Genomic DNA, 71,376 nt, shown 5'->3' on the forward strand with positions numbered 1-71,376 from the left:
ACCAACCGTAGGTCGCTGAAGGTCGTTTTAGCAACCAACCGTAGGTCGCTGTAAGTGAACCGTCGTGTAGTGGGTGCCCCCTCCTGCCGGAAGGCGGCTGCCGCGCCGTGTGCACGGGAGGACCGCCCAAGATATCGCGCGCTGCCAGGGCGGCGTTCGTGTTCTGGGGCGGTCCTGCCTTTGCACCGGTACGGCGCCTCCGTGCGGAGGTCGGTGCCCCACTCGTCCGGGAGGATCTGAGTGGGGATCTGCCGGAGGGCTGACGGCCCCTGTCGTCGGTGCCGAGGTGGAGGCGGCTCGAGAAGTCCCTGTTGCCGACGGGATCACCACCACCATCCGCGCTTCGGGCCTCCGGCTCTTTGTACTTGTCCTCGCCCCTCGAGCGTCGGCGTGGGCGAGGGCAAGATTGCAGCAGCATCCGCCCTGAGGCCCTCGCTGCTGCAATTCGGCCCCCCGGAGCGGGGGTCGTCGTCGTTGCTGTCGGAGCGGGCGACGGCGAGCCGCCCGTTGGTCTTCTGTTGCTCCGCAGGCCCCCCCCCCGTCGAGTGGGGTTGTTCGTACCTGCGGAGGTGGAACCGGAGTTCCGTTTTGTAATGGCACTTTGAATGCCAGTGTTTTTGTTCATCGTGGCTGTCGAGGCCTGAACATGTATGTAATTTCGGCACGGAGCCGTGTTTTTTCCTCATTTTCGAGCACTAGGACTCGCCTGTTGGTTGTCTGAACCGCTTCGCCAAGCGTGAGTCGCCTCGTGTAAAGGTGACGAGTGAGGTATCCGTATCCCGGAGGCGTAGGATTCCCTCGGCTCGGTCAGCCTTGTTGTCTGAGGCTTCCCTTGCTTAGTTAGAGGAACCCCTCGGCCGCTCTTCGATGAGCCGAGGCCAGCGGTAGCGGTGTCAGCGCGAACAGAGGCGGAGTTGGCTCGAAAAGAAGACCTGGTCAGCCGGAGCCTGGTCGGGTCGTCCGTTAGCGGGACCGACGCCGGCATTGACCTGCCGAGGCCTCGGGCCGGGCTGATGTCCTTGGAGGACAGCTGGCCGAGGCCCCGGGGTGACCGGCCGAGCCGCCTGCTCGGGCCGGATTCTCGGAGAAGACCCTAGCGGCGATGGCCCGGGCTTGGTGATGACGTTGTCCTTCAGAGCAGAGACCCTTGGACCGCGTCGCCATCCGAGGCTAGGTCGGGCCTCGCCGAAGGTGTTGTTGACGCCGGGGGCGCTGCTGCTCCCTTTAGCCGTCAGGATCCGAGCCTGCGGGATCGGATTATCTTGTAGCGTGTGTTTTCTGCGGCCGCCGAGGCCAAAACACACCCTCGCCGTGTTGTAAAGCCGCGTCTCTTTTTCCTCTTGTTTCGAGTATCTGGACTTTTTTGTCGGTAACAGAATTGTTTGTGCGAGCGAGAGTTGCTTCTCACGGAAGGTGATGAGTGAGGTATCCGTATCCCGGAGGCGTAGGAGTCCCTCAGCTCGGTCGGCCTTGCCGCTTACGCGCACTCTTACCCGTCCATGGGGTTCTGTCACCGACGCAGTTGAGAAGGCTCGAAGAATCGCTCCGGCAGAAGAGCTTCCGAACGTGAAGACTTGTTCAGTCCGCGGAATCACTTATCCGAACGTGAGTTACTTATCGCAGAAGGTGATGAGTGAGGTATCCGTATCCCGGAGGCGTAGGAGTCCCTTGGCTCGGTCAGCCTTGGCTGCTTACGTGTACTCCGTCGTTTTCAGGATCCGCTTTCGAAGTAGTCAAAAAGCACGAAAGACATTCTGGCAGAAAGGATCTTTTTTCGAGGAAAAAATTCGACGCAGAGGGGGTTCCCCCCTTTTAGCCCCCAAGGGAGGGTCGGGCTTTGCCGAGGCGAGGCCGACCCTTCCTTGATGACTAAACTTTGCGTGGGAGCGAGGTATATGAACAACTTGGAAACATCTTAAGGGTAGAAGCGACGTAGCTGTTGGATGTTCCAGGCGTTGCCGTAGACCTCGCCTTGGCTGTTGGCCAGCTTGTACATTCCGGGCTTCAGAACTTTGGCGATGACGAACGGCCCCTCCCAGGGGGGCGTGAGCTTGTGCCGCCCTCGGGCGTCTTGTCGCAGCCGAAGCACCAGGTCGCCCACCTGGAGGTCTCGGGACCGGACCCCTCGGGTGTGGTAGCGTCGCAGGGACTGCTGGTGCCGCGCCGAGTGTTGTAAGGCCTTGTCCTGAGCCTCCTCCAGCTGGTCCAACGAGTCCTCTCGACTAGCTTGGTTGCTTTGGTCGGTGTAGGCCCTCGTCCTCGGGGAACCGTATTCTAAGTCCGTGGGCAAGATGGCCTCGGCCCCATAGACCAGAAAGAACGGCGTGAAGCCCGTGGCTCGGCTCGGCGTTGTCCTCAGGCTCCAGACCACCGAGGGGAGTTCCTTCATCCATCACTTGCCGAACTTGTTGAGGTCGTTGTAGATCCGAGGCTTGAGTCCTTGCAGAATCATGCCGTTGGCACGCTCTACTTGCCCATTTGACATGGGGTGAGCCACAGCGGCCCAGTCCACCCGGATGTGGTGATCCTCACAAAAGCCCAGGAACTTTCTGCCGGTGAACTGGGTGCCGTTGTCGGTGATGATGGAGTTTGGGACCCCGAAGCGATGGATGATGTTGGTGAAGAACGCCACCGCCTGCTCGGACCTGATGCTGTTTAGGGGTCGGACCTCGATCCACTTGGAGAATTTGTCGATGGCGACCAACAGGTGCGTGTAGCCCCCGGGTGCCTTCTGCAAGGGGCCGACAAGGTCCAGACCCCACACACCAAAGGGCCAGGTGATGGGTATCGTCTGCAGAGCCTGAGCGGGCAGGTGGGTCTGCCTTGCGTAGAACTAACACCCTTCGCAGGTGCGGACAATTCTAGTGGCGTCGGCCACCGCCGTCGGCCAGTAGAAACCTTGTCGGAAAGCATTCCCGACAAGGGCTCGAGGCGCTGCGTGATGGCCGCAAGCCCCCAAGTGTATCTCTCGCAGGAGTTCCTGACCTTCGGCGATGGAGATGCATCGCTGGAGGATGCCTTAGGGGCTGCGGTGGTAGAGCTCCTTCTCATCTCCCAGCAAGACGAACGACTTGGCGCACCGCGCCACCCGCCGAGCTTCGGCTCGGTCGGAGGGTAGCTCTCCTCGGTGGAGATATTGCAGGTACGAGGTCTAGGTACGAGGTCTGCCAGTTTTGATCAGGCGTGACCCCACTTCGCTCCCCCCGACGTGCAGCGTCTCGCCCTCGGGGGCCGAGGGTACCTCGGGCCGAACCGAGGGTGCCTCGGCCCGAGCCGAGGGTGCCTCGGACTGTGCCAAGGGTACCTCGGGCTGGACCGAGGGTGCCTCGGGCTGAGCCGAGGGCGCCTCGGACTGTGCCGAGGGTACCTCGGGCTGGGCCGAGGGTGCCTCAGGCTCGGGCGTGCCGTCGATCTTGACGGAGGGCTGATGCAGATCTCGGGAGAAGACGTCCGGGGGAACCGTTGTTCGCCCCGAGGCTATTTTAGCCAGCTCGTCCGCAGTCTCGTTGTAGCGCCGAGCGATGTGGTTGAGCTCGAGCCCATAGAACTTGTCTTCCAGGCGCCGAACCTCATCGCAGTAGGCCTCCATCTTTGGGTCGCGGCAGTGGGAGTTCTTCATGACCTGGTCGATGACGAGCTGCGAATCACCGCGAGCGTCGAGGCGTCGGGCCCCTAGCTCGATGGCGATCCACAATCCGTTGACCAGAGCCTCGTACTCAGCCACATTGTTGGATGCCGGGAAATGGAGGCGTAGCACGTAGCGTAGGTGCTTCCCGAGGGGCGAGACGAAGAGTAGGCCTGCGCCGGCTCCTGTCTTCATCAGCGACCCGTCGAAGAACATGGTCCAGAGCTCCGGTTGGATCGGAGCTGTCGGTAGCTGGGTGTCGACCCATTCGGCCACGAAGTCTGCCAGGACCTGGGACTTGATGGCCTTCTGAGGGGCGAACGAGATCGTCTCACCCATGATTTCCACCGCCCACTTTGCAATCCTACCCGAGGCTTCCCAGCACTAGATGATCTCCCCTAGGGGGAAGGATGACACCATAGTTACCGGATGAGACTCGAAGTAGTGTCGCAACTTCCGCCGTGTCAGGATCACCGCGTACAGCAGCTTCTAAACTTGTGGGTAGCGGATCTTGGTTTCAGACAGTACCTTGCTGACGAAGTAGACTGGCCTCTGAACGGGCAATGCATGCCCCTCTTCTTGCCTCTCGACCACAATCGCGACGCTAACCACCTGAGTGGTCGCGGCGACGTAGACCAAGAGGGCTTCTCCGGCAGCTGGGGGCACCAAGATAGGCGCCTTCGTGAGGAGCGCCTTCAGGTTCCCGAGGGCTTCCTCGGCCTCAGGGGTCCAAGTGAAGCACTCGGCCTTCCTTAAGAGGTGGTACAAAGGTAGACCTCTTTCGCCGAGGCGTGAGATGAAGCGGCTCAGAGCCGCGAGAAATCCCATGACCCTCTGTACGCCTTTCAAGTCCTTGATGGGCCCCATGCTGGTGATGGCTGCGATCTTCTCCGGGTTGGCTTCGATGCCCCGCTCGAAGACGATGAAACCCAAGAGCATGCCTCGGGGCACCCCGAAGACACACTTTTCGGGATTGAGCTTGACGCCTTTCGCCTTGAGGCATCGGAATGTCACTTCAAGGTCGTAAAGGAGGTCAGAGGCTTTCCTCGTCTTGACTACGATGTCATCGACGTAGGCCTCGACCGTCCGTCCAATGTGTTCGCCGAACACATGATTCATGCACCGCTGGTATGTCGAGCCCGCATTCCTCAAGCCGAACGGCATGGCATGCCGAAGGGTGTGATGAAAGAAGTCACGAGCTGGTCGGACTCTTTCATCCTGATTTGGTGATACCCTGAGTAGGCATCGAGGAAAGACAGGGTTTCGCACCCAGCAGTGGAATCCATGATTTGATCGATGCGAGGCAGAGGGTAGGGAACCTTCGGACATGCTTTGTTGAGACCAGTGTAGTCTACACACATCCGCCATTTCCCCCCTTTCTTTCTCACAAGCACAGGGTTGGCAAGCCATTCGGGATGGAATACCTCTTTGATGAACCCTGTCGCCATTAGCTTGTGGATCTCCTCGCCTATGGCTCTGCGCTTCTCCTCGTTGAATCGGCGCAGAGGCTGCTTGACGGGTCGGGCTCCGGCTCGGATGTCCAACGAGTGCTCGGCGACATCCCTCGGTATGCCGGGCATGTCCGAGGGACTCCACGCGAAGACTTCAGCGTTCGCGCGGAGAAAGTCGACGAGCACTGCTTCCTATTTGGGATCGAGCCCGGAGCCGATCCGGATCTGCTTGGAGGCGTCGCCGCTGAGGTCGAGGGGGACGGCCTTAACCGTCTCCGCTGGCTCAAACTTGCCGGCATGACGCTTCATGTCTGGCACCTCCTTAGAGAGGCTCTCCAGGTCGGCGATGAGGGCCTCAGACTCGGCGAGGGCCTCGGCGTACTCCACGCACTCCACGTCGCATTCGAACGCGTGTTTGTACGTGGGGCCGACGGTGATGACCCCGTTGGGGCCCGACATATTGAGCTTCAGGTAGGTGTAGTTGGGGACGGCCATGAACTTCGCGTAGCATGGCCTCCCCAGCACCGCGTGGTAGGTTCCTCGGAACCCGACCACCTCGAACGTCAGGGTCTCCCTTCGGAAGTTGGAGGGTGTTCCGAAGCAGACGGGAAGGTCGAGTTGTCCGAGGGGCTGGACGCGCTTCCCGGGATGATCCCATGGAAAGGCGCAGCGCCTGCCCGGACCGAGGACAGATCGACACGCAGGAGCCCGAGGGTCTCGGCGTAGATGATGTTGAGGCTGCTGCCTCCGTCCATGAGGACCTTGGTGAGCCTGACGTCGCCAATGACGGGGTCGACGACGAGTGGGTATTTCCCCGGGCTCGGCACGTGGTCGGGGTGGTCGGCTTGGTCGAAGGTGATGGGCTTGTCGGACCAGTCTAGGTAGACTGGTGCCGCCACCTTCACCGAACAGACCTCCCGACGCTCTCGCTTGCGGTGCCGAGCCGAGGCGTTCGCCGCTTGCCCACCGTAAATCATGAAGCAGTCGCGGACCTCGGGGAACTCTCCTGCCTGGTGATCTTCCTTCTTATCGTCGTCGTGGGCCCTGCCACCCTCCACGGGTGGCCCGGCCCTGTGGAAGTGGCGCCGAAGCATGACGCACTCCTCAAGGGTGTGCTTGACGGGCCCCTGGTGGTAGGGGCACGGCTCCTTGAGCATCTTGTCGAAGAGGTTGGCACCTCGAGGGGGTTTCCGAGGGTTCTTGTACTCGGCGGCGGCGACAAGGTCCGCGTCGGCGGCGTCGCGTTTCGCTTGTGACTTCTTCTTGCCCTTCTTCTTGGCGCCGCGCTGAGTTGACGCCTCGGGGGCATCTTCCGATGGGCGGCCCTGGGGCTGCTTGTCCTTCCGGAAGATAGCCTCGACCGCCTCCTGGCCGGAGGCGAACTTGGTGGCGATGTCCATCAGCTCGCTCGCCCTGGTGGGGGTCTTGCGACCCAGCTTGCTCACCAGGTCGCGGCAGGTGGTGCCAGCGAGGAACACGCCGATGACATCCGAGTCGGTGATGTTGGGCAGCTCGGTGCGCTGTTTTGAGAATCACCGGATGTAGTCTCGGAGAGACTCTCCCGGCTGCTGTCGGCAGCTTCGAAGGTCCCAGGAATTCCCAGGGCGCACATACGTGCCCTAGAAATTTCCGGCGAAAGCTTGGACCAGGTCGTCCCAGTTGGAGATCTGCCCCGGAGGCAGGTGCTCCAACCAGGCGTGAGCGATGTCGGAGAGGAACAGGGGGAGGTTGCGGATGATGAGGTTGTCATCGTCCGTTCCACCCAGTTGGCAGGCCAGACGGTAGTCCGCGAGCCACAGTTCCGGTCTCGTCTCCCCCGAGTACTTCGTGATAGTAGTCGGGGGTCGGAACCGGGTCGGGAACGGCGCCCGTCGTATGGCCCGGCTGAAGGCCTACGGACCGGGTGGTTCGGGCGAGGGACTCCGATCCTCCCCGCTGTCGTAGCGTCCCCCACGCCTGGGGTGGTAGCCTCGGCGCACCCTCTCGTCGAGGTGGGCTCGACGGTCGCGGTGATGGTGCTCGTTGCCGAGGCGACCCGGGGCCGCAGGCGCTGTGTTGCGCGTGCGCCCGGTGTAGACCGAGGCTTCCCGCATGAATCGGGAAGTCGCGGCATGATGTTCCAAGGGGTACCCCTGCCTTCGGGAGGCGGAGCTCTCGGCCCGCCGGACCGCGGCGCCTTCCAGGAGATTCTTGAGCTCTCCCTGGATTCGCCGCCCCTCGGTGGTTGATGGCTCCGGCATCGCACGGAGGAGCATTGCTGCTGCAGCCAGGTTCTGGCCGACCCCACTGGATGCGGGTGGCGGCCTGACCCTGACATCGTCGGCGATGCGGTGCTGGAAGCCCTGGGGTAGATGACGTATTTCTCCGGCCGGAGGTTGGCCCGCCCATGCCTGCCCGACGTCCCGGCGGATCGGCTCAAGCGCTCCTGCTCCCTCGTCGAGCTTGGCCTGCACCCCGCGGATTTGCTCGAGCTGTGGGTCATGGCCCCCCGCCTGAACGGGGACCACAGCTAGTTCCCGTGGGATGTCAACGCGAGGCACCAGCCTAGGGAGATCACCGTCCCCCGGCATGCCGAGGTGGTTGCCTTCGGAGGGACCCCCTAGATCGACGTGGAAACATTCGCGGCTTGGGCCGAAGTCCTCGTCGCCGAGGCTACGGCTACCGTCGGAACAGTCGGAAAGGCAGTAGTCGCATGCGGTCATGAAGTCCCGCATGGCACTGGGGTTGCCCAGTCCAGAGAAATCCCAACAGAAGCTGGGCTCGTCGTCTTCCTCAGACCCAGAGGGCCCGTAGGTCGAGGCGTCCGTCAGCCGGTCCCAAGGTGACTGCATACGAAACCCCAGAGGGTTTGGACTTGCCTCTACGAGAGCGCCCGCCAAAGCGAAGCCGCTAGGCGGGTCGAGGCTGAATCCGAAAGACGTGGGATGGGAATCGGTCGGTACCTCTTGGTCGACGGGCGGTGATGAAGTCACGTCGGGAACTGACTGCACCGTCGTCTCAGGTACGAGGGTGACGTCCAACAAGCCTTTCGCGAGCGCGCTGGCGTCGTCCGTTTGCCCGGAATCGGCGCGTTGCGGGGAGACGGCGCTCGTCTTCGTCTCAAGCGCGAGGTCGATGCCCGGTGTGCCCCCCGTTGGGGTGCTGGCGCTATCGACTCGCTCGACAGCCGACGAGGCGTTGCCTCCTGCTTGGCCTTGGTTGCCCCGCCTCCCCCTCCGTCGGCGGGGAAGAGGGCGGAGTGAGCTCGAAGGTTGTTCTTCCAACACGCGGGGAAGACGTCGTCGATTCCTCCGCCGGCGGGCGGGCTGTCGGCCGCCATTGTCGCTGTCGCCCGGCGGTGGAATGAGTATCATGTCGTAACTGCCGTCGAGGGACATGAACTCAAGACTCCCAAAACGGAGCACCGTCCCGGGTTGGAGAGGTTGCTGGAGACTGCCCATCTGGAGCTTGACGGGAAGTTGTTCGTCAACACGCAGCAGGCCCCTACCTGGCGCGCCAACTGTCGGCGTTTCGAGACCGGGGGGTCCCTAAGCCGACGAGTGAATGTCGCCGCGTGCCCCAGCCCAGATGGGTCGACGCGAGGCCGAGCGCGAAGGGGGGAAGTGAGGTGGCCGGAGATGGGCGTGAGAGAGGTGGAAATCACGCGGCCTTCGTGTTCGTCCCGCGCCCAGGTCGGGTGCGCTTGCAGTAGGGGGTTACAAGCGTCCACACGGGAGAGGGAGCGAGCGGCTTCAAGCGAGCGCCTGTCTCGTCCTCGTCCCCGCGCGACCAACCTTCTCTAAGAGGGCCCTGGTCCTTCCTTTTATAGGCGTAAGGAGAGGATCCAGGTGTACAATGGGGGGTGTAGCAGAGTGCTACGCGTCTAGCGGAGGAGAGCTAGCGCCCTAAGTACATGCCGTTGTGGCAGCCGGAGAGATTTTGGCACCCAGCTGGTGTGATGTCGTGGCCGTCGGAGGAGTGCCGGAGCTTGGCGGAGGGACAGCTGTCAGAGCTGTTGAGTCCTTGCTGACGTCCTCTTGCTTCCGTAAGGGGGCTGAGAGCCGCCGTCGTCACAGAGTATGCGGGGCGCCATCATTGCCTATCTGGCGGAGCGAGCCAGATGGGACGCCGGTCTTGTTCCCCGTGGCCCGAGTCAGCTCGGGGTAGGGTGATGATGGCGCCTCCCGTTGACGTGGCTGGTCTGCGCCCTAGGTTGGGCGATGTGGAAGCTCCTCCGAAGCCGAGGTCGAGTCTGTCTTCCGTGGCTGAGGTCGAGTCCGAGCCCCTGGTTCGGGCGAGGCGGAGATCGTCGGCTGAGGCCAGGGTGGAGTCCGAGCCCTGGGGTCGGGCGGAGCGGAGTTCGTCGTCTTCTGGGGCTGAGCCCAAGTCCGAGCCCTGGGTCGGGCGGAGCGGAGTTCGTCGTCTTCTGGGACTTAGCCCGAGTCCGAGCCCTGGGTCGGGCGGAGCGGAGTTCGCCGTCTTCCGGGGCTTAGCCCGAGTCCGAGCCCTGGGTCGGGCGGAGCGGAGTTCGTCGTCTTCCGGGACTTAGCCCGAGTCCGAGCCCTGGGTCGGACGGAGCGGAGTTCGCCGTCTTCCGGGGCTTAGCCCGAGTCCGAGCCCTGGGTCGGGCGGAGCGGAGTTCGCCGTCTTCCGGGGCTTAGCCCGAGTCCGAGCCCTAGGTCGGGCGGAGCGGAGCTTCCTATGGTGCCTGCGGCCGGGCCTGACTGCCTGTCAGCCTCACTCTGTCAAGCGGCACCGCAGTCGGAGCGGCGCAGGCGGCGCTGTCTTTTTGTCAGGCCGGTCAGTGGAGCGGCGAAGTGACGGCGGTCACTTCGGCTCTGTCGGCTGAAGGGCGCGCGTCAGGATAAATGTGTCAGGCCACCTTTGCATTAAATGCTCCTGCGATTTGGTCGGTCGGTGCGGCGATTTGGTCAGGGTTGCTTCTTGGCGAAGACAGGGCCTCGGGCGAGCCGGAAATATGTTCGCCGCTGGAGGAGGGCCTCGGGCGAGACGGAGATCCTCCGGGGTCGGCTGCCCTTGTCCGAGGCTAGGCTCGGGCGAGGCGTGATCGAGTCCCTCGAATGGACTGATCCCTGACTTAATCGCACCCATCAGGCCTTTGCAGCTTTACGCTGATGAGGGTTACCAGCTGAGAATTAGGAGCCTTAAGGGTACCCCTAATTATGGTCCCCGACAATATGTTTTAATGTTTTATATATATGAGTCGGTCTAGCACACTACGACATCTTAGGCTTTTTTGGCCGGCCCATCACACATAAGTAATTGTGGGTTGTATCGTATGCCGCTGGATCGATCCATGTGACGGCACAACACGGCTCATAATTAGGGCTATATTTTAGCGGACCGTAGGCCATGCGTAGATAGGCTTGTGCCTGGGCCAAGCCGGCCCACATGTTATGTTAAGAACGGGGAATGGGTGACAGCAGCAAGTGAATCAAGCACTCTGATACATTTTTTATTTTCCTTTTCTTCCTTTTCTTTCCGTAGATACTGCTATCCATGCCATGCGTTCGCTCTGTATCGTTGTAGTTTTGTGCAGCATGTCCGCGACGCCGCCGTGGTATAGTTTACTGGTCGTCGTCGTCGTCCGAGTCCAGCTGCTTGAGCAGCGCGGCGCAGACGGGGAGCGGCACGTCCTTGAAGTAGCCTAGCGGGTTGGCGGGGCGCAGGCTGTCGGAGATGCCAACGTTCCTGGTGAGCAGGACGCCGGCGCGGTCCCTGAGCGCCTGGACCTCGTCGCAGTCCTTGCGCGGGCTGGCCACCAGCACCACCTGGCAGATGTCCTCCTCGTGGCTGTCCTTGAGCTCGATCGTGTAGGTGCCGGTCGCGTCGGTGACCCCGTCGATGGCGCGCTCGAGCTTGCCGGTGCCGAAGTGCTTGCACTCCAGCCTCACCTTGGCGCCCGCGATGTACTCGGTGACGTTGGTCACGAACCCGGCGCGGCAGGTGTCGCAGTACACGCGGCCCTGGATGACGTAGTCGGGGAGGTTCGGGTCGTCAGCCGCGGCACAGGAGAGGACGACGCATAGGCATAGGATGACGGCGGCGGTCGTCGTCGCCGGAGCCGGAACCGAGGCCATTATTGCCGCCGGGTGAATGTACGTGTTTTCCCCTCCCCCCTTGTGGATGTCGGAGGAAAAGGGCGGGACCTTTCCTTATTATTTGTGTGAGGGAGGGAGGGTGAGACGAGGGTGGCAAATCTGGCCTGGTTTCGTAACGCAGCCTGTGGTGTCCTTAAATAATCTGCGAGACCCGAAGATTTGTCTGGCTGCCCGTAGAAATAGTGGCCGACGGCCAGAAAGCCGTTTTGACCTAGTTTTGTGGCATGGGGAGGTGAAAAATATGTCGAATTTGGTTGAGTTTTTCAGCGGTCCACAAAAGTTGGATTTGCGACTTCTAATCTTCTATGCTGCTATGTAAAACTAAATAAGACGCGCTCAACAAAACGGTATCAGTTAAATGTATCCATAAGTGAATAGTATATAGAATCACTAAATGGCAGCTTCTCATATTTAGCATAGTACTTGGACAAATGTCACGCAAGATGTATTATAAAAACACATCGGTGTTGAGTGTTGATACAATAAAATCTCAATAGTTGTTTTAATCTCAATCCATGTGGATTGAACGGGACTGAGTTGGTTTAAATCCCTAGTAAGTCAAAATTATTTCTAATTTTATCTAAATCTCATCTAATCCACGTGGAATAGGAATAACCAAACTGTTGGAGACTTGTTCTCAAGTGCTATGAGTTAAGAACAAGGCAACATAGAAAATATTAATCGTTAAGGTCCTTCGTCCTTCGAAGCATTATTTCCCTTAGGATATAATGGTTTACGGACGAAGGTTATGAAGGACGTACCTTCATAAATTCATTAAACAATGACGAAGGATGAAATATAAAGAATATAAAAGACAACATGAACAATTATATATTATTATTAGGTACAAACAGAAATATCGTTGAATTACAAGTGTACCTTCAATAGGAATGAGATGACAGTACAAGCGTGACGCAAAAAGCGAATGCCAAGTCAGCGTGAACAGTACGGGAATACTGTTCACCTATTTATAGGCACGGGACGCAGCCCGTGCAAAATTACATTAATGCCCTTTACACTTAATAATAAACCTATAGTAATCTGTCGAGGTCTAAATAGCCTTTTCATCTTTAAGTCGGTTTCAACTGCTGCTGTCTTGCCGAAGCTTTCCTGCTTACACCTTCGGCGCTTCACCAACCTTCGTATTATTCTGGTCTACTGTGATGCCTGACTTGAGTCCGAAGATATCTGTTCACACATTATACTCCAGAAACACTATTAAATCCTGTTTTTGAGGACCTTCGGATGCCGAAGGTCCCCAACAGTAGCCCCTCGCAATATTAATTTGTTCAAAATAATAAATTTAGATTGCGATCTGGACGAAGGCTTTACGCCGAAGGTCCGAAAAAATACCTTCCCTTTGCTAGAATAGCAACATTCACTGACAAGCGGGGTCTTTGAATTTTCAACGCACTTGGCGTATAAATACGGCCATACCGCAAACGCATTTGACACGCTCTCTGGCCAACTGCTCCCGCTCACTCAAATTTTAGCTCTTGTGTACTACGATCTGCTAAGCTTTTAGTTTTAAAGCTTCGGCTTTGAAAATAGTTTTTTAGTGTCTCCGAAGATGTCCGAAGATAAGAAGACTGCTGCTGAGACGAAACTGAGCCTTGACGAAGAGAAAAATTTGGGGTTTCTTATAGCGATGTCAAAGACCAACACAGAAAAAATCACCAAGGAGATTCTGAAAGGTTTGTCTGAGGATACTGGTGACAGTGACAGCTATGATGTGGACAGTGGTGGGGAAGACTCCGAAGATCGTCCCTGGCGACCAAGCCATTCAGTTTATGGTAAATCAACTATCAAAGAAAATCATCTTGTTAATATGAGAGGAAGGTATTTCCGGGATTTGTCCATTGTGAGGGCGGACGAAGGGGAAAAAACTTGCCCACATCCCGAAGAGAATGAAGTTGTAGTGTACCGAAGCTTTTTGAAAGCTGGACTGCGATTTCCCTTGAACAGCTTCGTTGTGGAGGTGCTGAAAATATTCGAAATCTATCTCCATCAGCTTACCCCCGAGGCAATTATAAAGCTGAATATCTTCGTGTGGGCCGTGAGAAGCCAAGGTCTGAAGCCTGATGCAAAAAGCTTCTGTAATATACACGAATTATCATATGAGACAAAACCTTGGGGTAAGGAACAGTATCACAATAACTTTGGTTGCTACAGTTTTGTTTCTCGGTCCGGGTCAAGCTGCCCCGTGCCAACCTTTCGGAAGAGATGGCCCGGCGACTGGATGACAGAATGGTTTTATGTGAAGAATGATCTGACAATACGAGAAGATATCAAAGGTATAATTATGCACCCTATCTGGCAAAGCTTCGGCCTTCGGAGGCCGAAGGTTGAAATGAATGAAGCTGCCGAAGAATGCCAGAGGGCCTTCGGCGCAGTCTGCTCTTTCATTGGAACGAGAGACTTAGTACAAGAGCATATTGCCTTCAGGGTATGACCGCTCGCGGAGAAATGGGAAATGCCACAAGAAACCGTAAAAGAGGCCGACGAAGGTGGACTTATCAGGTTGAAGTACACTTTTAAATTTGGAGATAAGTTCGTTGAGCCAGATGATGACTGGTTAAAAAGTATTGAAAATTTAAGTGATGAACTGCTTGGGGCTTATTCGAAGGCCGAAGACACTGCAATGTCAGCAGCCTTCGGAGGCCGAAAAAAGAAGAGGCTGAATCGGGTATTTGATGCAATCGGGTTTGTCTACCCTGACTATTGCTATCCCATTCGAAGGCAGAAGAGAAAAAACACAACCTCTGCAAAAGAAGAAGCTGCAACTACTCCTAGCGAGCCAGAACCGAAAAGAAAGAAGATAAAGGTCCTTACACATCGGCCGCGCTATATTGAACCAGCTTCGGTGCCTGAGTTTACCGGAGAAACTTCTTCGGCCACCGAAGCCGAAAAACCAGCCGAGCCAACCATGCTGCCAGAAGTCGCAGAAACGGCCGAAGTGCCAACAAAGATAAAATTGGAACAATCAAAGATTTTGTTATCAGAAACAAAAGAGAAGGCCGAAGCGCCGTCCACAGAAAAAATGGAAGAAGTAAAAGAAGCAACTGAGGGATCCAAAACATCAGAAGTTTTGAGTCCTGCAGCAAACATTGAGACAGTAAAAAATCAAAAAGTGCCAGCAGTGACTCCAAAAAGAAAGAGAATGGCTAATGTGCTAGATGTACTGGAAACAATCAAATCTTCAAGCACACCTCCGAAGAGGGTTGCTGTCATTTCTGAAACAACAACTGAAATTTCTGGTTCTAAAGCTCCCGGGCAAGAGACTGAAGCCGAAGCTGGGCCCTCAGAGCCTGCAAAGATAAAATCCTTGGAAAGTGAGGCAGAAAAAATAACAAAGCCAACTTTTGTTGAAGAAACCGGTGTCATTGCCCCCGAAGCATCCCCCAAAGTTCGTGATTATATTGTTCGTCATGCTTCGGGGAAAAAACTATCAGAAAAAGAAGAGCAAGAGGCCCAGCACTACGCCCAAAAACTGAAATATCCAAAGGGGGCGTTAATATTCAATGGTAGTGGAGAAGAAGACTTCTTGTATTGTCTCCCCGACAGCAAGGAAATTTCTGTCTGCCGGGAGATGAGCAGGAGCTTCGGATTCCCAACTTTAGAAGACGGGCTCTCGGTGCTATCGAAGAACGATCTGGCCGACAGCCTAGCTTACAATAGCTTAAAGGTACGACAAATGAAATCCTTGTATTTTTTGTTGAGTCCAAAATTTTTCGTTTGTTTAAACCTATTAACGCACACATATTTCTCTTTGCAGGGCCTGATACTTAGCAATGCCCTCAGGGCACAGAAAGATGCTGAAGACGAAGGGTGTTCTATAGCCCTGAGCAACCTTCGTTCCGAAGTTATTGAACTGAGGAACGAAGGTCTTGAAAAAGATAAAATATTACACTCATTGATAAATAAAATAAAGGAAGACGAAGCTGCTTTTAAAGGTCAAGCTAAAGCTCAGAAGCGGGAAATTGAAGATCTTCGGAAACAACTGGCCAGAGCCAAGGAAGAACGCATACTTGAAGAAACAAAGCGAGAACTCAGCGACCAATGGGCCGATCACCTAGAAATAACTGTTGAAGAGCTTCGTTCGTCCAGAAAGAGATGCTATAACAAATCTATAGAGTGTGTTAAGAGGTTAAAAGCTAGCTTCGCCAGGGTTAGCGCCTTCTCAAGCGAAGAAAACTTTACGAGAGGCAATCCCGAAGGTCCCATCGAGTGGATCGACCACGAAGCTGAGGCCTTCGAAGAAATTTTAAATAGCCGAGGAGATATATGTGCCTTCTCTGGTGCCAGAGGGATTGCCACCATCTTAGAGAAGAAGGGCTGCGAACATGTAAAAATTTTAGCACAGTCCGATGCTGCTTTGTCCTTTGAAGATGCAAGAGATCCTTCGGCCGAAGCTAGTATAATTGGTGGAAAATTTTTTACCGATATCTGGGATAATGGTGGCCGAGAAATGGCCGGAGAAATTATTCGAAGAAGTGAAAAGGGCATTCACGATGCTAGAGAAGTAGCTGAGGCTGCTGAAAAGAGCGCAGAGGCCGAAGGTCAATTAGGTATTAACTAATAGTTTTTATTGTGTTGTAATCTTTAGCCTTTAAGATTTGTTTGCGATTTGTAATAGCAATGTAGCCGTATCCTGTCTTACTTCAGATCCTGCTAAAACGTCTTCGGGCCCTCAGCCGAAAGGAGAAGACGAAATTAAAAAGATGGCTGAAGATATTATGGACGAAGTCGTCAATCGGCTCCTGAATGAGGCTGCAGAAGTCGTTTTGAGAGAAGATTAAATTTTTTTGTGAAAACTTCTGAAATGTAATATACTGTAACATTTTGTAACCGCAAATGTAATATACCTATTTTTGTTAGTCAATTCTTTACGATGCATGAAACTTTACACGTACCGCTTTTGAGTCTTTGACGAAAAAACACCTTCCCTTCTTTTCATGCTTCGTGAAGAAGAACTTTTCATTGTCACAACAATATCCAATGTTCTGATGAATAATATCCAGGCTTCGTAAAAATATTCTCCGAAGCTACCCTTCCGAAGATCAATGATGTATCTTTTTGTGACTGATTTCTCTCTTTTTTCAAAGCGTTCTTCCGTAGATTGATAATGTGTCCACCTCTTGTGCCATGTGCAAAATGATGTATGATGCTTATGCTATGCGAAATGATGCGATGATGTTATGTTATGTGAGATGATGTTTACTCCGAAGATACATACGCATCCCTGCAATAAAACACAATCTTTTATAAGCCTCCCTTAGGAGCTTCTTCGCCTTTTACTTCAGCGGAATCAGCGTTTATTTTTCGCTGTAAGCCTCCCTTAGGAGCTTCTTCGCCTTTTACTTTCAGCGGTATTCGCGTTGACTTTTCGCGCTTCGCCTTTTACTTAAGCGGTATCAGCGTTGACTTTTCGCTGTATGCTCTGCATTCCCTTTGGAACGACTTTGGAGCAGAAAACTTACACTGCGCTCCCTTTGGAACGACTTTTTTGTGACTTCGGTAAACTTACTCTGCGTTCCTTAGAACGACTTTTTGTTGCTTCGAAGAATTTTCGATAGTTCGAAGGTCGTCTTTGTTATCACAAGTCTTTGAATTTTAATCAATATAAGCCTGTGAAGAAAATATATTTTCCTTGTAGGAATCAACGAAACTAATTACATGAACCCTAAACAATGTCCTTTATTACAGAAAATAAAACTGAATGAAAAAGATTGCTATTAAGGTAGGATATTTGTCAATAGATGTGCTTTGACTCTGGCACAGTGCTATTGACTGTACGAGCTTCGGACTGCTCTCTGAAGTCCCTCTGGTGTGGAGCATACTGGCTCCCTTCTGGCTGCTGGCCTTGTTGCAACGGAGGTGGAGGCGGAGGCTGTTGCCAGGAAGCTTGAGGCTGACTTGCCGAAGCAACAGAAACTGCAGGATGATTGCCCACATATTCTGGGATGTAGGGCGAATGATACGAAGCTGTATGCATGACCTGCTTCGGCTGAGCTTGTTGTGCTGCTGCTTCAGCTATTTCCTTTTGCTTCTGAATAGTAACATGGCACATCCTGGTAGTATGGCCTTTGTTCTCACCGCAGAATAAGCAAAAGATTCTTCTTGGTTGATCGCCAAATCTTCCTCCAAAGCCCCTGGCGCCTCTGCCTCTTGGAGCTGGTGGTCGGAAGGAGCTTTGCTGTTGCCCCGAAGCCTGTGAGGAACATTGTGGCCTTTGCTGTTGGCTTCCTCTATCATCATTTTGTGTAGAGTTATGAATTGATCTCACGTGCCTCGGGTAGAACCTCCCTCCGAAGCCCCTGGTCATTTCAGAAAACCTGAAAGCCTCCTCCCTTCTTTGGCGAAAATCATTATCAGCCCGAATGTACTCGTCCATCTTCTGGAGCAGCTTCTCCAAAGTTTGAGGAGGCTTCCGAGCGAAGTACTGAGCTGACGGTCCTGGTCGAAGTCCCTTGATCATGGCCTCAATGACAATTTCATTGGGAACCATTGGTGCCTGTGCCCTCAAACGCAAGAACCTTCGGACATACGCCTGAAGGTATTCTTCGTGATCTTGGGTGCACTGGAACAGAGCCTGAGCAGTGACCGGCTTCGTCTGAAATCCTTGGAAGCTAGTTAACAACAAATCCTTCAGCTTCTGCCATGAAGTGATCGTTCCTGGTCGAAGGGAGGAATACCAGGTTTGAGCAACACTCCTGACAGCCATAACGAAAGATTTGGCCATAACTGAAGCATTGCCACCATACGAAGATACTGTTGCTTCATAGCTCATCAAAAACTGCTTCGGGTCTGAGTGGCCATCAAATACGGGAAGCTGGGGCGGCTTGTAGGACGGAGGCCAAGGTGTAGCCTGCAGCTCAGCGGACAGAGGAGAAGCATCATCAAAAACGAAATTCCCATGATGGAAATTGTCATACCAGTCATCTTCGTTGGGAAAACCCTCCTGATGAAGGTCTTGGTGTTGAGGCCTTCGGTGCTGCTCATCCTGGGCAAGATGACGAACTTCTTCAGAGGCTTCGTCTATCTGTCTCTGCAGTTCAGCTAGCCTGGCCATCTTTTCTTTCTTCCTCTGTACTTGTTGATGAAGCATCTCCATATCTCTGATTTCTTGATCTATCTCGTCCTCTGGTGGTGTCGGGCTTACAGCCTTCCTTTTCTGGCTTCGGGCCTCCCGCAGGGAGACTGTCTCCTGATTGTGGTCCAGTGGTTGCAGAGCTGCAGCCCCAGTCGCTGAAGCCTTCTTCGGCGCCATAACGAAGGTTTATGATCGCCGAAGGTGTTCAAAAAACTCAGAGTGGAAGTGAGTTCACCGGAGGTGGGCGCCAATGTTGGAGACTTGTTCTCAAGTGCTATGAGTTAAGAACAAGGCAACATAGAAAATATTAATCGTTAAGGTCCTTCGTCCTTCGAAGCATTATTTCCCTTAGGATATAATGGTTTACGGACGAAGGTTATGAAGGACGTACCTTCATAAATTCATTAAACAATGACGAAGGATGAAATATAAAGAATATAAAAGACAACATGAACAATTATATATTATTATTAGGTACAAACAGAAATATCGTTGAATTACAAGTGTACCTTCAATAGGAATGAGATGACAGTACAAGCGTGACGCAAAAAGCGAATGCCAAGTCAGCGTGAACAGTACGGGAATACTGTTCACCTATTTATAGGCACGGGACGTAGCCCGTGCAAAATTACATTAATGCCCTTTACACTTAATAATAAACCTATAGTAATCTGTCGAGGTCTAAATAGCCTTTTCATCTTTAAGTCGGTTTCAACTGCTGCTGTCTTGCCGAAGCTTTCCTGCTTACACCTTCGGCGCTTCACCAACCTTCGTATTATTCTGGTCTACTGTGATGCCTGACTTGAGTCCGAAGATACCTGTTCACACATTATACTCCAGAAACACTATTAAATCCTGTTTTTGAGGACCTTCAGATGCCGAAGGTCCCCAACACAAACAAGACCTAAATAATTTCTCATGTATAGAGATATCAGAGCACGTACATAGCTCCTTTATCTATATCATTTGTGGCATCAAATGTTTGCTTCTGCCGCACTAAACAAGAATAGGATTACCTGGATATACGAGGGTCATATACAATATGATTGGTTGTCTGGGCAATCAGCGTCTGTCTCCCTGTAGCCTGGCTTGTCACAGTCTCACAGACGCTATTTTTCTGTGTTTGTGTTTCCATGCGTGCAACTGAAGGTGCTTGATTTGGCCTATCTTATCGTCCGCAAGCAGACATCCAATCACGTAGATAGAAATTGCCGCAAGAGTGTCGCAAGCCCTATGATCTAGCAAAGGGAAAATGTGATTACTCAGTGACATAAGGACAACACATTTTCAGTTCAGTACCACGACATAAAAATCGGCGACGTACCTCTTTAGTGGACCTGTCAAATTCCCTAAGGCTTTGTTTGGTTATAGTGGGATTGAAGTGGATTGAGGTGTATTGAAGGGGATTGAAAAAAAATTAGTTCATATTACACTCCAATACACCACATACCACCTCAATCCACTTCAATATCAGATTATCCAAACAAGCCCTAAATGAATCAAGCACATATCTTGATAACTGCACCCAACCAAATGTACATATAATTTCATACACTATTTCAAGATAAGATCATAATTCACAATATTATAAGATATTGTAGGGCCTTGCATACGAACCCTAGCCATTAGATATGTAAGAACTCGTAGATTATACTTTTGGAGGATGGACTGCGACACCATTAGGGCAACGTAGCTCCACACTAAGAGGATGAGGTGGAGCTTTGGCGGTCTTTCCCTTCATTGATCGTGTACAATATATACTGGATCTCACAAATAATACGTAGGAGAAGGGCCATAACCATAAGGTTTTGTTGTATCCCTAATTAGGCGTGAAGATAGAGCCCAATGCAGCTTTTTTAATGAACCAAATGAGACCGACCTAAAATATTTCCCTTTGATCTCATACTTACTTGCTTATATTTAAAATTTAATTTATTAACAGTCCAATTCATTAACTTATATTTTTTTACTCCTTAATATATTAGTACACTATGACCATGGCATTACAACAACTTGTTTAGGGATGGCAATGGGTCGGGTTCAGATTGGTTAGAGTAAATACCCGCCCGCGACCATATCCGTGGAGATTATCCATATCCACCCATGACTATACCCACGGCTAAAATTTTGTACCCGTGCCCGTACCCATCGGGTATCGGGCGGATATCGGGTACTCGTCGGGTATAGCAGCTTGATGCATTCTCCCTAAATGAAGTCAAGTACAGCTCTGAGCGTCGCACATCGCCATGATCACCGGAGGCACATAATGTTGTTGCACAGTGCAGTCGGGCAGATGTAGCCCTGGACATGTGTTGCTAATGATTTTTTGTTAACAAACTTCCAACTCGTCAAGATCGGAGAGTAGCTAGCACAGTCGTCTGGTTTTTTTAACACTCTCCTAGGTCAAGTACTTGTACTAGATAGCACTGGTACTACGTACTGGCACTTTATCAAACATACTGGCACTAGTACTAGAACCAAATCAGAAGCATCAGCAGACAGGGAGGGAGGGATGACAGTAGGATGAGCTGTCGAGGATGGACGGCTAGCTAGCGTACTGGTAGGTTGAAAATCTAAAATCACTATTTTCGGATATCTATCGGGTACCCGCGGGTAAGAAATCAAATCCGTACCCGACCCGTAATAAAATCGGGTCGGGTACGGGTAAGACCTGCGGGTCAAATTTCATGCCCGAACCCGCGGGTAAAATTGTCATCCCTAAACTTGTTATATGCTACTGAACTCAATGGCTATAGTATATACCTTTCTATCTCAAAGCAGAAGACTTAATCTTGAGGGAGATGATTGTATTTATAACCTCTTAATCTAGAATCTTAGGTGCTTCATTAAACCTATGTTGGCTACATGTTTTCTGAACATGTTGAGTGGAAGCTCTTTAGTGAGTGGATCCACAAACATTTACTATATATTTATATGTTCACGTTCAATTATTTGATCCTAAATTTTCTCCTTTACTGTAAACAGGGTTTTAGATCATATATTATAAGCCAAAAATAAATAGCAATATTATTAAGATAAAGTTACTATAAATATGGACAACAAGAACATAACTTAATTCAAGTAATATGCCAACACATAGAGGTGTTCAACTAGGCAAATAATAAAGTAATGCTAACACTCCAAAAATCCTATGAATATCATGTGGTCTCACTACACCGCTACTATTATCGAGTAAAGTAAAATCGCCACAAATGTGCAATCACACTCATGTATTAAAACTAGTAGATTGCACAAATATATGTACAACCGAGAGGGACAACGGGTAACTCACAGCATGTAGATTGTCTACGCGAGAAGCCAAGTTCAGGGAGCACAAAGTTCTGTTCCCCTAAATTAATTTCGCCACTCAAGCCCAAGGATTCTCGGTGGGAGGTTGGTGGAGATATAGAGTTGTTGCTAGAGTAAGGGGAAATATCTATAGCATCAACCTGAGGAACAAAGGAACACCACCTAGTAGAGACACCCAAGAACCAGACCATGGTCGACAACAACCAAAAACCTCATGTGGTATCACATAGGCACAAACACGTACACGAACACTCAGTGGTGGATCCAGGATTGGATCAAAGGAGGGGCTATAAGTTAAAGCATGTTTGGCGGAGCCACCAGCGGCCATTTTGGGGTAAGTGCCACGACGACGTTCTCGCAGGCCTGATGTACTAGCGTGCAGAATTAGCTAATTACATGAGAAGCATTTTGGGGTAAGTGCAAAATTAGGGGGACCAAATTAGATTAAGAAGGCTGTTAGAAGCATTTTTGCACTATTTACATGAGAATTAGCTAAAAAACTAACATGTCCTATAGAATTAGGGAAGCAGTAGGCATGACATTGCTCCCCTTTCCCCCTGGCTTGCAGCCTGCTTCTTGTGTTGGGCACATGCGCGCTGCTAACTGTTAGATGTAAACTGGCCGTGCGCGCTAGCTCATGACTGCATCCTGTGTGGTGGCGTTGATTTGCACTGCTGAAGCATGGACGGGTCCAGTGTGGATGCACGCGCTACCACCTAGCGTGCTGGTGGCACGGATGGAGGCCAAATACATGTGCTGAATGACACGATTAGAAAGAAGGTTGTGGCCTATCGTAGTTAACCTTTATAGTCTGTATTTATGTTATAATATACTCTTACGTTCCAAAATAGTTGTCCTTTTAGCTCTTGGTTTTTATATCTATATTCAAATGGATGATGATGAATCTAGACACATATATAAAACACATGCATCAATCAAAAATTATATAAACCTACTAATTCTCTAAAACGATGACTATTATTTTAAGATAGATGAAGTATGTATTAATAGGTGTTATGAGGGGCGACCGGGGCTGCAGCCTCGCCAGCCCCCCTCCTAGATCCGCCCCTGCGAACACTTGACTACCGGCCGGTTTGCACCGGCAACAGAAACACCATAAGTAGAGGTGTCAATGGGGACTCAATACTCGTTAACCCATGAGGAAGTCCTCCCCCTAAGGACTACTTTGGAAACCTCAAATCCACTTCTGCATTGGAGGGGATTGAGGTAGAAATAAACTAATTTCCTCTCCAATCCCCTTCAATCCCGAAGGGGATTTGAGTTTCCAAACTAGCCCTAATAGGTATGTTGGCATGGGTATGGGAAAGCAAATTCTGAACCTGATTACCCATGGGTAAAAATTACCCTATAAAATTAGGTGTATAGCTCAATAGTTAATAAGCCCAACAACTTACCCTACCTCTCACAACCCTTTTAAACACCCATCCACACAACCCACCAACTGCCCCACCCACCAGTCGACGTGTCACTTTTGTTTTTGTTGTTTTACATGATTAAATAATGTTTTCCTTGTTATGTGTCAGATTTATTTGTGATGTATTGTTGTCGAGTATCGTGTGATTATTAATAATGTCATATAATAATGTGATCATGTTTTTCTTGTCGAAGATGGGAATCTAATGGGGACGCGATAATCGAATGTGGATGGGTATATTATAAATCTTTTACCCATGATGAGTACGTGTATGGGGATGGATATATGGCGTCCAAACTGACCGAGAATTCCTCAATGACACCTCTAACCACAAGAAACCTCCACGCCAGCAGATGCACGGTCCCCAATCACCACCAACTAGGAATCAAACAGATTGATTGTTTTCTTGGCTGGAACAGTGAATGAGGGAGAGCAAAGGAGTTCATGTGTCCTGCGGGTAAGGAATAAGGGATACCGGATCGTATTCAAAGGAGTGGAGCAAGCGGTCTCGGCAGGTGTGGCTACCCGCGTCGCATGTAGTGCATGTGCCTAGGGTGGGGAGGCATTGTCGTTGTCCAAAACCAAGCAAGAAGAGGACAAAGACAGTTTGTTGGGCTGCTAGGTCCATATAGACCTTGTAGTGGTCATATGGGCATATGGCTACTGCCATTCCCTCTCTCTTAATCGTTATCTATTTCTTCTTACTAGGTTAGTGCCCGTGCGTTGCAACGGGAACATATAATATCATGATAACTTATATATAAATGTGTTATATTGTTATGAGAAAAAATTTTGTAATCCATTGGTGATCCTGGCTATACATATAAATTTTGTTATTTTAATCTACCTGTTTCACCACTACATTGCAACCATCAATATCATGCAGATCTATATATACATAGTTAGGTGTTTGTGCGTTGCGACGACTCATAAATTATTAATAAAACGTGAGTGCACAACAATTACATGAAAACAAACAATATATCGACAATCGTACACTAATCTATTCCTTTATAGAGATATTGACAAGTCTCTGTTGTATGTTTGCAGGGATTAAATAGCGGCATGAATTATCCTCGTAACTTAATAGATCAATCACAAAGTTCCTTCGAAGAATCCTTGCATCCTACACACAAAGACATAAGAGAATAGAACATCAAATCAAATTTGTATTATGTAACTGGAATGTATGTTTGAACATTAAACAAACGTACTCCACTCATCCTAACAAATTCCATTCGCCTACCATTTCCCCCACATGACCATAGCTTGTAGAACAAGGTAGCTGATTAATGTTTGGCCAATTATGTTATATACAATGGTTATCATACAAAAATTCTATATTGTTGAGAAGGTACGTTGTACGAAGAAAATACCCTTTTAAGTCAATTGGAAGACCAGTCCGAATTGTATGTTCCCACTTAAAAATATCATCTTGTTGTAGGTAATCTTATATTTCTTTAAGGCCATAATAATCGCTTCCACGAACCTCTTGTAATAGAAAGGTTTTTGGACGAGATCCTCTCGAGCTTCCCCCGTTCATGGCGATACCCGAGCCGCGTGCTTATATATACAAGGTTAGGGCGTGATTTCTGGCCCCAGGCGTCCAACGGCGCGCGCGAGTCACGCGGCACCCAAATCCGCGACTACCGTGCGTTTATTACGCGGCTAGCGCACGAGTCCGATACACCGGGCCAAGGTCACAACGGAGAAGAAAACGCTGACATGATGGACCCACGCAACAACGGCACACACGCACGAGTTGTTGGTTGAGCGAAGAGGCTGACGGCGCGGGGTCCGCAAGGCAGTGATCCAAAGAAACGCATGGGTGGGCGTGGTGGAAAGGCTGGCGTGTGGGCCTGACCAAAATGGCCCACATGCCAGTGAGTGTGCATGCGCCAGGGAAGCTGGGCCGCGCGGGGAGCGAATTGCCAAATTGGGCCGACCGGGAGTAAGGGATACAGCCCAGGCGCCAGGTTTCTTGTTTTTTTATATTTTCCTGTTTTGATATTCTTTTTTTTTCAAATTTCTATTCTTTCTTAATTCCGATTCAAATAAAGTTCAAAACTCAAACATAATGCTCACTCAAAAATCAATCATGATGCAATAGATATATATTTATTTTATTTGCTTGGTAGATGTTTGAAATATGAAACACACTTATATTGTTTCTTTCTTTTTAGGAAAATAGCATTTTGAATGTGGAATAAGAATTAAAGTTACTTCAGAAATAAACATTCATTATCTATTTATTTTGAAAGAATGTATTGTATACTTTCATTTAAGGGTTTCTTAATTATTTTAAGAGTATGTATACTTTATGAGGAGAACAAATCAATGGAGTATCTCACTATTATTTATTTTCCCGAGCTTCAATTTTATGAGTTAAATTTAAAAAGTCTAGTCAAGATTTGTGTCATCTAAATTTAATACTCTTTTAAATAAATGAGTATAGTGTATCATTTAATGAAATGAATAATCATTTAGTTGAATAGAAAACCTTTCTATTACTTCTTTTCTAAATTAATTTTTTGTTTCAAAATTCTGTCCTCAAAATTCAAAGCTCAAGTATAATTTGAGATATCTGAATTTACTATTTTATTTCTTTATTTCTTTATTTTATTTTTTTTCTTATACAAATTTCGGGCTTTACAGCTTCCGCGCCGCCGCCCGCTCACGATCGCGGTCACGCTGGTTCCTACGTGCGCACGAGTGATGGATTGGCGCCGTCGCGGAACGAAATCTATACTACGTGCGACAGGTTTGCTGAGGGAGCGGAGTAGCATGGTTGTTGAGGGATTGGAGCTGTGTCGCGCGGCGTAAATCTCGGAGGAGAGCATGGGTTGTCCCTTATAATTAGGTTTTGCTTATCTAGTCCAAATTTGTCTAGATTTATTTCTTGTTTGTATTTGGTTTACAAGACCGAATGCAACCTCCTCTGAACGTTTTTGCTCTTAAGAGGATCGAATCAGTAATCTTGAGTCAGTTAACTTTCTGCTCCCTTTATATGCCTAAATCTAATAGTAAATTCAACTCACTGTGAGAGAAAATCAAGATTGTTTTATAATTTAGAATACATGGAGTATATAGTTGTTTTTAAAGTCACCTGTTGACTATGAGTTCACATCACATCCTGGAACAATGGAGGGAACAGTGACGCAAGTGAGAGTGACTGACGGTGTGCTACTTCAATTTGAACATTTTGAATCAGTGCAATGCAACGGCCGTTTGGTCTTCTTCAATCACTAGGTGAGTGCCCGTGCGTTGCAACGGAACCGTATAATAACACGATAACTTATGTATATATGTGTGTTATATTGTTATGAGAAAATGTTTCGGAATCCATTTGTGATCCTACCCGTACATAAATTTTGTTATTTTAATCTAGCTATTTCACCATTACATTGCAACCATCAGTACCATATAGACTTCTATATATGATTTTAATAATGTCATTGAGTTATAATGACAACACGATTAGGAAAGTGTTATTTACAACTCAAATCTCAGAAAAAGGGTACTAAGAAAGGACGGAAATAAGGTAATTAACTCTGTCACATGAATCAAGTGAACAATGAAATATCTCCATTCCAGCAAACAACATGACAGCCTAACACTCGAAAAAAGATCAATACAATATTGAGCATATATCATAACCATCACCATTGTCATCATTTATCAAGCAATGGCGATGGGAGCGGGGATTGGAGTCGCCGCTGACGGGATTTGAGGGATCCGCTACGGGCGGGATGCGAGGGACGCCCATTCCATAATAGGCGAGCGGCGGGCGGCCGGGATGCGAGGTGGCGCGCGGGCGGGATTCGAGGGGAGCCGTTGTGGGCCGTCGAAGGAAGGAGTATCGTCGAAGGAAGGAAGGAGGGAGATGGTAGGCGCGCAGCGCAACGGCAGAACCGTGCACCACTGGGAATTGTGGACGCCTACGATAGGCACATAATTAATAGTAGAGATTTCATCCAACATGGATGCCTTGTCTGCCTGCTTGCACCAAAATACTTTTCACTCCATATTATTAAGATGCCACAAATAAAAGAAGGCTGCAACATCAGGATGGAAATCCACTGTAAACTTCTCGAGTTACAAAGACTTGGAATAATTGCGTTAAAAAAATATACCAAACACCTGCGGTAAAACTATTCACGAAGCATCAAAAAGAAAATAATATAAGCTCGCCACAAAAATCTATAGAAAATAAAAGTGATGTACTGTCCTATAAGTTGCAATGTGGAATGTTCCAGGAATGGAAACACCTCCACCACCATCCATAGTAATGCCATCACGAATGGCAACCTATATCAGGAGATAAATGTGATCTCAAGTATCAAATAAAAAAATAATATTTTGTGATTAGTTTAGCCAAAGCAATGGGAAATTAGCTTTAGCTAGGTTCAATTATATATAAAAGTTGTCCATTTTGAGTAAAAAAATGCAGATTACACTGAAAACACAAGTTTTCCTCAGTCAAGCGTCTCTATGCACTGGTGAGCTAAATTAAATCATAGAAAACCAAACGGCATCATAAATGCTCATTAGTACAGTAGCACAAAAAACAGACATTTTGCCTTAAGTGAATGATGATGCATCTGTCAGCCTCCTTGTTTTCTTACAGTTCCATTTTGCATGGTCCGACTCATTAGCCTTATGGTCACACAGCCATCTTGTCATTCCCATGTAAAAAGAAAAGCATTGCACGTTCCAAGATAAGCCTTTCTTGATTCTATGATTCAGCACGAATTCATGATGATAGTAATCTAGTGCTGAAACATTATGTTTGACATAATTCAAAGAGTTAGTTACACCATCTATAAGCCCCACGGTTGGAGGGATGATTCTTTGAGTCCTTCAGGAAATGGTATGGAACATCCCTATAGATCAGGTTGGGGTACTCATCCACGTTGACCAAACTTTCCAAACTGCACATTGCCCTCCCTCTTCCTATTTCTGTGCAGATTTGGGTACCTTGCGCACTGAAATCAACTTGCAGATGTCGATGTCTAGCTGAAACTTTTAGGATAATGAGTCCATTTTCTATTATTGAAAGGACAATGGTGTGCTACTTACCCTGCTTTGTCCCACTCTATTCATATCACTTTCCGAATTGGATCTGAGAACCTTCACCTGCATAAGTGGAAGTTCTTATGATCCTGTATCAAAGCCAGCGCTTTCTAACTTCTATCTAGCACAGTAGTGCCGATTTCCTATGCTAAAAAACTATACCACCTTACCTTTTCATCTCGGATATCCTCTCCATCAAGACTTACAGGTGGTTCCATAGCAAATAGAGCTATTGTTTGAAGAATGAGGCTGTGAACTATGTCACGGATTATCCCATAATTTCCAAAATACCTGCAAGGGCACATGGTTTTGAACTAATTGGTCCAAAATTAGAATAGAAGTGTGGCAATCTTGCAAAGGCTATCAACAAAGTGATCAGAACAGGGTGCACTACTGCAGCATGCTATATGGATAGAATCGATTCCTGATTCTACGTTTTGAGATGTTAGGTTATAGAAATGCAATAAGATCATAACAGCACAGTGCTACAATGAGGTGGCTGAATTCAGAAATTTAACTATTAAGACATTTCCTGATAAAAGTTATGAAACTCATTGAATTGAACGTACCTATTCGTCATAAGTCCCATGCCTGTACTGATAAAAAATGGTACCCCATCCCAGCGTGCATTGTCAATGTACATAGCAGCAGCAAAATAGGTTGGTATCATGGATTTTGTGTATCTGTCAACTTTACCAGACATATCTTTAATTTGACCAGGAACAACATCATCAAGGTGGGGACGAAATCAGTTAACTAAATGTTACTCACGGTGGGGTTGGTAACGAGAAGATCATCTCCTACAATCTGCACTTTCTGTCCAATCTCATCAGTGAGTTTGGCATAAGTGCTCCAGTCATCCTGATCAAATGGGTCTTCAATCGACTCAATAGGGTACTCAGAAACAAAGGACTTGTACAGGTCTTTCAGGCTGTCGCCTGAAATTTTGTTTGAGCCATCGTTGTTCTGGCCAAGAAAGTGACTACACGTTAATATAAAACAAATGCTCATGTATTACCATACCCCTATAGAATAACACAAGGAATAGCTATAGCTCAAGGTAAATGAAACTATAAAAACATACTAAGAAGTTGTGATTCTTACCTCCTCCTTGAAATTAAGATCATAAGTCTTGTCTTTCTCACCGAAGAACTCAGAAGCAGCAACATCCATCCCAATGACCACCTGCCACACATGTAAGTTGAATCAACTATACACACAAAGGTTTGTCTGTTTGTGAGCCAAGTAGATAAGAGAGAACATACCTTTCCAGTGTAGCCAGCCTTTTCTATGGCTGCCTTCAATAGTTCAAGGCCTTCTTTGTTTTCCTGCATATATTGGTTGACACAGATATTAGATTGTGAGATAAATGGATGCCGATGATCGATTTTGTAGGTACCCTACGCTCAACATAAAACAAAAGAGCGTTCCTATAGTGACAGAACCATAGAGCAAAAATTAATCTACTACCACTTTCTTTCAATAAAAACTAATCTGCCAAATTTTGAATTATGGCGTGGTTTGCATGGTTAAAGGGAATGAACAAGAAAGTTATAAGAAACTGGGTCTTAACAAAGCAAAGCCATAGAGATGAAGCACACACTTCTAAACAGATGGTTCTCCAAACTTCCCTTGGGCATAAATTCATACACCAGAAGCCGGTTGTCACCATCTGAGCAATAACCAATGAGCTTAACAAGATTCTTGTGGTGAAGTTGGCCAAGGTAATCAACCTCTGTCTGCAGCAGAAAAAAAGAAGAAGAAAGAACAGTCATGATTCATGAACAATGACAGATGTCCTAGGAGCAGGGAAAATGTAGAAGAGCTCCAAGCCTACCAGCCATTCCTTGTGTCCTTGAAAACCTTCCGGTTTAAGCTTCTTCACAGCAACAACCATACCACTCCCAGGTCTTGAAGGAGCAAGCGTGTGCTCATCAATCCAACCTTTGTAGACATGCCCAAACCCTCCTTCCCCAAGAAGGCTGTCCGGTCGGAAGTTCTTGGTTGCATTTTTCAGATCATTGAACGTGAATGCCTTCAAATTAGAAGATGACAAGATTTCACCTTCTATCCGAGGAGTAGGAAGCTCATTTCGATCTCTCATTGATGGAAGAGTCAGCGTTGAACGACTTGAGTTGCTCTTAATTGTGGAAGGGACTGACGACAAACTTGTCTTGCTGTCACTTTTGATGGGTCTGATCTCTCAACAAGAAGCAAAGGAAAAATACGCATGAGAAGAACTTGATATGGTATCAACAGTGTTAACGATTATGAAGGTGTCATATATATACTCGTGAAGTATGGTACCAACATTACGACAATTAAGTAATTGTCTGGTATTGTAAACTCATTAAGCTGTCAATTTGAGAGCAAACAATGCTCCAGCCTTCCAGGCTGATCGCATGTGGAAGTACTTCCCTAACTTGGTCTATACCAAATTTGTGAACCTACTGTGTGCCATACGAAGGAGTAAAACTATGTCACAGGATTCCTACTGGATCCATAATAACCTCTTCCGTTTGTTAACATGAAAACAAAGTAATATGAAGCCTAGTGTTCAGATTTGCAAATGATGCTTGTGAAAGTGCCGTGACTATATTTAGGCACAAAAAGTTCCCGGCTATTGACTTTAAACCCTATCTCTGTCTTATCCGACAGAAGTAACAAAGAGGAACTAAAGTAGGAAAGAAGGTGCTAACTAACTGCTAAAAACAAGAACTCCGGACCGAAATAGCATGCCGATCTAAAATTCACTGAATAAGACATAGCAGTCCAGTCGATAAAAGGAAAAACTGGACAAGTATGGAGCGAAAGAACTCTAGAAAGAGAAGCAGGGCACTCACAGGCAGCATTGTTCATGCTGTGATCCACCCGCGCCGTGGTGTCGATGCAATTCCCCATCTTGCTCTCTACCAGTTCACCCACTGCCCATGCACCGTGCACCCAGACAAGAAGAATGCGGTAGCCTCAGGATCCCCAGCTAGCAGCAGATCAGCTCAACCTTTCTCGTTTGCACGACAGAACCGAGCAGGAAAAGATGGCTTCCCTCGGCTCGTAGCACGAGAAGCTCAAAGACCAGATAGCGAGGCAAGCTAGGAGTGAGCGAACCGCCCCCAAAGGTCCAATCTTTGCAAGGTCTGGATGGAGCTCAGCCGCTAATTCGGGAGGGAAACCAGCAAGGTCGGTAGCCACGGAGCCAAGAAAGCAGTAGACAAACTAAACTGTTACGAATTATACATCACTATATCAGTAGCTTAATTAGCATCAATTTTGCTATTATCAGACTGAGAGGAAGGTGTGTAGCATCATTACCTGCTTGCCTCTGCCAGTCGGTTTACCAAACTCTCCGATTTTGAAGGCTAGCGAGCGGGGCGAAATCCTCGCGCGGCTGGGGAGGAAGGGGGCAGAGCTACCTCCGGATGAGGATGGCGGCGTTGAGTGCGGCGATGCGCACGGGGAGGGAGGCCGAGTTTCGTTCGCCAGTTGTCACCACTGGCGGTTGAGCGGGTCCATCACGTCAGTCATCGACCAAGTAGCCGGCAGCCGCGCGACGTCCGCGTCACTCCAATCCCCTCGCCCCGCGGCGCCTCCGTTCACAGCGTCATGGCGGGGTGGATCTCCTCCAAGCTCAAAGCAGCCGAGACCCTCCTCCACCAGGCGAGGCAGCGCTCTCTTCGTCACTCGCCGCGACGTGCCCCATCCCCTCCCGAGTCCTCCAGCTCTTCTGACTCTTCACTTCTCATGTTTCAGATCGATCAGCAGGCGGCGGAATCCCTCGGCAAGTCCCATCCGCTTCCGACCTCGCCACGCTGCACTCCGCCGATGACCTCCTTGACGTGCCGAGGCAGGGACCACGCGGCGAGCAGGGCCAGGGTGCACGGGCAAGGGGCGGCAGGCTAGGGATGGGGTGGCGGCGGATTTGGGAGAAGGTCTTGCGAGGAAAGGGGAGGTGGTTGGCGTGACGCGCCCGCTCCACGGAATCCCACCGCGCAAACCGCCCGCCTCCGCCGATGACCTCCTTGACGTGCCGAGGCGGGGACCATATGGCGAGCAAAGCCAGGGTGCACGGGCAAGGGGCGGCAGGCTGGGGATGGGGGTGGCGATGGATTTGGGAGAAGGTCTTGCGAAGAAAGGGGAGGTGGTTGGCGCGACGCGCGCTTCACGGCGGGGGTGTACGGCGGGGGAGTACGGCGGGGGAGTGCTTGGCGCGGGCGTGCATCGCGACGGCCGGCGGGGGTTTCGCGGCGGGGGGATGCGGCGGCCGTAAGGAGCGTCGCGGCGGGGGGATGCGGCGGCCTGGAATCGCGGCTGGGTGGTTGCGGGCGCGAGCGTTGGGCGGGGAATCCCGGCTAGGTGCGTGCGGGCGACGGGATCCGCGGGAGGCAGGGGAGAGCGGGGGCAGTCTACAGATGACTCTTAATAGTTGTAGAGATGGTCTTGGGGACTATTCGCTTCCCAAATCTCTCCTCCACTTGCAAACTTGTAGTCGCAGCGCAAAACGGCTAGGGGCCCCCATCTCGTCCATCACCGCCCCCAAATTTCAATTTCCCGCACGCTCCTCCATCCTCACCTTCTCGCCGAAACCAGCCGCCGCCATGGGGGGCTTGCACAGCCGCGAGGACCTCGACCTATCCGACTCTAACTCCGAGGACGCTGAGTCCCGGGCTTCCGACAACTCCTCCGACTACGGCACGTCTCCCCCGGCCTCCGTCTCCTCCAAGTTAGCCAGCGGCGCAGGGGCGGCTACCCCTGCCTCCATCGACGCCATCGACCGCCACCTCCGCCAGCTCCACCTCAAGTACAACGAGCCCATCTCCCCGAACCCTAGCCCCGGGTCCACCCCCAGCGCTAACCCCACCGCGCTCAACGCCGTCAAACTCTACCTCCACATCGGCGGCTCCTCTCCCTCCACCAAGTGGATCGTCTCCGACCGCCTCGCTGTCGCCTCCTTCGTGCGCGCCGGTGTCGGCGAGGACGACGACGCCCCCGCCGTCGGCCGGCCGTGGTGCCTCGTCATGGGCTTGAAGATCCGGGCTAGGGTCGGGTTCGAGCTGCACCTCAAGGCCTTCCCCGTGCAGCGCCGGGTGGATTTCGTCGCCGACGGTGTATGGGCCCTCAAGGGATAGGCGAATGTTGTTGCGGGAGGGGAGCTGGCGTAGGTTTCGTAGAGACGGGGACGGAAGGGGCGCACGGACGATCAACGTGGGCACGAACGGTCCAGATTGGTCGAAGGCAGAACGCAAGGGAGGCAGGCTACCCTTACAGCCTTAATATAGTAGTATAGATTTCAAATAAAAAAAGAGAAATACTCTATAAATAGACAACAATCAGCTAGATCGACCTCTCTGCCACGTGCTCGACTAGGGCTGGAAACAAGCCGATCCACTCGGCTCAGTGCGGCTCGGTGGGTGACCGCGGCTCGCTCACTGCATGAGCACAAGGATGAGGCTCGACTCGACTCGAAGTTGGCTTACGAGCTGACTCGACTCGCGAGTCACACTTTATTAAATATAATTGCATTATATATTAAACTAGTAGTATTTAAATATAAAATATAGAATCATTATTTAATATTATGAGCAATTTAAAATTTGAATTATTATATATTTATCATTAAAGACAAAGAAATGAACTGATAATCCATTATATTTCTATAGATTGATTAATTCAGCACAATTGGCACAGTTCGCGGGCTGGCTCGCGAGCCAGAACGACTCGGCTCGGCTCACTTCACCGATGAGCCTAAAATTTAGGCTTGGCTTGGCTCCCTCGAGCCGAGCCGAGCTACTCCAAGATCGAGTTAGCCCGCGAGTCTTAAGCTTATTTTCTAGCCCTACGCTCGCACAGGTTGATTTCTTCGCGTACGTGTTAGGTGGCCGTGCATCTCGGCTTTGACGACGATGATATCTATAGCAGGCTAGATAAGAAGACCAAGACGACGTTTTAGGAGGTGTCTATAGTTCTAGGGCTAGTTTAGCAACTCCGTTTCTCCAAAGGATTTTGAGGAATGGAGCTAGCTAGCTCTTGGAAATTTAAATATTCTTCGTGATTCGTGGGAATTGAGAAAAGAAATAAGCTAATTTTTCACTCAATTCTCGAGAATCTGGAAGAGGATTTATGTTTTCATTCTAGCCACTCTAAAAAATCCTGAAGCCGATTCAAGTTTTCAAACTAATACTTAGCGTTGCAAACCCACGACACAATTTAATTCATTTTTAACTGTCGCAAATCTACCATAGAGATGTCCACGGTTGCTCTATGGATGAGGACCGTCCCCTCCTAATTTTCTTCCGCTACCGGGGCAGGATGCGAATACAGTATATAGCAGTTTTCAGAAAAAAAAAAGATTCACATTAATCACATCGTATTGCAGTACACTAATTCTCCAGCCCGTGCTGACGACGGCCGGCCTCACGAAAGACGGCCGCGTGCTTCTCCTCAACGGCATTCCCCCTCCCTCCTCCCGCGCACCCCGCGGCGCACTCCATCGTCTGCATGGCGTAGCCGATCAGCTGCGAGGCGCACCCTATCATGCAGTCCACGGGGTTCTCGACGCGCGCGGGGTCCGGGTCGGTCTCTCCAGCGCCATTGGCCATGGCGGCGAAGGTGATGGTGAGGAAGAGGAAGATGACAGTGGCATGACGGACAGCGGCCATCGCTGACTCGATCGCTGTTATCTATGGGTGATTTGCTAATTGTGATCCACAGGGTATCGCGGCAGCCGGGAAAGGGCGAAGGTTTTCTTTATATAGCTGGGGAAGTTAATGGGGTCACGCAAATCCGACACAGGACTTTTGTATGACTTCTTGGGCTGGACATAGGAGACGGATGCTTTGCCGGCAGGATGTCACCACGAACGTGTGGAGAGGAGTATGGAGGCAAGATGCTGGCCAGGTTGTGGCTGTAGCTAGTCCTGAAACTCTCGGGCCGTGCCTAAAGGGCCAGCCCGAGCACGGCCCGTGAAAAATGGAAAAAGGCCCAGTCCGACACGACTGGTTTATATCCGGGCTAGCACGGCACGAATTGCGGGCTGGGCCGTGCTCTAAATTTCGGTCCGTCGGCCCATCGTTGTGGGCCGTGTTCGTGCTGGCCCGGCACGGAAACAGCACGGTCCAGGCGTCGACCGCCATTTAATTAGGTTTAGCCGTTTAGGGTTCCCACTTCTCCCGTCTCCAATTTTCTCCTCGACTCCCCAGGCGTCGGCCGCCGCCATCCTGCCCATTCCATTCGTCTTCTCCACCAGCCGCCACTAGCCCACGCCACGATGCGCACCAGCGGCGAGCGGCCATCTCCATTCTCCCCAGGCGCCCAGCGGCGAGCGGCCATCTCCCCAGGTGCGCACGCCCAGCGGCCTTGCCAGCCTACCTGTCGGGCCACGCACCCACGCCCACGATGCGCAGAGCGCATCGCGCAGGCACGCACGCCCAGGCATGCGCCCAGCGGCCATCTCCGGATCTCCCCAGGCGCCCAACGGCCATCTCCCCAAGCGCCATCTTCCCAAGCGTCAGCCCAGTGGCCATCTCCCCAACGGCCATCTCCTGATCTCCCCACGGGCCACGGCGACCGAGACGCAGAGGCCGATGCGTGCTTATCGGGACTGCCCAAGCTCCATGCCCCCAGGCCCCAAGGTATGTGTCGTACTGCCGTGTGCGTTAGCGGCCCGAGGCCCGATGCGTCGCGTCGTCTTGGACTCTTGATCCTCATTGATGATGCGATTAATCAGGCAACAACAGCACTATTTGTGTACCCCTCAGCCCCTCTCGGTCTCGTCACTAACCAAACCACCAGCCCACCATTGAGCACTGACCAGCCACCATGGGAAGGAAGAGGGCAGCTGTTAAGAAGTCGTCTGTTAGTAGCAATCCTCCCCAACTCTCCCCAATCGTAGGAAATGCTGCTTTGGATAGTACTGGTACCAAATCTGCTGATAGGGTTCATGTTGAAGCTGAATCCTTTGTGGCCAGTGCCTTCTCCCCAGAAGATGTTGATGGTGATCATGTGCCAGTGCCACTACCCCGAAAATCTAAAGCCTCTGTTTCCAGGGCAGAGTGTTGGAATCATATGGATAAGCGGGAAATTGTTGAGAATGGTATAAAGAGTTTTATTGCTATATGTCATTATTGTAAAACTGAGTTGAGTGCAGATTCTGCTGGTGGAACTGGACATTTGAATCGTCACTTCAAATACAAATGCAATTGAATTTCTTACCCCTCAACTGCAGTCATACATTGCTGGTTATGTTATTCACCAAAGGTGTGTGTGCCATATCATAAACTTGGTTGTTCAGAATGGCATAACAGTTGTAAGTAAATTTTTGGAGAATATTTGTGCTGCTATTCAATTCATAACTAGTACCCCTCAAATGGTTACAAAGTTTGCTGAGTATTGCAAAGCAAATAGTATGAAACCTAGGAAATTTGGCCTTGATATGAAGATTAGATGGAATTCAAGCTACTTAATGCTTAAGAAACTAGAAGGTTATGAAAAAATTATTACTGTTTTTGTGAATGCTAATTCTCAGGATCTTGATTTGGTGCTAACTGAGGCTGATTGGTATATTGTGAGACATTTTAGAGAGTTTCTAATGCCCTTTTATGTAGCAACAAATGTTCTATCAGGTGTTTATTATCCAACTTCTTGTTTAGTGATTGATTATATCTGGTTAATTGCTGAATCATTTTCTAAACATAAATCTGATTCCCTCCTTAGAATTGTTGTTGCCCCAATGGAGGTAAAATTTCTGAAATACTTTGATAGAATATCTCATATATATTGCTTTGCAACTATTTTGGATCCTCGTAAGAAACTTGATGGTTTACAAACTGCCTTGGAAGGAATTGGTGACTTGCTAGATATGGATTACTCAGATGCCTTTAATCATGTAAAAGATGAATTATTTCGTGTGTTTGGCTTTTACTATAACAAATATGGTGAAAATGAGGTTTCATGTACTTTGCATGAGCCTGACACAGAAACTTCATTGACAGTCCACTTATGGAAGAGGTCCAAAGAAAAAGAAACTGCTACCTCATCATTAAGTCAAAGGTGGAATCCTAATGCTGAATTGAATCATTATCTGTCTACTAACTTTGTAGCCACTGATCGCACCTTAAAGGGTGATAAGGTAAAGTTACTTGAATGGTGGAGGGAATATAAGTACAATTTTCCAGTATTGTCTCATTTTGCTAGAGATATTCTTCTTGTTCCTGTTTCCACGGTTTCGTCTGAAGCAACATTTAGCACGATCGGGAGAATAATTGAAGAAAGAAGGTCTTCTCTTGCACCTGAGACAGTGGAGGCAATAACTTGCCTTAAAGATTGGAAGAGAGCAGATGATCGAAAGCAACATCAACTGGAAGATCCTGAGATTGAACAAGCTTTTGCTGATTTTAGCAATGATTAGTCATTAGTGTTACCTTCTCTTTTATCTAGTTCATGGTTAAATGTTATTGTAATATGGACTGGACATTAAGACTTGTGAGATGCGAACATTAATACTTATGCCGATCTGTACTCTTTTCCTTACAGAGGGAGCCCCTCACTGGGGGTGTATGGTTTTTAACGAGGCAGATCGAGGAATAAAATTTAGTTTCCCTCAAATCTTGTTGTGTTCACTGATTTAGTGAATGATGATGACCTGTAGTGATCCCTAGTGCTTAAATTCTGTTGTGTTCACTGATTTATTGTAATCTTGTTGTGTTCACTGCTTAAATTGCGTGTCGTGCCTGGGCCAGCACGGCCCGACAGAAGCCCGTCGTGCTTTAGGGACGTGCTGGGCCTTATTTCTACTCACCAGGTCCGGTAAGGCACGACCCGTTTCTATTTCGTGCTTGCTAAGCCCGACTAACTGAGGCTCGAAGCACGGCGGGCTCGTGCCGGGCCGGGCACGGCACGGCCCAAGTTGCAGCATTAGCTGTAGCACTGTCTGCTAGTTACGACCTTCCGAGGTCGGATCCACATGGGGCAAAGGGAGCGTGGAGTACCTCTTATACCTCATGTTCATTTACTAACCAAACCAGTTCTGTACTAGACCTTTTAGTGGGATCGGTCTAGTCATCATAACTCTCATTCTCTTTCTGATTCATTTCTTGCATCTATCAGTTCCATCTCATTCGTTTCAATGTCACCCGAACTAATCTGCATCGATGCCTCATTCTCGACGCTGCCCACCATTGTCACCTTCCCGACATGTGTTGTCGTTCGACCCCGACCCCTTCCTACGCCCCCACCCTGCGCGTCCTTGTTGTGATGTCGGCCCGTCCAGCAAGCCCGATCTCGCTCGTCGTGAAGAAGCGACCCATCGTCGACAGACTGTGAGCTTAGAAAACCAACGAGCTTGGTGCCTCCTTCCCAATAGCCCCCCACCGAGAAGATCTACATATCGACATTCAACAAGGCTATATATAGTTTTGATTTGGTCAACAAAAAAATCAGCGTTATGCTTGCTTCCTTTTGTTCATATAGTTTTCTTATTTGAACTTATATCGTATATTTATATGATACTTGAATTCTACGTAATACTAGTTTTTTACGGGCTTTCTTAATTTTCCCATATAGTTTTTTGGCTTTTTTGGCCCCATGAATTTTTTTCCTGCATCTGCTACTGTTCCGGGATCCTCGAGGTAATGACAAAAATAACATATGGTACTTCTGCTTCTAAGTCTTTCGTTCCTACTCCAAGGAGCAAGGAGGGTGAGATGAAGCCCGTTTCCGAAGATTTGGGCTGCACACCAAGCACTCGAAAGGGCGTCGTTAGGCTTTCCTCGCATCGTTATTCGTTAGACTGATGAATTAGATTTTCAAGAAAACTAGTATAGTGCATGTGTGCTGTAATGGCATAACAATTTGTATTTTGATGGTATAGTGCAACGACGATGGTATGACACACGATGGTACGACACACGAGGATGTACTCTTTCTAAAAAACAAATTTAAAAATAAAGTGGACCTTCCACACAAAAAATAAATTTTAAAATTAAAGTGGACATATGGCACACATATAACAGATATTAAACTATAGATATTACACTTTATCTTAGCTAAAAGGCCGAGAAAGATATGAGTTGAAAAGGAGACGTGTCCCTTCTTTATAGCTAACTCGGCAACTCATCCATCTTCAACTAGCGAGGTGGTACTATCCGGGAGCGCTATGTTCCGTGTGCTTCGTGTCGTATTGGGCTCGAGAGTTTTTTCACGACATATTTATGAGTTAATGACCCACGTCCCTTTACGACGCACGACGACGACAGGCCGTGAGTTAGATCAGAAAGAAGTACAAAGACTTTTTTTCAAAAGCAATAATGGTGAAAACCAAGTAAACTGATGCTTTACGTAGAGACTAGTACAATGCCTACGCGTTGTGACGACACATAAATATTCGATAAAATTTTAAGGGAAGATGGGGGTTAATATACAACGACAGAAGATTCTGGGTAAGGGCCACAGAGACAGAAAAAGAGATAATAAGTTGAGAGTTATACAACGGCAACAACAAAGAGGCGGAGGAATCCAAGCAAGAGATAAGACTTATCGTACGTGGTTGGTTTGTCAGACGAGAAGCGGGTGATGCAGGACGACAGTAGAAACTATTACTTATGTGTTTCGTGCGTGACGCGGGACGACCATCCAAACTATTTTATCTAGTTTGTTAGGCGAGGTGTGGGGAGGAGAACAGACTTATGTGTTTCGTGCATGACGCAAGACGACCATCGAAAGTGGTGTTTTGTAGGAGTAGAGATATTGGAGGATAAAAGCAGCAAAACTAAAAGTCCCTGTTCGATAAGGAGGAGGGAGGTACTAGGGAGAAAGACCCCAAAACATTTTCTAAGAAAACATCAATTGTGCTGCTAGCAGGCACTAGCCCAAAAAGAAGTTGTTCGGAGAGGGAGGAGGATAAATAGAAAGAAGAGAAGGAGAAAACAACAGACTTGCCTTCTTGAGCAAAGCTATTTGTTGGGTTCTAACAGGTGGGAAGCAAACACTTGGAAACAGTTAGGGAAAAATAGTGACGCGATCAAGGAACTATAGCTCTCAATATCTTGTCAAGTGTGTCCCATCCGAGTTCCGGACAAGGGTATTTATAGGGTAACCAAGGGCATGGGCCTAAGGTACATGCATGCCCTCGGTACATTTTCGAAATATATTGTACAATTAGGTAATTAAAAAACAGTGCAGACCCAGTCCTAATTACACACATTAATTTACCCACTGCCATGGTAACGATTTAGTCAGGACCGATAGGTGGACCTGCCACACCTAGTGAAAGGCCCAACAGGTCCTCGTTACCTAGTGTTGGTTTTCAAGTTCCATTTCTCAGGGTCTTTGCTGCGAGGTCTCCACATGCATCCCTTTAGTTTGCCCTCTGGCTTCAAGTTGTGGGGAAGGCAACACCTTCACACAAGGCAGGGTCCTCTCCTTGATCTACGTGGTCTGCACTAGAGGAGGCGGCCATCACAGACGTCAAAACACTCTGGAGCCTTCGGGCTCGAAAGTGTGAATCCCCCGCTGTGGCCCTAGCCTGGGCTTGTGGAGTTATCGCGTCGAGGGAGGGGACTTTGTTCCATGCCAAGGGAGCACAAACTTTGTGAATCCCCCATCTTTGGGTCCTGTTCAAGGTCTTTGGTCCCTGCATTCTAAAAGGGAAATGTGCCTTTGGGCCATTTCTAAGTGTTTTGGTGTTTAACTACCCAACACACCACTTTGATCTAACATTATTCATATGAGTATGAGCAAAGGTGTTTAGAAATCAAATTGAAGCAATCAAGTCCAAAAGAGCACAAACATGGACCTAAAATATGCAACTTTGTGGAAAATAACAAAAGTATGTTTTAGGATTGAGTTTGGGCATATTGCAAATCCTTATGAAAAGGAATTAAAAAGGTATGGTTCCTACAGTTAGTAAATTGTTTTAGTTACTAATTATGTTTGTCTAAGTGCCAGAGAACCTCTCAAAAGAGTCAAAAGAAGTTGGAAAAGTTTGGCTCAAAAGAGCCAAACTTAGCCAGTCTAGGAATCACTAGAGTGTCCGGTGAGTCTGTCCGGTGAGGCGTACGACTGAAGATACTGTCCTCGGGATTTTAAATTATAAAATTCACCGGACAGTGAACATTGCACTGTCAGATGCACCGAACATGGACTCCAACGGCTCTCCCCACCGCGCGAACGCCAGCCGCTAGCGGCTAGCTAACATGGTAGTTGTCCGGTGGTGTACCAGACTGTCTAGTGTCATGCCTGAAAAGGAAACCGCACATTCAGATCGTCGGGCGACCATTGGCGACCGGGATTCTAGTGGTGCACCGGACTGTTTGGTGAGCTCACAGACAGGGAAGTTTTTCAACTTCCCTGTGGAGAAGGCAAGGCTCCCTTAGCCCTTGGGGCTATTAAAGAGGTCCTTGGGTGTCTCTACCAGGACACCAAGCATCCCTAGAACACACTATAACTCCGAGACTCCATGAACAAGTTGTTTGAAGTGTTTGAGAGATTTGAGCGTGTTTCTGAGCTGCAACTCCATCGTTTTTGTTCTTGCACTCTCTCTTTGGCTTATGTGCGTGTTGTTGTTGTGATTGTGCTCTTGCGTGTGTATTCTACTCCCTCCCTGACTCCGTTTTTTATTGAGATCACTTGTGTAAGGCATGAGCAACTCCAACGTGTGGAGATTCCTCACAAACGAGATTAAGTTATAAGGAAGACATATGTGGCACCCAAATTTGATCTTTGGATCACTTGAGAGGGGTTGAGTGCAACCCTTGACCAAACAGGTCACCACAACGTGGAGTAGTGAAAGGGAAATGTGCCCTTGGGCCATTTCTATAATGTTTTGGTGATTAAGTGTCCAACACATAGTGAGTGAGTTGTTATGTGCTAAACAAGCAAGAAGTGCAAATCATATAACAAGGTATGTTTCTAGACTTAGTAATTTGTTTTTGTATACTAATGTATTTGTCTAAGTGTTAGAAACAGAGCAGAGAAGAAAAGAAACAAATTTGAAAAGACTTGACTGTGTGCAGCCAAACAGTAGCTCTGGTCAGGTGCACCAGACTGTCCGGTGGTGCACCGAACAGTGTCCGGTGCGCCAGGCTGGTCCGCGGTGAACTCGCCGCTCTCGGGTTTCGACGGCGGCGTACGGCTATAATTCACTGGACTGTCCGGTGGTGCACCAGACTGTCTGGTGAGCCAACGGCCGCCAACGCCAACGATCGGTTGGGCACACCAGACTGTCCGGTGTGCACCGGACAGTGTCCGGTGCGCCAACCGATCCCGAGGACCAATGGTCGGCTGCTCTTCGTATGGAAAGAAATCGAGCACCGAACATGAACAGTAGTTGTCCGGTGGTGCACCGGACTGTCCGGTGCACCACTCGACAGAAGGCAAGATTGGCCTTCCAAGTTGGTCTTCAATGGCTCCTAGCTGCCTTGGGGCTATAAAAGGGACCCCTAGGCGCATGGAGGAGTCATCCAAGCATTCACTAAGTATTCTAAGGCATCCAGACTCTGCTCCCACGCATTCTCTTTGTTGTGTTAAAGAATAGAGCTCCATTCGAGTCGCGAACTCCCTGTGTTGTCATTTGAGCTCGAGTCTTCACTTGTGTGCGTTGGTGTGCTGCGTATTTGAGTCTTGCGTGTGTTGCTTCTCCCAACCTTAATCCGTGCCTTCATTGTGATCCTTGTTGTAAGGGCGAGAGACTCCAAGTTGTGGAGATTCCTCACAAATAGGAAAATACTCTAAGGAAAATATCGTGGTATTCAAGTTGATCATCGGATCACTTGAAAGGGGTTGAGTGCAACCCTCGTCCATTGGGATGCCACAACATGGAAGTAGGCAAGTGTTACTTGGCCGAACCACAGGATAAAAATCGTGTGTCTTGTGTTGATCTCTCTATGATTGTTTGTGTTCACAAGAACTCGCTTTAAGCTACTTAGCCGTACTAACACTCATAACTAAGTTTTGTGGCCATTAGTGTTTGATTTTTACAGGATCACCTATTCACCCCCCTCTAGGCGCTCTCAATTGGTATCAGAGTCGTACTCTTCATCTAAGGGACTAACCGCCCGAAGAGATGGATCCTAAGGGAAAGGGGATGGTGGTCAATGACAAGGAGTCCATCTTCAACGAGCCAAGAGATGACAAGCCCACTGACTCAGGCTCGAGTCACAAGAAGAAGGACGGGAAGAAGAAGAGGTGCATCAAGAAGATCATCTACTACGACAGCGATGCATATTCTTCTTCACCAAGAGACAACGACGACGACTCTTCGTCGAAAAAGAAAACGGTTAATCAAAACTACTCTTTTGACTATTCTCACATGCCATACAATTCGAATGCACATTTACTTTCTATTCCTCTAGGAAAACCTCCACACTTTGATGGAGAGGACTACTCATTTTGGAGTCATAAATTACGTAGTCATCTATTTTCTCTCCATCCTAGCATTTGGGAAATAGTGGAAAATGGAATGCATTTCGATAGTACGGATAACCCTGTGATTATTAATGAGCAAATCCATAAGAATGCCCAAGCTACTACTGTGTTGTTAGCATCTCTTTGCAGGGACGAGTATAATAAAGTAAGTGGCTTGGACAACGCCAAGCAAATCTGGGACACCCTCAAGATCTCACATGAGGGAAATGATGCTACAATGATCACCAAAATGGAATTGGTGGAAGGCGAGCTAGGGAGATTCGCCATGATCAGGGGAGAAGAGCCAACACAAACCTACAACAGGATCAAGACCCTGGTCAACAAGATTAGAAGCTATGGAAGCACAAGATGGACGGATCACGACGTCGTCCGACTCATGCTCAGGTCCTTTACAGTTATTGACCCCATCTTGTGAATCTTATCCGTGAAAATCCCAGGTACACAAAGATGACGCCCTAGGAGATACTCGGAAAATTTGTAAGTGGGTGCATGATGGTTAAGGAGGCAAGGTATGTAGATGACGCCTTAAAAGACCCTCTGCCCGTCTACGAGCCGCAGCCCGTTGCGCTCAAGGCAACTAGCAGCAAGGAGGCACTTCCAAGCAAGGTAGCTCAAGTGGAGGCTGTCGACCTCAACGAAGATGAGATGGCGCTTATCATCAAGCGCTTCAAGACCGCACTTAAAGGACACAAGGAGTACCCCCAACAAGAACAAAACAAAGGGAAAGCGCTCCTGCTTCAAATGCGGTAAGACTGGTCACTTTATTGCAAATTGTCCCGATTATGATAATGACCAGGAATAAGAAAAGTATGGGAAGAGAGAGAAGAAGAAGGTTTACAAGAAGGCGAAGGGCGAGGCGCACCTTGGAAAAGAATGGGATTCGGACTGCTCTTCATCCGACTCCGACGATGAAGGACTGGCAGCCTCAGCCTTCAACAAGTGTTCGCTCTTCCCCAACGAACGTCACACTTGCCTCATGGCTAAGGAGAAGAAGGTACGTATTCAAGATTCCCCGAAGTACTCTTCTTCTAGTGATGAGGAATCCGATGATGAAGTAGATTACTCTAGTTTATTTAAAGGTTTAGATAGAGCCAAAGTAGAGAAAATTAATGAATTAATTGATGCTCTAAATGAAAAAGATAGACTGCTAGAAAAGCAAGAGGACATATTGTATGAGGAACATGACAAATTTGTAAGTGTGCAAAAATCTCTTGCTCCAGAAATTAAAAGAAATGAAATGTTATCCTCTGAGTAGTCTACTTGCCATGAATCTATTTCTAGTTTAAAGAATTTAAATAATGATTTGAATGCTAAACTAGAGGAAGCTAGTAAAATAAGTTCATGTGTAGAGCATGTTGTCATTTGTAATAGATGTAAGGATTTTGATGAAAATGCTTGTGATGAACATATTATTGCTATTACTAAATTGAATGATGAGGTGGCAAGTCTTAATGCTCAACTTAAGCCTTGCAAAAGTGATTTTGATAAATTAAAGTTTGCTAGGAAAATGTGCAATGAACCCACTACTGTTTTTATTGCTTGCAACACTTCTTTTATTCTTTCATGTAAGAATGCAAAAGTAGTGGCTAGGAAGTTGGGATCCAAATGCAAGGGAGACAAAACTTGCATATGGGTTCCAAAAACTATTTTGACTAACCTTGTAGGACCCAACAAGAGTTGGGTACCTAAAACTCAAGCTTAAATTCCTTGCAGGTTTATGCATCTAGGGGCTCAAGCTGGATTATCGACAGTGGATGCACAAACCACATGACGGGGGAGAAGAAGATGTTCACCTCCTACGTCAAGAACAAGGATTCCCAGGATACGATTATATTTGGAGATGGGAATCAAGGCAAGGTCAAGGGTTTGGGAAAGATAGCCATCACCAACGAGCACTCCATATCAAATGTATTTCTAGTAGAGTCGCTTGGTTACAACCTTCTATCTGTAAGTCAATTGTGTCACATGGGTTACAATTGTCTTTTTACAAACGTTGATGTATCTGTTTTTAGAAGGAGTGATGGTTCATTAGCTTTTAAGGGTGCATTAGACGGCAAACTCTACTTAGTTGATTTTTCGAAAGAGGAGGCCGATCTAGATGCATGCTTAATAGCTAAGACTAGTATGGGCTGGCTGTGGCATCGGCGTCTAGCACATGTTGGGATGAAGAACCTTCATAAAATTCTAAAGGGAGAACATGTGTTAGGACTAACCAATGTTTGTTTCGAGAAAGATAGACCTTGTGCAGCTTGCCAGGCAGGGAAACAGGTGGGAAGCACTCATCACAACAAGGATGTGATGACAACATCAAGACCACTGGAGCTTCTTCACATGGACCTCTTCGGACCCGTCGCCTACCTTAGCATAGGGGGAAGTAAGTATGGTCTTGTAATTGTTGATGACTTTTCCCGCTTCACTTGGGTATTCTTTTTGCAGGATAAATCAGAAACCCAAGGGACCCTAAAGCGCTTTCTAAGGAGGGCTCAAAACGAATTTGAGCTAAAGGTGAAAAAGATAAGAAGCGACAACGGGTCCGAGTTCAAGAATCTGCAAGTGGAAGAGTATCTTGAGGAGGAAGGCGTCAAGCACGAATTCTCTGCTCCCTACACACCACAGCAAAACAGTGTGGTAGAGAGGAAGAATAGGACGCTTATCGACATGGCGAGAACGATGCTTGGAGAGTTCAAGACGCCCGAGCGGTTTTGGTCGGAAGCTGTGAACACAGCTTGCCACGCCATAAACCGGCTCTACCTACATCGCCTTCTCAAGAAGACTTTGTATGAACTCCTTACCGGTAACAAACCCAATGTTTCTTACTTTCGTGTATTTGGGAGCAAATGTTAAATTCTGGTGAAGAAAGGTAGACATTCTAAATTTGCTCCCAAGGCAGTAGAAGGGTTTTTACTAGAGTATGACTCAAATACAAAGGCGTATAGAGTCTTCAACAAATCATCGAGTTTAGTTGAAATCTCTAGCGATGTTGTATTTGATGAGACTAATGGCTCTCCAAGAGTGCAAGTTGATCTTGATGACATAGATGAAGATGATGTTCCGACGGCCGCAATGCGCACGATGGTGATAGGTGATGTGCGACCACAGGAACAACAAGAGAAAGATCAACCATCTTCCTCCACTATGGTGCATCCTCCAATTCAAGACGGTGAACAGGTGCCTCAAGAAGAGGGACAGGATCAAGGGGGAGCACAGGAAGAACAAGTGATGGAGGAAGAAGCACCATGGGTCCCTCCAACCAAAGTCCGAGCGACGATCCAAAGAAATCACCCCGTCGATCAGATTCTAGGTGACATAAGCAAGGGAGTAACAACTTGCTCATGTTTAGCTAATTTTTGTGAGCGTTACTCGTTTGTCTCTTCTATTGAGCCTTTCAGGGTAGAAGAGGCCTTGCAGGATCTGGACTGGGTGTTGGCCATGGAGGAAGAGCTCAACAACTTCAAGAGGAATGAAGTTTGGAGCCTGGTGCCACGTCCAAAGCAAAATGTTGTGGGAACCAAGTGGGTGTTCCGCAACAAGCAAGACGAGCACGGGGTGGTGACAAGAAACAAGGCTCGACTTGTGGAAAAAGGTTATGCCCAAGTCGCAGGTTTAGATTTCGAGGAGACTTTTGCTCTTGTGGCTAGGCTAGAGTCTATTCAAATTTTATTAGCCTATGCCGCTCACCACTCTTTCAAGCTGTTTCAAATAGACGTAAAGAGCGCTTTCCTCAACGGGCCAATCAAGGAGGAGGTATACGTGGAACAACCCCCTGGCTTTGAGGATGACAGGTACCCCGACCATGTGTTCAAGCTCTCTAAGGCGCTCTATGGACTTAAGCAAGCCCCAAGAGCATGGTATGAATGCCTTATAGATTTCTTAATTGCTAACACTTTCAAGGTTGGGAAAGCCGATCCCACTCTTTTTACTAAGACTTGTGATGGTGATCTTTTTGTGTGCCAAATTTATGTCGATGGCATAATATTTGGTTTTACTAATCAAAAGTCTTGTGAGGAGTTTAGTAGGGTGATGACTCAAAAGTTCGAGATGTCGATGATGGGCGAGTTGACCTACTTCCTTGGGTTCCAAGTGAAGCAACTCAAGGACGACACCTTCCTCTCCCAAACGAAGTACACTCAAGATCTTCTCAAGAGGTTTGGGATGAAGGACGCTAAGCCCGCGAAGACACCGATGGGAACCGACGGGCATGTCGACCTCAACAAAGGAGGCAAGTCCATTGATCAAAAGGCATACCGGTCTATGATAGGTTCCTTGCTTTATTTATGTGCTAGTAGACCAGACATTATGCTAAGTGTATGCATGTGTGCTAGATATCAATCCGACCCCAAGGAAAGTCACCTTGTGGCTATTAAGCGAATTCTTAGATATTTAGTTTCTACGCCTTGCTTCAGGATCTAGTATCCAAAGGGGTCTACCTTTGACTTGATTGGATACTCAGACTCCGATTATGCCGGGTGTAAGGTAGATAGGAAGAGCACATCGGGGACATGCCAATTTCTAGGAAGATCCCTGGTGTCCTAGAGTTCAAAGAAACAAACATCCGTTGCCCTATCCACCGTCGAGGCCGAGTATGTTGCCGCAGGACAGTGTTGCGCACAACTACTTTGGATGAGGCAAACCCTCCGGGACTTTGGCTACAATCTGAGCAAAGTCCCACTCCTATGTGACAATGAGAGTGTAATATGCATGGCGGATAATCATATTGAACACAGCCGCACTAAGCACATAGACATCCGGCATCACTTCCTAAGAGACCACCAGCAAAAGGGAGATATCGAGGTGTACCATATTAGCACCGAGAACCAGCTAGCTGATATCTTCACCAAGCCGTTGGATGGGAAAACTTTTTGCAGGTTGCGTAGTGAGCTAAATGTCTTAGATTCACGTAACTTGGATTGATCTAGAGCATACATGTGTTTTATGCCTTTGATCATGTTACTTTGAAGCATTTACATTAATTGTCGTATGTTTGTGGTGCTCAAGTTGTACATGACCTCCCCGGACCTCACAAGTCCATATGCAAATGGTGCACATATTTATGGGAGAAGTGCTACAACTTGACCCTTTGAGACTAACCTTTGTGTTTGAGTATACTTGATGTAGTCTCAAAGGTGCATTGAAAGGGAAAGGTGAACTTGGACCATGCAAAGACTTCCACTGCACTCTGGTATTAGTGTACTCACCTCCAAGTTCATACTTATTCTCTCATTGCCTTTTTGCTCTTAATTGACATTTTTGGTGAGGCAATGGGGTTAAAGGGCCAAAAATGATCCTGTTTTGGTGCTTAATGCCAAAGGGGGAGAAATTAAGGCCAAAGCAAATGGATCAGCCAACCACTTGAGAATTTTGAAAATAGTAGAGTTAGAATTTGATTTTGTCAAATTACTCAAATTGCAAAATTTGGTCTCTTATGGGGGAGAATTTTTTATTATGGGAAAAGGGGGAGTTTTTGGTACTTGATCAATTTTTCTATTGGAATATCTCTTGATTTGCCCAAACAAGTGTGTTTGACTTAGAGATAGGAAAAAGGATTTGATTTACAAAAACAAACCAAGTGGTGGCAAAGAATGATCCAAATATGTCAAATCTTGTGCAAAAACAATTTGGTCTTCAATTGCATTGATGTTGCACTTCTTTTGTTGCTTTTTGTTGTGTTGGCATAAAATCACCAAAAAGGGGGAGATTGAAAGGGAAATGTGCCCTTGGGCCATTTCTATAATGTTTTGGTGATTAAGTGTCCATCACATAGTGAGTGAGTTGCTATGTGCTAAACAAGCAAGAAGTGCAAATCATATAACAAGGTATGTTTCTAAACTTAGTAATTTGTTTTTGTATACTAATGTATTTGTCTAAGTGTTAGAAACAGAGCAGAGAAGAAAAGAAACAAATTTAAAAAGACTTGGCTGTGTGCAGCCAAACAGCAGCTCTGGTCAGGTGCACCGGACAGTGTCCGGTGCGCCTGGCTGGTCCGCGGTGAACTCGCCGCTCTCGGGTTTCGACGGTGGTGTACGGCTATAATTCATTGGACTGTCCGGTGGTGAACCGGACTATCTGGTGAGCCAACAGCCGCCAGCGCCAACGGTCGGCCGCGCAATCTTCGCGCGACACGTGGTCGCGCCAACGGTCGGTTGGGCACACCGGACTGTCCGGTGTGCACCGGACAGTGTCCGATGCGCCAACCGATCCCGAGGACCAACGGTCAGCTGCTCTTCGTATGGAAAGAAATCAAGCACCGGACATGAACAGTAGCTGTCCGGTGGTGCACCGGACTGTCCGGTGCACCACTCGACAGAAGGCAAGATTGGCCTTCCAAGTTGGTCTTCAACGGCTCCTAGCTGCCTTGGGGCTATAAAAGGGACCCCTAGGCACATGGAGGAGTCATCGAAGTATTCACTAAGTATTCTAAGGCATCCACACTCTGCTCCCGCGCATTCTCTTTGTTGTTGTTTAAATAATTGAGCTCCATTCGAGTCGCGAACTCCCTGTGCTGTCATTTGAGCTCGAGTCTTCACTTGTGTGCGTTGGTGTGCTGCGTATTTGAGTCTTGCGTGTGTTGCTTCTCCCAACCTTACTCTGTGCCTTCATCGTGATCCTTGTTGTAAGGGCGAGAGACTCCAAGTTGTGGAGATTCCTCGCAAACGGGAAAATACTCTAAGGAAAATACCGTGGTATTCAAGTTGATCATCGGATCACTTGAAAGGGGTTGAGTGCAACCATCGTCCATTGGGACGCCACAACCTAGAAGTAGGCAAGTGTTACTTGGCTGAACCACGGAATAAAAATCTCGTGTCTTGTGTTGATCTCTCTGTGATTGTTTGTGTTCACAAGAACTCGCTTCAAGCTACTTAGCCGTACTTACACTCATAACTAAGTTTTATGGCTATTAGTGTTTGATTTTTACAGGATCACCTATTCACCCCCCTCTAGGTGCTCTCAAGTAGGCATTGCCCAAACCATGGTAAAAATGTTGTGTCTCTTGTCTCTTTACTTTTTTGCGATTATCGTCTTCTTGAATTCTCATATTCACTTGGAATATTGCTCCTAGTTTAATACTCATCCCAAGAGAGCAATCAAGTGAAGAGTTCTCATCTCCCTTCTCTCTACTCTCAAACTTGGTTTTATTAACACTAACCTATACTATAGGCTGTCACACCCAGTTTTGGAAGGCAAACCGAATGCGAACCATGTATGTGTCAGGATCAGAAACTCACGTACACATCGATTACATAATTGGAAATCATCACACATTGCTCAAAGTAAATAGCAGAAATAGTACTTTATTACATCAAGATGTCCAAGACATCAACAGAGTCGTTGACATAACATTGTCATTAATATTATCAAAGTGCGGAATACGAAACATAGTAGATAAGGCCTTCACAGACAGTTGATTGGGGGTTTGCCACTAACATAACTAGAACTCGTCGTAGTCCTGGAACTCCTCAGAGTCCTCCATGTGGACTGCATCTCTTGAGCACTAAATACGGTGGGGACAACATGGGGTGGGGTGGTTTTTAAAGCAAGGGTGAGTACACATCAACGTACTCAGCAAATGTCCCATTTGGCTAAAGTGGACTAGTTGTACGTGGAGTTAAGGTTAAAGCAGTTGCTTTTAGTTGGTCAAGTATTTATTACTAATGGTAGAGCCAAGTTTTAGTAATAAACTCAGTTGTTACCCAAAAGTACTCCCTCCAAGAGGAAATACCAGAGACCAGAGTTATAACCATCAATAATATTAGTCATCATCATAGAAGTATCCAAAGTTCTTCTAATCAAAGAGGATCCCAAGGCTGCTCTTAACCATGAGCACGGCTGATATACCAGTTTCTAACACTCTACAGAGGTTGCACGCTTCCCCACGAGTCGTGATCCCTTCCCAGCCTGGGTTGTACAGACCCGATCTTCACTACCGAGGTGAATGGCAAGGGATACACTACATAGTCTTTACAAAGATTCCCCAGAGGTTATAGCCGCCTGTTAGTTTCTCCAGTTTGATAAACACAGTACTTCTCCCCACGGGAAGGGAGACTAACAAAACCAAATCGAAAGAACCTCGGCAACCAGCCTCCGCAGAGCAAGTACTGTGCCCGGACCCCATTAATGGCCCTTCGATGAAGCCAACTACACCTCAAGTTCCTCTAATTAATCAGCTAAGGGCGTCCCATTCCACCCTCATGGTTGCACTGTTATCCTGGGTGGTCACTCAATGAACAGGTCCTTACGGAGTGGTACTCAGGAAATAGCCTGAGTCCCCTCAAGTATCACAAAATCATCATCGGGATAACATCATTGTATCATAAATATTCACATCATGTTCGTTGATTAAGTTAAAGCAATAGCATAAAGCTAACCATAGTAACCCAAAAAGGTAACAAGGATAAAGTAAGTACATGAGAGCACCTAGAGGGGGGTGAATAGGTGATCCTGTAAAAATCAACAACTAATAGCCACGAAACTCGGTTATAGAGATGTTCTTGCGAACACACAAGTAATCACAGAAAAGCAATCACAAGAGACACGTGAGTTTATCCCGTGGTTCGGCCAAGTAACACTTGCCTACTTCCACGTTGTGGCGTCCCAATGGACGAGGGTTGCACTCAACCCCTTTCAAGTGATCCAATGATCAACTTGAATACCACGGTGTTCTTCTATCTTAGACTTTCTCCCGTTTGCGAGGAATCTCCACAATTTGGAGCCTCTCGCCCTTACAATTGATGATCACAAAGAAGCACGAAAGTAAGGGAGGGGAGAGCAACACACACAAGACTCAAAGCGAGAGCACAATCACGCACACAAGTCACAACTCGAGCTCAAAACACAACACAAGGAGTTCTCAACTCAAATGAAGCTCAAGTCACTATCTCAAAGAATCAAATGCGTGAGAATGGAGTCTTGGAGTCTTAGGATATTTCTTGTAAGCTTGGGTTGCTCCTCCAAGCGCCTAGGGGACCCTTTTATAGCCCCAAGGCAGCTAGGAGTCGTTGGAGGCCAACAAGGAAGGCCAAAGTTTCCTTCTGTCGGGTGGTGCATCGGACAGTCCGGTGCACCACCGGACAGTCACTGTAGCATGTCTGGTGCGGATCTCCTTCCTAAATTGGCGCAGATGACCGTTGCAGTGTCGTGGCAGTTGGCACACCGGACAGTCCGGTGCCCCCTGCCGACCGTTGGCGCGGGCCACGCGTCGCCCGCGGATTGCGCGGCCGACCGTTGCGCTGGCGGCCTTTGGCTCACCAGACAGTCTGGTGCACCACCAGACAGTCTGGTGAATTATAGTCGTACGCCACCAAACTTTCCCGAGAGTGGCCAGTTCGCCGGAAGCTAGCCTGGCGCACTGGACACTGTCCGGTGCACCACCGGACAATCCGGTGTGCCAGACTGAGCTGAGTGTTGGCTGCTTAGAGCCAAGTCCTTTTCTTCTTCTCTTTTCTCTGTTTCTAGCACTTATACAAAACATGTTAGTACTCAAAACAATGTACTAAGTCTAGAAACGTACCTTGTTACATGATTTGCACCTTTTGCTTGTTTGGCACATTATATCTCACTCACTATGTGTTGGACACTTAATCAGCAAAACAATATAGAAATGGCCCAAGGGCACATTTCCCTTTCAATCTCCCCCTTTTTGGTGATTTATGCCAACACATTAAAAAGCAATGCAAAACATGCAACGTTGATTCAAATTGAAGACCAAATTGTTTTTGACTCTAATTGGTCATATTTGGATCATTCTTTGCCACCACTTGGTTTGTTTTTGCAAATCAAATTCATTTTCCTATCTCTAAGTCAAACTCACATGTTTGGGCATAAAGAGAGATATTCCAAAAGTGAAATTGAACAAGATCCAAAAACTCCCCCTTTTTCCCATAATCATAAATTCTCCCCACAAGGGACCAAATTTTGCAATAAGAGTATTTTGGCAAACCAAAAATTCTAACTCTACTATTTTCAAAATTTCTCAAGTGGTAGCTGATCCATTTGCTTTGGCCTTTATTTCTCCCCCTTTGGCATCAAGCACCAAAACGGGATCATTTTTTGCCCTTTAACCCCATTGCCTCACCAAAAATGTCAATTAAGAGCAAAAAGGCGATAGGAGCATAAGAATGAACTTGGAGGTGAGTACACTAGTACCGGAGTGCAGTGGAAGTCTTTGCATGGTCCAAGTTCACCTTTCTCTTTCAATTCACCTTTGAGACTACATCAAGTAAACTCAAGCACAAATGTTTGTCTCAAAGGGTCAAGTTGTAGCACTTCTCCCCCTAAATATGTGCATCATTCACACATGGACTTGTGAGGTCCGGGGATCCCTTGCACACCTTGAGCACAACAAATCTCATAGATGCATAAAATAACTTGATCAAAGGCATAAAACACATGTATGATATAAATCAATCCAAGTTACGCAAATCTAAGACATTTAGCTCACTACGCAGCCTGCAAAAGGTTTTCTCATCTAAGGGCTTGGTAAAGATATCGGCTAGCTGGCTCTCGGTGTTAATGTAGAACACTTCGATATCTCCCTTTTGCTGGTGGTCTCTCAAAAAGTGATGCCGGATGTATATGTGCTTAGTGCGGCTGTGTTCAACAGGATTATCTGCCATGCGGATTGCACTCTCATTGTCACATAGGAGGGGGGACTTTACTCAGATTGTAGCCAAAGTCCCAGAGGGTTTGCCTCATCCAAAGTAGTTGCGCGCAACACTGTCCTGCGGCAACATACTCGACTTCAGTGGTGGATAGGGCAACAGAGGTTTGTTTCTTAGAATTCCAAGACACCAGGGACCTTCCTAGGAATTGGCACGTCCCTGATGTACTCTTCCTATCAACCTTGCATCCAGCATAATCGGAGTCTGAGTATCCAATCAAGTCAAAGGTAGACCCCTTTGGATACCAGATCCCGAAGCAAGGCGTAGCAACTAAATATCTAAGAATTCACTTAACGGCCACAAGGTGACATTCCCTTGGATCGGATTGAAATCTAGCACACATGCATACGCTAAGCATAATATCCGGTCTACTAGCACATAAATAAAGCAATGACCCTATCATAGACCGGTACGCTTTTTGATCAACGGACTTACCTCCTTTGTTGAGGTCGACGTGTCCGTCGGTTCCCATTGGTGTCTTTGCGGGCTTGGCGTCCTTCATCCCAAACCGCTTGAGAAGATCTTGAGTGTACTTCGTTTGGGAGAGGAAGGTGCCATCCTTGAGTTGTTTCACTTGGAACCCAAGAAAGTACGTCAACTCGCCCATCATCGACATCTCAAATTTTTGTGTCATCACCCTACTAAACTCCTCGTAAGACTTTTGATTAGTAGAACCAAATATTATGTTATCAACATAAATTTGGCACACAAAAAGGTCACTGTTACAAGTCTTAGTGAAAAGAGTGGGATCGGCTTTCCCAACCTTGAAAGCATTAGCAATTAAGAAATCTCTAAGGCATTTATACCATGCTCTTAGGGCTTGCTTAAGTCCGTAGAGCGTCTTAGAGAGCTTAAAAACGTGGTCGAGATACCTGTCATCCTCAAAGCCAGGGGGTTGTTTCACATACACCTCCTCCTTTATTGGCCCATAGAGGAAAGCACTCTTCACATCCATTTGAAACAACCTGAAAGAGTGGTGAGCGGCATAGGCTAACAATATTCTAATGGATTCTTGCCTAGCCACAGGAGCAAAAGTCTCCTCAAAATCCAAACCTGCGACTTGGGCATAACCTTTTGCCACAAGTCGAGCCTTGTTTCTTGTCACCACCCTGTGCTCATCTTGCTTGTTGCGGAACACCCACTTGGTTCCCACAACGTTTTGCTTTGGACGTGGCACCAGGCTCCAAACTTCATTTCGTTTGAATTTGTTGAGCTCTTCCTGCATAGCCAACACCCAGTCTGGATCTTGCAAGGCCTCTTCTACCCTGAAAGGCTCAATAGAAGAGACAAACGAGTAATGCTCACAAAAATTAGCTAATCTTGAGTGAGTAGTTACTCCTTTGCTTATGTCACCCAAAATCTGGTCAAAGGGGTGATTCCGTTGGATCGTCGCTCGGACTTGAGTTGGAGGGGCCTGTGGTGCTTCTTCCTCCATAGATGGTTCTTCTTGTGCTCCCCCTTGATCACACGCCTCTTCTTGAGGAACATGTCCATCGTCTTGAGTTGGGGGATGCACCATTGTTGAGGAAGAAGGTTGATCTTGCTCTTGTTGTTCCCATGGTCGCATATCTCAAATCGCCATGGTTCGTATTGCGGCCGTCGGAACATCATCTTCATCTATGTCATCAAGATCAACTTGCTCCCTTGGAGAGCCATTAGTCTCATCAAATACAACATCGCTAGAGACTTCAACCAAACCTGATGATTTGTTGAAGACTCTATACGCCTTTGTATTTGAGTCATAACCTAGTAAAAACCCTTCTACAACTTTGGGAGCAAATTTGGAATTTCTACCTTTCTTCACCAAAATGTAACATTTGCTCCCAAATACACGAAAGTATGAGACATTGGGTTTGTTACCAATAAGAAGTTCATACGAGGTCTTTTTGAGGAGGCAATGAAGGTAGAGCCGGTTTATGGCGTGGCAAGTTGTGTTCACAGCTTCCGACCAAAACCTCTCAGGCGTCTTGAACTCTCCAAGCATCGTCCTTGCCATGTCGATAAGCGTCCTGTTCTTCCTCTCTACCACACCATTTTGCTGTGGTGTGTAGGGAGCGGAGAACTCGTGCTTGATGCCTTCCTCCTCAAGGAACTCCTCTACTTGCAGATTCTTGAATTCAGACCCATTGTCGCTTCTTATCTTTTTCACATTGAGCTCAAATTCGTTTTGAGCCCGCCTTAGAAAGCGCTTAAGGGTCCCTTGGGTTTCTGATTTATCCTGTAAAAAGAACACCCAAATGAAGCGGGAAAAATCATCAACAATAATAAGACCATACTTACTTCCCCCGATGCTAAGGTAGACAGCGGGTCCGAAGAGGTCCATATGTAGTAGCTCCAGTGGTCTTGATGTTGTCATCACATTCTTGTTGTGATGAGTGCTTCCCACCTGTTTTCCTGCCTGACAAGCTGCACAAGGTCTATCTTTTTCGAAACATACATTGGTTAGTCCTAACACATGCTCTCCCTTTAGAAGTTTGTGAAGGTTCTTCATCCCAACATGTGCTAGACGGCGATGCCACAGCCAGCCCATACTAGTCTTAGCGATTAAGCATGCATCTAGATCGGCCTCGTCTTTCGAAAAATCAACTAAGTAGAGTTTGCCATCTAGTACACCCTTAAATGCTAATGAACCATCACTCCTTCTAAAGACAGATACATCAACATTTGTAAATAAACAATTGTAGCCCATGTGGCACAATTGACTAACAGACAGAAGATTATAGCCTAGCGACTCTACTAAAAATACATTAGAGATAGAGTGCTCATTTGTGATGGCTATTTTGCCCAAGCCTTTGACCTTGCCTTGGTTCCCATCTCCAAAGATAATCGTATCCTGGGAATCCTTGTTCTTGATGTAGGAGGTGAACATCTTCTTATCCCTCGTCATGTGGTTTGTGCATCCGTTGTCGATAATCCAGCTTGAGCCCCCGGATGCATAAACCTGCAAGACAATTTACGCTCGGGTTTTAGGTACCCAACTCTTGTTGGGTCCTACAAGGTTAGTTACAATAGCTTTTGGTACCCAAATGCAAGCCTTGTCTCCTTTGCATTTGGGTCCCAACTTTTTAGCAACCACTTTTTCATTTTTACATGAAAGAACAAAATTAGTGTTGCAAGCATGAAAGACAGTAGTAGGTTTATTACACATTTTCCTAGGAGCATGAGACACAAAATTTCTCCTAGGCCTACCATTAGAACTTGAAGCATAAGCATCATAATCATATCTCCTATTATGACTAACAATTTTCCTATTATACATGAAAGCATGATTCCTTTGAGCACTACTAGTCATAGGGGCCTTCCCTTTCTCCTTGTTGGAAATGGGAGCCCTTTGGCTTGTTAAGTTCTTGGCTTCCTTTTGAAAGCCAAGTCCATCCTTAATTGAGGGGTGTCTACCAATAGTGTAGGCATCCCTAGCAAATTTTAGCTTGTCAAAATCAACCTTGCAAGTCTTAAGTTGAGCATTAAGACTTGCCACCTCATCATTTAATTTAGCAATAGAAGCAAGATGTTCATCACAAGCATTGATATCAAAATCCTTGCATCTATTGCAAATTACAACATGTTCTACACATGAACTTGATTTCTTAGCTACCTCTAGTTTAGCACTTAAATCATCATTCAAAGTTTTTAAACTAGAGATAGATTCATTGGAAGTAGATAACTCAGAAGATAGTAATTCATTCCTCTTAATTTCTAAGGCAAGAGACTTTTGAACACTAACAAATTTGTCATGTTCCTCATACAAAATGTCCTCTTGCCTCTCTAGTAGTCTATCTTTTTCATTTAAAGTATCAATCAATTCATTGATCTTTTCTACTTTAGCTCTATCTGATCCTTTAAACAAGCTAGTATAATCTACTTCATCATCACTAGAATCCTCATCACTAGAAGTAGAATACTTAGGGGTTTCTCGAACGCTTACCTTTTTCTCCTTTGCCATGAGGCAAGTGTGGCGTTTGTTGGGGAAGAGAGAAGATTTGTTGAAGGCCGAGGCTACCAGTCCTTCATCGTCGGAGTCAGATGACGAGCAGTCCGAGTCCCATTCCTTGCCAAGATGCGCCTCGCCTTTAACCTTCCTAAAGCTTTTCTTCTTCTCCTTCTTCCCATGTCTTTCTTCCCCCTGGTCATTTTCATTATCGGGACATTGAGCAATAAAATGACCTGTCTTACCACATTTGAAGCAGGAGCGCTTTCCCTTTGCTTTATTCTTGTTGGGGTACTCCTTGCATCCTTTTAATGCGGTCTTGAAGCGCTTGATGATGAGAGCCATCTCATCTTCGTTTAGCCCGGACGCCTCAACTTGTGCCACCTTGCTTGGTAGCGCCTCCCTGCTGCTTGTTGCTTTGAGAGCAACGGATTGAGGCTCGTAGACGGGTAATGGACCATAAAGCGCGTCATCTACATATCGGGCTTCTTTCACCATCATGCGCCCGCTCACAAACTTTCTGAGTATCTCCTCGGGCGTCATCTTTGTGTACCTGGGATTTTCACGGATGAGGTTCACAAGATGAGGGTCAATAATAGTAAAACCTGAGCATAAGTCGGATGACGTCATGGTCCGTCCATCTCGTGCTCCCATAGCTCCTAATCTTGTTGACCAGGGTCTTGAGCCTGTTGTACATCTGTGTTGGCTCCTCTCCCCTGATCATGGCGAACCTTCCCAGCTCGCCTTCCAGCAACTCCATTTTGGTGATCATGGTGGCGTCGTTTCCCTCATGTGATATTTTGAGGGTGTCCCAGATTTGCTTGGCGTTGTCCAAGCCGCTCACCTTGTTGTACTCATCCCTGCACAAAGATGCTAGCAAAACAGTGGTAGCTTGTGCATTTTTATGAATTTGCTCGTTAATAAACACGGGGTTATCCATACTATCAAATTGCATTCCATGTTCAACTATCTCCCAAATACTAGGATGGAGAGAGAATAGATGACTACGCATTTTGTGACTCCAAAAAGAGTAGTCTTCTCCATCAAAGTGTGGAGGTTTACCAAGAGGTATTGAAAGCAAGTGAGTATTGGAATTAAAAGGAATACGAGAATAATCAAATGAATAATTTGAATTAACCGGTTTCTTTTTCTCGTCGTCGTCGTCTCTTGGTGAAGAAGAAGATTTGTCGCTGTCGTAGTAGACGATCTTCTTGATGCGCTTCTTCTTCTTCCCATCTCTTTTCTTGTGACTCGAGCCTGAGTCGGTTGGCTTGTCGTCTCTAGGCTCGTTGAGGAAGGACTCATTCTCCTCGTCGTTGGCCACCATCCCCTTTCCCTTAGGATCCATCTCTTCGGGCGATTAGTCCCTTATGTGAAGAGAACGGCTCTGATACCAATTGAGAGCACCTAGAGGGAGGGTGAATAGGTGATCCTGTAAAAATCAACAACTAATAGCCACGAAACTCGGTTATAGAGATGTTCTTGCGAACACACAAGTAATCATAGAAAAGCAATCACAAGAGACACGTGAGTTTATCCCGTGGTTCGGCCAAGTAACACTTGCCTACTTCCACGTTGTGGCGTCCCAATGGACGAGGGTTGCACTCAACCCCTTTCAAGTGATCCAATGATCAACTTGAATACCACGGTGTTCTTCTTTCTTAGACTTTCTCCCGTTTGCGAGGAATCTCCACAACTTGGAGCCTCTCGCCCTTACAATTGATGATCACAAAGAAGCACGGAAGTAAGGGAGGGGAGAACAACACACACAAGACTCAAAGCGAGAGCACAATCACGCACACAAGTCACAACTCGAGCTCAAAACACAACACAAGGAGTTCTCAACTCAAATGGAGCTCAAGTCACTATCTCAACGAATCAAATGCGTGAGAATGGAGTCTTGGAGTCTTAGGATCTTTCTTGTAAGCTTGGGTTGCTCCTCCATGCGCCTAGGGGACCCTTTTATAGCCCCAAGGTAGCTAGGAGCCGTTGGAGGCCAACAAGAAAGGCCAAAGTTTCCTTCTGTCGGGTGGTGCACCGGACAGTCCGGTGCACCACCGGACAGTCACTGTAGCATGTCCGGTGCGGATCTCCTTCCTAAATTGGCGTAGATGACCGTTGTAGTGTCGTGGCAGTTGGCACACCAGACACAGTCTGGTGCACACCGGACACTGTCCAGTGCACACCGGACAGTCCGGTGCCCCCTGCCGACTGTTGGCGCGGGCCACGCGTCGCCCGCGGATTGCGCGGCCGACCGTTGCGCTGGCAGCCTGTGGCTCACCGGATAATCCGGTGCACCACCGGACAGTCCGGTGAATTATAGTTGTACGCCGCCAAACTTTCTCGAGAGTGGCCAGTTCATCGGAAGCCAGCCTGGCGCACCGGACACTGTTTGGTGCACCACCGGACAGTCCGGTGTGCCAGACTAAGCTGAGTGTTGGCTGCTTAGAGCCAAGTCCTTTTCTTCTTCTCTTTTCTCTATTTCTAGCACTTAGACAAAACATGTTAGTACTCAAAACAATGTACTAAGTCTAGAAACGTACCTTGTTACATGATTTACACATTTTGCTTGTTTGGCACATTATATCTCACTCACTATGTGTTGGACACTTAATCACCAAAACAATATAGAAATGGCCCAAGGGCACATTTCCCTTTCAGTATAGACTAGTCAATCCTTAGGTTTCAATAATGTAATGTGGGACGGTGAATTATAAAGTAAGTAGGACATAGTAGGTCAGAGGACATTTGCCTTCACCAGGTTGTTGCTCAGGGAGATCTTCAGCAACACACTCAGGAACCACGGGCTGCTCGTTGTCTAAACAAAGTGATCATGCATTCAATACATTTGGATAAAGACAAAAGAACAACACATCAAACATATGCAATCAAGTGAACACAAGTTTGATAGAGCAGTATAACACCAAAGGGTACACTTAGATCTTAAGGTGAACTGGTACACTTAGAGGTTTATGATTCTCTAAGTAATATCTATCTCTATGGATTACATAAATTAAATGCATTCATCTTAATGGGACACAAAAATTCCACCAGGGATAAACTCATGTATTACATATTATTAATCTCACAAAGTTACACATCTAATCATCATTAGGCTTTTCCTTTTTATTTTCTTATTTAATAAACAAACTATTACATATACTACCCTATAGTCTAGGCATAAAATTAACATGCACAGATAGTGAATGATCATATTTTATTTGGACAGAGAATAATCCTATGAACATTTTGCAATTTGAATCACTCAATTTGGAGTTCATATGAAAAAGATATGAAATAAACAAGTTTTGAGACTAAAAACTCTAAATTAGGTCTAATTATGTGATTAATTAAAAGGTCAGGGGTCTGTTTGCAAGAATACAGGGGCCTACACGCGAAACAGAGGGACGGTGGGTTGATTTTTGGAAATCCGAGGGTTTCTTTAGCAACTTTACCACGCGAAGGGGTACGGGGCTATACCGATCGTCTGATCTCTGATCAACAGCCCATATTAGAAACAACGAGCGAGGGTGCGGGTGCACGGGACGCGGGTGCCTGGCAGGCAGACCCAGGGCGAGGCGAGTCATTTACACATCGGGGCCACGAGCCAACGGATCGGGTGGGTGGCTTGGGCGTAGGTCGGACTGACAGAAGGGCCAAGCAGAACGAGGCCCGCTGGTTAGTGACGGTTTTGGTGCGGGGCGCGCAGCGCGCGATGCTGATGTGTGGGGCCACGGGGCTCCACCGGTCAACGGCGAGTGGTGAGGCGCGGGCGCAACCTGGCGGGTAGGGTCTACTCGTCAGAGGCTCAGAGGGGAGAGAGAGCGGCGGTGCGGGAGAGGCTGACTCGAGAGCCCAAGGTGTCGGGACCTTCGTCCTCCTCCCACCCGTGCACGACGCGGAGTACCATGGCTGGAATCTACGAACAGTGAGGGTCGAGGGCAGGTCGGTCGGCGAGGGTTGCTCGGGGAGCTCGCCTCTTTAGCGTGACACGGCCCCCAGGCACATACCGGCGACGACAGAGAAGGGAGGGGACAATGAGCGAGGGAGAGAAAGAGGGGAAAGGGGATTGGTGGTTCTCACCCTTGGTGGAGCTCGGCCGAGCAGCTCGATGGAAGAAGGGTGGCGGTGCTCCGAACGCGGCAAGTGCACAGGCGACGGCTGGGGTGGCTCCGAGCCTCAGCAATTGCGCGGACAGCGGCGCTCCCCGGCAAACTTCGGCGAGGCACGGCTGGCCTAAGGGAGAGGAATTGGCTAGGGGATGTGGCGAAATGAGGCGAGCAAGGGGAGGAGATGACCGTCAGGGGGGTTTATGCCCCGGCTCGCGGTCGTGGCCATGATCCACGCAGATGTGGGCATGGCAGGCGGGGAGGACGGTTGCAGCGAGGAAGGGGGAAGATGACAGGAGAGACCCGTTTGTTAATGGATGCGCGCGAGCAAAGCGCCTGGCAGGTGTGTCCTACACGACAGCGAGAGTAGAGAGGCGCACGCGGGCGCGCGCTAGCGGGCCAAATGGGTCGAAAGGCCGGAACAGGGGGCAGCTGGGCTTCTTTGTTTTTTCTTATTTATTTCTGAATTTCTAATTCCTTTTTCTTTTATTTTCTCTAGTGAATTCAATTCAAATTCAAATCTAATTTAAATTCAAACCATTTCAAACATGTGCATCAAACAAAAGGATAATTTAGGCTCAGCATAATGCAATAATCCATGACTCACATAGTTTTGACAAAATAAATAATTAATCTCTCACTTAATCAACCTAATTCTACTCAAAAGGAAGAGAGAGAGTCTAGAGAGAGAGGCAAGAGGTAACACCTGAATTTGGTAGGCATTTAGAGAAGAAATTTTATACCCCAAATTCAGGGTGTTACATAAGCCATATGTGTCTAACATGGCATTCACCAAGTCAGTCAACGTATGGTTTTCTCTCTTAGCTACCTATTTGATTCGGGTGAATGTGGAGGTGTTCGCTCATGAATAATACCATGTTCTTCACAAAAATCATCAATGACTTCGGGAAAGAACCACAACAATATTATCTTAGACGTTTGATCTTTCTCTCTAGTTGGTTTTCAACTTTAGTCTTATAGATTTTAAAGTAGACTAAAGCATCATCTTTAGTTTTTAGCAAGTTATAACGCCCTGAATTTGGGGGTATAAATTTTCTTCTCCAATATTCACCAAATTCGGGTGTTACTCTCTTTTTTTCTTCCTGTTTCGCTCCTTCCTCATATTTTCAAAACAATATAGAGACTGGTGTCCATGTCGCGTGTAAACAAAACACTAAGTTGATATTGTTGTTGCATCATGCTGGAGCATATTTATTTCTGTCTGAGGTTGTGCCTAGGCGTACATTCGTTTAGTTTGGGTTTTCGATTCATGGAATGAATTTGATTAGAGAGCAAGCGAGATCGAGTAGAGGAGAAGCAGTCCTGGCTCGGCCCAGCCCGGCCCGGCGTCCCGACCCGCGGCGTGGCCCAGCCGCTGCTGCCCCCCATGCGCGCCCCCTCCTCCACTTCCCTTTCCCGTGCACCCAGGAACTAGGAAGAGAGTAACCACCCTCTCCCTCTTCCTCCTCTCTCCCACCCTCTCTCCCTGCCCTCGTTTGGATCCCCGGTGAGCAGTTGCTGCCATCCATTGAGTCCCATGGTAAGCTCCTCCCTTCCCTCCATTGAGTCCCGTGGTAAGCTCCTCCCTTCCCTCCTCCTTCTGCTTCCCCCTACCCCTACACGCAGCCCCTCCCCGTGGTGAGCCCCGGTGCAGACCCTGTTCGCCCGGCGCGGCCTCCCCGGCCCTGGCGTGGTCCTGCCCGCCGGCGCGGCCTCCCCGGCCCTGGCGTGGTCTTGCCTGCCGGCGCGGTCCCCCTGCCCCTCCCGTGCCCGGCCCCCGGCGGCCCTTCCCCAGCGCGACACCTGCCTCGACGTGGTGCCCCTGGCACGGTGCTCCTTCAGCCCCGGCGGCCCTTCCCCATTATGGCCCCTGCCCCCGGCGCGGTGCCCCCCAGCTCCCCTGCGCAACCCCCGCCCCGGCGCAGACCCTCCCCTTGCGCGCGGCCTCGGCGCGGCTCGGCCCCTGTGCACGCAGCCTAAGCGCGCGTTGTCTCGTTTTAAACTCGGTTGAAGTCACGTGTGGTGTCGCGTGCTTCGCCGCGCGACAATCCTTTTTAATTCCGTTCGAGTCGTGCGTTCTGTCGCACGCTTCGCCGCGCGACAATCCTTTTTAAATTCACCTAGAATCATGTATATTAATTAAAGTATGTAGTGTAACAACGAATAATCGAGTATCGAACTAATTAGGATCTAGTGCTAATTTTATTTACGCATTGCATGAATATCAATTAATATGATTATGTTTAGATAAGTATTTTAACCCATAGCTGCTTAACGTAATCGTCATGTCCCTCGGTTGTAGTTTCGACCATCGTAGTTCCTTTTCTCACATAGTCGTAGATGCGAGCCCTGCGCCACGTGTCTGTTTAATTGATCTGCTTTGTTGTATGGTGTATTGTTTCCGTTTATTTGAAGAATGTGGAATGTATATTTGCACTTGTATAGATAACAATCCATTGGCGGAGTCCGAACGAGTTGCAGGCGAACACCCTGAGCAGTAGATGGTTGGTGAAGGCAACTGTCCTCTGACCTATTTATGTCCAACTTATTTTATAATTTATCTCCCCGCATTTATATAATTTATATCTAAGGATTTACTAGTCTTTGTTTATCATGTCCTTGTTCACCTATTTGAGTTGGATTATTTCTATATTAGCTCTATGCTAGCGCATCACTTTAATCAATGAACCTAATGAGATTATTTATGATACGATGTTTACCTTTGGAAATGATGATGGCATTGTGATATTTAAGGGGCTTGACCGGTTCCTCGAGTGCCTCTCCGTAAGGACTGGTTCGTTGGATGACCACCCAGGAAAACAGTACATCCATGAGGGTGGAATGGGACGCCCTTAGCTAATTAACTAGAGGAACTGAGGTGTGGTTTGCTTCACCGTCGTGCCGTCGATGGGGCTCGGTGTATGCGGCTCGCTCTGCCGAGGGTGGTTTGCCCCTTGGGGAGGAGTGCGGTACATTTAGGAAACCTAACGGGCGGCTACATCTCAAGGAATCTTTGTAAAGGCTTCATAGTGAGATTATTTATGATACGATGTTTACCTTGGGAGCACCTTTGATTAGAGATATTATTATTACAGATGATGATGAGGATAATTATGACTTTTATGGTGATGATTATGATTATGGGTTTCCGGTGTTCTTTCCATTTGGAAGGAGTACCTTTGGGTTAATAACTTGGGTTTAGTGCTAAAACATGGCTCTCTAATAGTAATAATTACATGACCAACTAAAAGCAACTGCTCTTAGCTTCACCCCACATACAGCTAGTCCACTTTAGCCAAACGGGAAATTTTGCTGAGTACGTTGATGTGTACTCACCCTTGCTTAGAACACCAAAACACCAGGTTGTCCACTTTGCAACCCCTGCTCAGGAGAATATGAAGTCGTGGTGGAGGATTTCCAGGAGATCCAAGACTATGATGAGTTCTAGCCGTGGGTTAGCGATAAACCCCTAGTCGGCTACATGTGAAGGTCGTGTATTGCTACATTTTGTTTTCGCACTTTGATCTATGTTTAAGACTTTGTGGATGTCTCGGACATCATGATGTAATCAAATTAATGCCTCTTTACGTTATTATTTGAGCACTGTGTGATGATGTCTAGTTATGTAATTGATGTGTAGGTGAATTGCTGATCCTGGCACGTACCTGGTTCGCATTCGATTTGCCTTCTAAAACCGGGTGTGACACAAGTATACATAGCAAAATCTAGACACATCATCAATCAATGTCATGAAGTATCTCAGTCAACACACGATTTGTCGGGGAAATGGTCCCTGGACCTTGGGACCCACCAGTCAGTGGGCACGCTGAGGAAAGAGCCCATGACCACTAGAGTCTGTTAGTTAGTAGGAAGAAGCAGGTGTGCCAACTCTGGAAGGACTCACCCCCGGACGAACCCCGTGGCACAGAGCCTGTGCTGGGCGTGGCAGAGCCTGACAAGGGAGGTCGGGCATGTCAGAAGGGAGCCACTCGAGTGGATCCCGCGCTCGGCCCCGGACTAGCCCGCCATAAATGACTAGCTGCATTAACCATGCCTAGCACCGACCCACAGCGTGGATGACGGGCCGCTTACCACTCATGACCTACGAACCCCTCGGGTCGCATAGCGCTCATGACCTACGAGCCCCCGGATTGTGGCACATTAATGGTCCGCACGCCCCTCGGTTTGTGGCGTACTTATAGCCTATCAGACTAGGCCTGAGTGCGCAGACCTCTTGCAGGGCACTACACGACGAGCCGCACCGAGCCCCAGGCTACAGAAGCCAGAGGTCAGTGTAGCCAGCATGATGGCGCCTGGGACCATCGCCGCCCCACGTCATCCGCCACAATAAATACGAGACAGTCAGCCAGCCCTTGGCCCCACGTGTACGTGTGGCCTCACCCGGGATAAAATGATGGTTTTACCCTTGCCTTACGACTCCTTCCTAGGGAAGCCACCACTGGTTGATCCCTATCCTAGTCTATAAAGGGAGAGGCCGACCGCTGGGCAGAGGGATCTAGAAAAAGGGGAAAGGGGGAGAGAGCCATTGGACACAACCAGACGCCTTCAGAAGGAGATGACCCACAAGGACGAACAGGAGGAGGAGAGCCAATGAGGACTAAGAGGTCGGAGCCCCGCCAAGCTAAGACTTAGCTAGGACTCATCCTTGCAGCTCCTAAGCTCCATTTACACCCTAATAAGAGATATGGGAGCCCCTCCTCCCTCTCTCGACTACTTATAACCCCTACTACAAGTTTGATCATCAATGGTGCCGGTAGCGCAAGCCATCGATGACTGGAAGTAGGGACATTCTACCCGAACCAATATAAATCTTGCACCCTCTGCGGACACCTTCTGGAGCCCAGAACATGTACAATAAATTTTTGTTTTGGAGCGAGGTATGAAACAACGACAATTGATGTGCCAAGTAGGGGGCCTTGCGCGTTCCACGATGAGATTCTCCAAGCTCCGGATTGCTAGAAATGACGTTGGTGTAGCATGGGCCCCCAAAGCGACCGGACGCTTTGGGAACTCTAACAACACCCTCGACAACGAAGAAATGATGAATAGGGCCCTAGAAGCCTCGACTCCCCTAATGCATCTGGAGAGGATGTAGTGAGGGCCACCGCCGGTCATTGCAAATGGAGGACTGGGTGTGACAAGGGGTCGGACGAAGACGTCTACGACCACCTTGACACGAAAGGGAGAAGAAGCCGACGGTAGCAAGCCAATGTGTCTGCGACTACGTTAAGCCGAACGATAGGAAGGCCTCTAGCCGAGGAATCTTCCGATCACTTAGAAAAACTCCTTAAAGCCCCATGTCGGAACCATTGGCACTCAGTCTGATATGCCTATAAGGATAGCGAGTTACTCAGAGAATTCTTTTGCAAAACGACACCGTCTGAAAGGGGAACCGAACCCTAGGAAGACGAAAGGCCGCAGGTGAAAGGGAAATGGGCATAATCATTTCCTATAATCATTTTTGGTCGTTAACGTCCATCACAAACCACGTGGACTAACTAGTTTGCCTAGATGTCATTTATCTCAGGTGCATAAGGTTCAACACAAGCCAAGAAAGAATTCAAGTTGGGGACTCAAATTAATTTGGAGCAAAGGACTTGAGAGAGTGTTGCCAATGGCGCACCAGACAGTGTCCGGTGTGCACCGGATAGTGTCTGGTGCACCAGGTCGTGCACCAAGCAAACATGGCACTCTTGGGTTTTCTCAGAGCGTGCTACACTATAATTTACTGGACTGTCCGGTGGGCACCAGACATGTCCGGTGAGCCAACAGAGCAACGGTAACCTGGCGCCAACGGTCGTCTGCCTAAAGTGAACAGTGGTGAACAGTGCGTGGCAGAGATCAGAGCAGAGAAGTTAGAGCACATCGGACATGTCCAGTGAGGCACCGGACTATCCGGTGTAGCTACATGACAAAGGTTCCAACGGTCAAGTCGCTCCAAACCCCAATGGGCATGCTGACGTGGCACGCACCGGAACATGAACAGTAGCCGTCCGGTGTGCCCACCGCCAGCAAACTCAGCCAACGGCTAGGAAGTGGTTGGAGGCTATAAATACCCCTCAACCACCTCCTTCAATGGCATCCAAGTTTTCTAAACTCCATATTCATTGCAAGAGCAAAGCCAAACACTCCAAGACACATTCAAGGCATTCGATCCACTCCAAGCTCACAAAATCAACTCTAGTGCTTAGAGACTTGTGAGAGGATTATTTATGTTCTTTTATTGCTCTTGTTGCTTGGATTGCTTTCTCCTTCTCTATTCTTATTCTCGTAAGTGTTTTGTAAAGCTAGCAAGAGACACCTAAGTGTGTGGTGATCCTTGCGGGTTCTTAGTGACCCAAGTGATTAAGGAGAAGCCTCGACCGGTCTGTGTGACCATATGAGAGAGGGAAAGGGTTGAAATAGACCCAACCTGTGTGGCCTCCTGAAGCGTCCCGATCCTCTGGGACTCAAATGTGATACAATTACTAGTCCCAGGAGGCTAGTAAACACATTTATACATCAGATGAATCCAGATCCTCTTAAACGAGACAAACCTATAAAGGTGGCGAACAACTTTAAGAGTTGGTCCACAACTCGGGACATATCATCAGAGTGGGGCTAAAGCAGCCCGATATACGCAGCGAAGCAAATCAGCGGTCCAACAGCCACAGGCAAGGTTGGGAACAGTCGTAACTCTTACCCGATCTCCTTTTTCTGAAAAACAACAAATAAGCAAGGGTGAGTACAAACGCACTCAGCAGCCCACCTTCACCCGCGGAATGGGGAAAACAGATATAATGCATGGAATATGTGGAGCTCAGGATATTTTGCAGAAACAGCAATATTTTATGCAGAGTTGTTTTGAAAAACATTTTGTATTTTTGCAAAGCGCATCCTCTCCAAAAGGAGCAGGAAGTTTTTCAGTATTATAACAAAATCCCCTGGACTAAACCATCCAGGCATCTCAGCAGTTCCCACTGGTTTGCATTTTCAAAAACAGCTACTGGACTTCCCGTCCACCATAGCTCACGGCTCAACCGCCGAACCTTTTAAAAACCACTTTTCTCAAAATCATCTTTTTTTTTGGAAAACAAAACATTAATTGTCATACCATACCAGACTCGTCCATTCTTGTGGACACAGACTATTCGAATAGGTTTTCAAACTCTGCGCAGAGGTGTACACTTTACCCACTAGTTCGGCTCTGCGATCCCATGGCCAATGAGACCCGAATCCGACTATCTTTCTTTCCCCGCACGTCCTAACCTTAACGGTTATCCGGAAGGAGTCAGGCCACCACCATGTCCAAACCGGACAAAACTTTCCCCCTCCTTATCCTCCCGGTGCTCCCCAGCCTTCATAACCCTGGGGTTGGACCGTACAAGTTCAGATTGAGTGACTGCCCACACAGTCTCGAGTGGTTGTACTATTAAAGAGTACAGGTAGTGAAGATGACAAACCGGTCCTTATACGAGGGGACAATCCTTTTGCTCATGCCTAAACCAGCTGAGCCAACACCTTAGGCCCTCCCCTAAACCAGGGAGTCCCTGATTATCCCACTCACAAGGTGATAAGGGTGAAAACCCTTCATCACACACATTTTGAAAAGCATTTCCTTTTGAAAACTCACACCTGTTCTCAAATCATTTGGAACATATATATCAGGGATTGATTGCGGCAAGCGGCTGGGTGGCCATAATAACTTGTCTCAAAATCATATCATGCATAAAATAACAGGCTGAGGGTTGTGGTTGAAAAATCATAGGTAATTTATGCATCAAAGGGATCCAGTGAGCTTGCCGTGCTTATTCGGCGAAGGGGGAAGGGGAGCTCGCGGAACTGGCTTCTGGCTCCACCGCCTAGCGTAGACTCGCGGATCTGGCCTCCACAAGACGGCACGAACGCTCCGATAACTATGCAACATGAACAAGCAAACATACAAACAAGCAAGTATACCATCAAATATTTAGTATAGTGGTTAGAATAGCGATATATGGATGGGTAGAGTCTTGAGTAGAATCTGTGTCATGTGGTGTTGTGATATTACTGGTGGTGGAGCAGAGGTGCTTACCAGGAGGGTGGACTGGAAGCGAAGCGACACTATGCGTGTAGCCGGCAGAGCAGAGTAACTGAGTGGGTGGGGTGTTTGCCTTGGCTGAGGGTGTTGAGTGTGTGTGGAGGGGGAGAGGGTAGCTGGGTGTATTTATAGTTGGGTGTATGTGGTGTAGCACAGTGAAGTTCACTGTTGGTGAGAATAGTGACGAATGAATCGTCTGACTTAGTATGAACAGGAGAGTTATAGGCAGAATATGAGACAAGAGTATTTTGGGAGTCTTCTGGAATATGGACCATGCTTAAGGGATGACATGGTTGGATAGGGAATAGTTTGATAAGAATTTAGAAACAAGAATTATTGGAATATGAGTTTGGAATCCTGGTTCGAAGGAATCTCAAAGTTAAGCGTGCTCAACTCGGAGAAACCTAGGATGGGTGACCAGATGGGAAGTTCCCTACTGGAAGGAAAATCACAGTCACTGGAGTTCGTATGACTGGAATATGAGTCTGGCTGGTCTTAGGTGGACTGGACAGCATGATGTATGAGTAGTTGAAATTTGGGGTGATCGGCTAATCGATGAATAGTAACTATGAATAGTATATGAATAGTGACGCCAAAAAAGTTACTAGATATCATTGATGAGTAGTAACGAAGATGAATAGTAACACTGAATAGTAACGATGGTGAATAGTGGCAGTGAATAGTAATGATGAATAGTAACGGTGAATAGTGATGGTGAATAGCCGTATGAACGAACGATGAACGATGAATAGGAACTATGAACGAACGATGAACGATCGAATGATCGAACGAACGAACGATCGGAATTTCAGCAGCATAACGGTAGGAAAAAGATTATTTGGACGAACGATCGAACGATCGGACGAACGAACCATGAACGATCGGACGAACGATCGAACGATCGGACGAACGAACGAACAAACTAAGAACAGGGGACGAACGATCGAAGAACGATCGAACGATCCTTGTGCTAGTGTGTGCTTGTGTGGAACATGGAGTGGGTGTGTTGGGGGGGAAGAGAGTTGCCATGAAATGGCTTGGGGTGGGATGAGAGGAGGCCCTTGCCCCTCTATTTATAGCCATGGTGGGGGGATTAGGGG

General features: G+C 48.0%; 3 protein-coding genes, 1 non-coding gene and 1 pseudogene across 4 annotated transcripts; all 5 read right to left on the reverse strand.

Moving 5' to 3' along the window:
- Positions 1-10,244: 10,244 nt before the first annotated feature.
- LOC542292 (male-gametophyte specific 1) lies at positions 10,245-11,283 on the reverse strand. Its single transcript, NM_001111881.2, has one exon. It carries the CDS (start codon positions 11,154-11,156, stop codon positions 10,644-10,646), a length of 513 nt encoding a protein of 170 aa, NP_001105351.1. The 5' UTR covers positions 11,157-11,283; the 3' UTR covers positions 10,245-10,643.
- Positions 11,284-28,843: 17,560 nt separating this feature from the next.
- LOC103641594 (enolase 1-like) lies at positions 28,844-29,450 on the reverse strand. Its single transcript, XM_008664935.2, has 3 exons — positions 29,353-29,450; positions 29,192-29,272; positions 28,844-29,053 (listed from the first exon to the last, which is right to left on the reverse strand). Exons 1-3 carry the CDS (start codon positions 29,419-29,421, stop codon positions 28,844-28,846), a joined length of 360 nt encoding a protein of 119 aa, XP_008663157.1. The 5' UTR covers positions 29,422-29,450.
- A 215-nt stretch (positions 29,451-29,665) lies between these two features.
- Positions 29,666-31,076, reverse strand: LOC103641596 (uncharacterized). Its single transcript, XR_004853262.1, has 3 exons — positions 30,931-31,076; positions 29,925-30,282; positions 29,666-29,826 (listed from the first exon to the last, which is right to left on the reverse strand). It is a non-coding gene; the product is annotated as an uncharacterized protein (transcript).
- A 3,220-nt stretch (positions 31,077-34,296) lies between these two features.
- LOC100276120 (uncharacterized) lies at positions 34,297-34,806 on the reverse strand. Its single transcript, NM_001149987.2, has one exon. It carries the CDS (start codon positions 34,741-34,743, stop codon positions 34,465-34,467), a length of 279 nt encoding a protein of 92 aa, NP_001143459.2. The 5' UTR covers positions 34,744-34,806; the 3' UTR covers positions 34,297-34,464.
- Positions 34,807-39,027: 4,221 nt separating this feature from the next.
- On the reverse strand, positions 39,028-39,147 carry LOC111590435 (uncharacterized; annotated as a pseudogene).
- Positions 39,148-71,376: the final 32,229 nt, after the last annotated feature.

The sequence above is a fragment of the Zea mays genome, chromosome 10 (assembly GCF_902167145.1).
Source record: "Zea mays cultivar B73 chromosome 10, Zm-B73-REFERENCE-NAM-5.0, whole genome shotgun sequence".
Lineage (NCBI taxonomy): Eukaryota > Viridiplantae > Streptophyta > Magnoliopsida > Poales > Poaceae > Zea > Zea mays.

Coding starts and splice junctions, on each gene's coding strand:
- LOC100276120 (NM_001149987.2), bottom strand. CDS start 34,743: ATGGCCGCTGTCCGTCATGCCACTGTCATCTTCCTCTTCCTCACCATC.
- LOC103641594 (XM_008664935.2), bottom strand. CDS start 29,421: ATGCAGGAAAACAAAGAAGGCCTTGAACTATTGAAGGCAGCCATAGAA. Junction 29,273..29,352: donor AGGCTGGCTACACTGGAAAG/GTATGTTCTCTC, acceptor CATGTGTGGCAG/GTGGTCATTGGGATGGATGT. Junction 29,054..29,191: donor ATCTTAATTTCAAGGAGGAG/GTAAGAATCACA, acceptor TTTCTTGGCCAG/AACAACGATGGCTCAAACAA.
- LOC542292 (NM_001111881.2), bottom strand. CDS start 11,156: ATGGCCTCGGTTCCGGCTCCGGCGACGACGACCGCCGCCGTCATCCTA.